This window comes from Mesoplodon bidens, assembly GCF_964165515.1.
Source record: "Mesoplodon bidens genome assembly, contig: HAP1_SCAFFOLD_105, whole genome shotgun sequence".
In the NCBI taxonomy this organism is placed as follows: Eukaryota; Metazoa; Chordata; class Mammalia; order Artiodactyla; family Ziphiidae; genus Mesoplodon; species Mesoplodon bidens.
In genome coordinates, this window is record NW_027671694.1 from 886,022 (window position 1) to 958,110 (window position 72,089).

General features: G+C 39.5%; 1 pseudogene across 1 annotated transcript; it reads right to left on the reverse strand.

Moving 5' to 3' along the window:
* Positions 1–2,466: 2,466 nt before the first annotated feature.
* On the reverse strand, positions 2,467–49,772 carry LOC308611163 (ubiquitin-like modifier-activating enzyme 1; annotated as a pseudogene). Its single transcript, XR_014017871.1, has 22 exons — positions 49,633–49,772; positions 43,243–43,269; positions 13,854–14,035; positions 13,677–13,735; positions 13,405–13,573; positions 13,178–13,310; positions 13,028–13,059; positions 12,430–12,533; positions 12,108–12,198; positions 11,860–11,992; positions 9,901–9,998; positions 9,668–9,814; positions 9,371–9,544; positions 9,147–9,251; positions 8,976–9,056; positions 8,489–8,644; positions 5,910–6,075; positions 5,593–5,787; positions 3,890–3,954; positions 3,477–3,669; positions 2,746–2,820; positions 2,467–2,601 (listed from the first exon to the last, which is right to left on the reverse strand). The product of XR_014017871.1 is annotated as a ubiquitin-like modifier-activating enzyme 1 (transcript).
* Positions 49,773–72,089: the final 22,317 nt, after the last annotated feature.

The following is a 72,089-nucleotide window of genomic DNA, read 5'->3' on the forward strand; positions in this document are numbered from 1 at the left end:
GATTTTTGCATCTATGGTTACCAGTGATATTGGCCTGTAGTTTTCTTTGTGACATCCTTGTCTGGTTTTGGTATCAGTGATGGTGGCCTTGTAGAATGAGTTTGGGAGTGTTCCTCCCTCTGCTACATTTTGGAAGACTTTGAGAAGAATAGGTTTTAGCTCTTCTCTAAATGTTTGATAAGAGTTCGCTTGTGAAGCCATCTGATCCTGGGTTTTTGTTTGTTGCAAGATTTTTAATCACAGTTTCAATTCAGTACTTGTGGTTGGTTTGTTCATAGTTTCTATTTCTTCCTGATTCAGTCTTGGCAGGTTGTGCATATCTAAGAATTTGTCCATTTTTTCCAGGTTGTCCATTTTACTAGCATAGAGTTGCTTGTAGTAATCTCTCATGATCTTTTGTATTTCTGCAGTGTCAGTTGTTACTTTTCATTTCAAATTCTATTCGAGTCTTCTCCTTTTTCTTCATGAATTTGGCTAATGGTTTATCAACTTTATCTTCTCAAAGAACCAGCTTTTAGTTTTATTGGTCTTTACTATTCATTCTTTCATTTCTTTTTCATTTATTTCTGATCTGATCCTTATGATTTCTTTGTTTCTGCGAACTTTGGGGTTTTTTCTTCTTCTTCTTCTCTTATTGCTTTTGGTGCAAGGTTAGGTTGTTCAATTGAGATGTTTCCTGTTTCTTAAGGTAGGATTGTATTGCTATACACTTCCCTCTTAGAACTGCTTTTGCTGCATCCCATAGGTTTTGGGTCATCGTGTCTCCATTGTCATTCGTTGCTAGGTATTTTTTTATTTCCTCTTTGATTTCTTCAGTGATCACTTCATTATTAAGTAGTGTATTGTTTAGCCTCCATGTGTTTGTATTTTTTACAGATCTTTTCCTGTAAGTGATATCTAGTCTCTTAGCTTTGTCGGGATACTTGATACAGTGCCAGTTTTCTTAAATTTACCAAGTCTTGATTTGTGACCCAAGATATGAACTATCCTGATGAACATTCCATGTGCATTGGAGAAAAATGTGTATTCTGTTCTTTTGGATGTAATGCCCTATAAATATCACTTAGGTCCATCTTTTTTAATGTATCATTTAAAGCTTGTGCTTCCTTATTTATTTTCATTCTGGATATCTGTCCATTGGTGAAAGTGGGGTGTTAAAGTTCCCTACTATGATTGTGTTATTGTAGATTTCCCCTTTTATGGCTGTTAGTATTTGCTTTATGTATTGAAGTGCTCCTATATCGGGTCCATAAATATTTATAATTGTTATATCTTCTTCTTCTATCAATCCCTTGATCATTATGTAGTGTTCTTCGTCTCGTTATTGTCTTTATTTTAAAGTCTATTTTGTCTGAGAATTGCTACTCCAGCTTTCTTTTGATTTCCATTTGCATGGAATATTTCTTCCCATCCACTCACTTTGTCTGTATGTGTCCCTAGGTCTGAAGTGGGTCTCTTGTAGAGAGCGTATCTATGCTCTTGCTTTTTTATCCATTCAGCAAGTCTGTATCTTTTGGTGGGAGCATTTAATCCATTTACCTTGAAGGTAATTATCAATATGTATGTTCCCCTTCCCATTTCTTAATTGTTTTGTTTTTGTTATTGTAGATGTTTTCCTTCTCTTGTGTTTCTTGCCTAGGAAAGTTCCTTTAGCATTTGTTGTAAAGCTGGTTTGGTGGTGCTGAACTCTCTCAGCTTTTGTCTGTAAAGTTTTTAATTTCCCCATCAAATCTTAATGAGATCCTTCCTGGTTAGAGTAATTTTGATTGTAGAGTTGTCTCCTTCATCACTTTAAATATGTCCTATACTCTCTTCTGGCTTGCAGAGTTTCTGCTGAAAGATTCGCTGTCAACTTTATGCGGATTCCCTTTTGTGTTATTTTTTTCCCCTTATTTTCTTTGTACCTAATTTTTCAGTTTAATATGTGTCTTGGCGTGTTTCTCCTTGTATTTATCTTGCATGGGACTCTCTATGCTTCCTGGGTTTCATTAACTCTCCCCTTTCCCATATTATGGAAGTTTATAACTATAATCTCTTCAAATGTTTTCTCAGTTCCTTTCTTTCCCTCTTTTTCTTCTGGGACCCATATAATTCGTATGTTTTTGTGTTTAATGTTGTCACAGAGGTCTCTGAGAGTGTCTGCAGTTCTTTTCATTCTTTTCTCTTTATTCTGCTCTGCAGTCTTATTTCCACTATTTTATTTCCAGGTCACTTATCCGTTCATCTGCCTCAGTTATTCTGCTATTGACCCCTTCTAGAGTATTTTTAAATCATTTATTGTGTTGTTCATCATTGGTTGTTTCTTCTTCAGTTGTTCTAGGTCCTTGTTAAATGTTTCTTGCATTTTCTCTATTCTATTTCTCAAATTTTGGATCATCTTTACTATCATTTTTCTGAATTCTTTTTCAGGTAGACTGTCTATTTTCTCTTCATTTGTTAGGTCTTGTGGGTTTTTACCTTACTCCTTCATCTGCTGGTGAACTCAGGGACCTGCACAGACTGAATGAGTATGGTCACAGCAGCTCGGTCCTGAGAGCCCCTCAGCCCATAGGTCTGGGCAAACAGGTTGGCAGCACCTATCATGTAGTCCAGATGCAGGGGCTAAGAGAAGGCAAGGTATGGAGGGGTAAGCATATCAGTACTCACCTAAGGAGCTACAGCCTCCTTCCCATCCACGTACCCACATTTGACCCGACTGTAGGAGATCATGACATGATCTCCCTCGGGAGGAGGGAGGAGACTTACATTGCTGACATCAAAGATGAGCGGGTGTGGACAGCATTTAGGCCCAGACCAGAAAGGGGCTCCTGAGCTTGTAAGCTAGGAAAACAGAAAGATGGGGGGGAGTGGGACATGAGAGGTGAGGTCTTTCTCATAATTGTGACTCCTCATTTTCAAGCCCGGAAGGCCCTACTTAGTATATCGCTGGGCACTCACTTTGTGCTAGACACAGAGCTATTTATGAAACTTTTATGGATTGCCAGGCATGTACTAACATACTTAATTTATTAACTTAATAATTATCAATTAGCCCTCATAGAACTCTTATGAAATTAGGTCACCATTATTCCTACTTCCTACATGAGGATACTGAGGAAGAGAGGAAACACGATTAGTCCCAATATCAAATATAGTTGAGACTTGAAGCCACCTAGGTCCTGTGCTCTTAACACCAAAAGTTCTCTTGTACAATCTCTATAGCCCTGACTGGAAATCTGGAATGACTCATGTCATATCTAAGGGAAATAGGTACCAACTATCTTGCTTGAGAGAACAGGGATGGGCAGATAGAGGAGACAGGTCAGCAGGACAGGTCTTTGATTTCAAAAATCACTCGCTTAATCGTTTAATGAGATCTCTGGGACTTAGTGGGCTTGCCACAACTGGATTAACTGCAATGAATCATGTCAAAAGCATGTAGCAAACAGCTTACAGTAAGCCTACTCTGACAAATGGACCCCACAAGAGTGTAATACCTGGTTCGGAGGAAAGGTGTGCAGCAGCTGTCTGATGTTCAAGTGCTGGGTGTGTCAGTGGTAGTAAGCCCAGGTCACACAGTCAGCCTAGGTTTATGGCCACTGAAGCACCAGGCTGCGCTGCACAGCCTCCAGCACCTCCAGGGGTTGGGTGCCTGCCAGGTGCAGTGTTTGCTCCACAAACGTTGAATCCCTATGAAGAATTAGATGGGACACAAACTCAGAATTACACAGTGATCCCAGAGTGAGCTTAACACCATGGAAAGCCAGTGATGACTCCCAAAGGTATAAGGCCCGAGGAATCATTAGTTTATTTGAAAAGTAGGCCAGGTCCTAGTGTTACACTGGTTACAGAATGCTTTGACTGACAGGCAGGAGACAGGGTGAGCGAGGATTTGGACAGAATTACACACATTAGGTACTGGTTGACGTTTTCTGCTGGCTGCTTGAAGAGACCTTCAAACTCATCCCGAGCCCACTGCAGACAGAGCAAATCAACACTACGTGGGTTATGGGAAACAAATAAGTTTATGTAGGCATTAGGAACACCATCAGTAAATACAGCAAATAGGAAGAGCATGGCTGTTATGGGACAACAGAGGAAGGAAGCCCTCCCAATGTGGCTCCTCAAACTTGTCAAGCCCTCACCACTTCAATTTAAAAACCAATTATCTTAGTCTGGGAAGAGTTTAACACACAAGTGTACATTCATGCAGAATTAATTAAGATGTACACCTTAACCTAGGTACGTTATGCCTCAATAAAAGACAAAGTTCACACCAAGAATAAAACATGAACGATCTCTATGCAGGTTCTGGGGACTGGGCAGAAAGTAAGATAGAGGCTTGGCCCCTGCGAATTTGGAGGTCGATAGTCACTGGTGAAGTGATCTGGAGCATCTTGATGCTCGAAATCCAGGTTCAAATGCCAGCTCTGCCACAGTCTTGTGACCATCAGGTATATCTTTACTTCTGTATCCTCATTTTAAAAACATACACTGTAACAGTAAAACTAAACCTCATGGAGTTAATATGAAATAAACATGTACACATTTAAAGCTTAGTTTGAAAGTCACAAGGACATATTAAGTGTAAATGCTTTACAGAAGTCCCGTGAGAGTTACTACTGTCATTCCAATTTTACAGATAAGGAATCTGAAGCATGAAGAGGTTAAGTCCAAGGGAACATAGAACATTTGTTTTAAAAGCATTTTTATTGGTCTTTCTGCATGCTGGGTAGAGAGAAACATAGTAATAGAACAATACCCTAGTAGAGGTTTTATATATATAGAAATGAACACGCACACAAAAACACATCTCTTTCTCTCTCCGTCTCTCTGTATCTACACACACAAACCCCTACACACACACACATACACACCCCAACATGGGATGTATGGACAGGGAGAAAGACACATACTGAACTGAGTCCACAAGTATAAACTCATCCATTTTGGAAGGAAAAGTGACAGACTGAACTGTTACTGCTCATTTTCTTCCTGTTCCCATACTTCCTAAACATAGCCTCAAAGACTGCATTAAGAATCATTTTGATAAAAGGATGGTTATTCGTGGTTTGAAAGAGGACTGTAATTAGGGCCAAGTCCTGAGGGCCAGTTAATGGGTTGCTTTTGTCAATCTACATGATAGGCATGCTGTTTTGTATGTATGTGTACTATTTAAACACAACTATGCTGATAAGCTATTAAACATATTTTGGGAAACAATTAGAAAATCAGTCCTAAATGTGGACTTAATATTAGAGATATTTAAATAACTAGCAGAGATGATACTAAGTTAATTTTGTTCAACAACAGAATAGTATCCTGTACATAAAGAAACATATCCTCACCTTTTAGATATACAATTCTTACATAAAGTATTTCACATGGTATAAGTAATACTTCCCTGTATGTTTCCAAAATAAAAATTTCAAGTTAAAAAAATCATTTTGAAAAGCTTACACTGCTAGGTTTAAAGTGAGTGAAGGAGAGTTAAACAGAGGGCAGATATTACATACACTGAGGTTTCATCATCTGAATAACAAGAGTTTGGCAACTGAGACACTGTCCAGGTACCTATCTGTTCCACCTCTTTCTCACTGCAAGGCTGATCACCTGCAAAGTGTGCTTGACGGCCTTCAGGAAGTTCTTCAGTGTGCACATGGGGATGGACTTCTCAGGAGGGTCCTGGCTGGAGATGTATGACTGTCAGGAAGGGGATAACCGCTTGCACATTACCCTTGGTACCCAGTGTGCCTGACTCCAGAAGTGGCTTACGTTACAACACACAGCAGTGATCCATATACGTGCCTGTGAGAAAGTTGCAGCAGGTGAGGGTGGGGAAAATAACATCAGGATGGGACACGGTGACACACACTCCCTAAAAGACACACATTACTCTCCCCTTGTCCTCAACCACCCCCAAAACTCACAGGCATCCACATTGTCCAAGGCATTGGCCATACCATCCAGGTTTTGGAATAAGTTATCATCATTCACATACTCTGTGTGAGGGCCCACACAGTTCTGATGGCTCATCACCTGGATGTGTGGAGTTATCTGGCTCACAGCTGCAGCAGCTGTATCAGACTTCAATTTCTGGGTAGGGATGGAGAAACAACTGTCATTCATATAATCACCCAACAAAACTTTACAGAGCTGTTCTGAAAATTGATTTATGTAATGATGCACAAGACCTAGGCTCTGAGGTCAGGAGGCTCTGTGGTCTATGACAAATGCCACACAGCTTGGGCTGGGACAAACGAGGAATGTGGTGAATAAAAAAGGAAAACAGTGATACAATAGGAGACAATGGGTTGAGTATTTGTACTTTTGTCTACCGAACATCCATTGTTTTTAGTTACTAGCATCCAGAGTTGGAGTGCATTCACCCAAAGAAAACCAAGGTCCTCTAAACTTACAAAAACAAAAAGGATCCTCTGAAAGTACAAGTCATATCATATTCCTCTCCTCAAAGCGCTCTATTGATTCCCACTTTCACTAAGGGTAAAATGAGCTGGTCCCTATTACTTTTACAACCTTCTCTCTTACCATGGTCTGTCTCTGTCTCTATTCCTTAAACACACCAGGCATATTCCAACATCAGGGTTTTGCTCACACTGTTAAGTTCACCTGGCATACTCTTCCCTGAGATTTCTTCCTGTTCTCGTATATCATCTTTAATTCTGTGGATATACCACCTTTCCAATGATTATTTCCTTTACCACACTGCAAACCACCCTCTCATGGCACTTCCAGTTCTATATCTTGTTTTTCATTCTTGCCCCTACACAGTATTTTTCACCTTGTTATGTTCTAACCACATACTGTACTATTGTATTTATTATTTGCTGTACCAGTTGTCCAAACTAATGATGTTAAAACGAAGTTCTGGTTTTTTTTATGTGATGCACAGCTATCTAGATTTACTACATTAGACATTTAAACTCAGAAAATTTAAAAATATTATTACTCCATTTAAAATTGGAGGGGCTTCCCTGGTGGCGCAGTGGTTGAGAATCTGCCTGCTAATGCCGGGACATGGGTTCGAGCCCTGGTCTGGGAAGATCCCACATGCCGCAGAGCAACTAGGCCAGAGCCACAACTACTGAGCCTGTGCGTCTGGAGCCTGTGCTCCGCAACAAGAGAGGCCGCGGTAGTGAGAGGCCTACACACCGCGATGAAGCATGGTCCCCGCTTACCACAACTAGAGAAAGCCCTCAAACAGAAAGGAAGACCCAACATAGCCAAAAATAAATAAATTAATTAATTAATAAAAATGGAATAATTCCATTATATAGTACAAACATTATGAAAAAAGCCCCAGGACAAATCTTTAATGACAGGAGTCAATCTGTATTTACAGTTTTGCAAATTTAAGTTATCTTAGAAGATAGCTGAATTTTCATTATCTACTGCCTTTAATATATTACATGTTTTCCTTGAAAGATGTAAGGGATATCCAGCCTTACAGAAAAATACTTCAATAACATTTTCAGATGACTCTTGATATTTAAAAAAATAATACATAAAAACTTGACAAGTGATAGTACTTTAAAATTTAGTTGCAAGGTGAAATACTGATCCACATCAATATCCACTGTCTTTCTCTGTACTTTGAATGGTTCTTTAGTTAATGAACAATTCTGTATCATCATGAATTGGTCTGGTCATTTGGAAAATACTGTGTCTTTGGGTTATGGACAGCCTCCTAGAGCAGTGGAAAATTACCCTTTCACCTGATAAAATGAGGATAAAAAGGACATAATGTCTTAGTATTATTAAAACAGTTGTGATCTTTTGGACTTGAGGAAAGAGTGCTGGCACCGTCCACTGCATTCGAGAATCTCTCATTTACTATGTCTTCCAACTAGACAAAAGCAGAAACCTTTCATTTGCTATCTTATATATTCTAACTACTTAAGTAGTGCCTAGTATTTGCATGATAAAATGAAAGGAAAGATAAAACACTTGGCAGGCAAAAATAGCACTGTTCTTTACAGAGACTCCCCAGATAGATCCCTCTATAACCCAGTTTCCATAGTCCCACATTAGTCGTAACCAGAAACCAAAGGAAAAAAACATGGTTGGGGACAGGTGTAAACTCACAAATGAAAGATGTAATAAGTTTTCAATAAATATCTGCTGGAAGAAAGACTGAATGGTAGAGAAAAAGAAATAAGGGAAGAACTAAGGAAAGAGAGAAACAAAAATGTCCTAAGGCAGGCTTCCCTGGTGGCGCAGTGGTTGAGAGTCCACCTGCCAATTCAGGGGACGTGGGTTCGTGTCCCAGTCTGGGAACATCCCACATGCCGTGGAGAGGCTAGGCCCGTGAGCCATGGCTGCTGAGCCTGAGCGTCCAGAGCCTGTGCTCCGCAATGGGAGAGGCCATAAAAGTGAGAGGCCCGCGTACCAAAAAAAAAAAAAAGTCCTAACGCAATAAGATAGATAACAAGAAAAAGACAGAAGTGAGAAAAAAAGCTCAACCACTTACCATGTCCATTCCACTAACGTTGATATCTTAAGGCCGAAACAGAAACTGTCGACTCAGATTGGATTTTTCTACAGTGTCCATGTCTGTAATGGTGATTGCCCCGCCCTCCCCACAGACTAGCCCAATCATGGCAAAGCTCTTGAGCAGCTCACAGCCAACGGCCCCTGCATCCACCTGGAAGGTGGCCAAGAAGAGAGACAGAAGATGGTTAGGGTCACTGGGGTAACAAAGGCACTCATCAGTCCTCACTCCCCCTGGAGATGGCAAGAGAGGGTAAGAGGATCTACTACTGCATATTTAAGTGCCAGGGCCATAAAAATCCATGGTCCTCTAAGAAAAGAGGCACAAGACTGGTGAATAAAGCACCTCGTATGAAGAAAATGGAAGAGGGATGAGATGAGGGTACAAGCAAACACCATCCCTTGTAAGCCAAGAGGAGACTCCAGAAGAGGTGGCCAGAGGCTAGGGGACCTAAAGGTAGCTTTTGACCACAAGGTTCTCTCACCAAGAAGTATCTCTGCTTGCCCAGCTTCTCTTGCAGACCGGAGCCAAATACAGCCACCTGTCCATCGTAACTGTTCTGGCACTGAGTCATGTGAAGGCAAGAGAGGGTTAGGGAAAAGGCACCTTAAAAAGATCCACACTAATGCCTACTCCATGGGCCCCAATCACATACTGAAAGGCACACGTCCTCTGTAAAGGCCTCTTGGTCCTCAGGGAGACACTCAACGGCATCAAAGTAAAGCCACTGCATAACAGGCATAAACTTTCCAGAGCAGGTCTCAGGATGGTGTAAGAAAGAGGAAGTGATCACTGGCTAATCAGAGCTGGACAGCAAGCAGCAGGGCCAGGAAGGAACCTGACCCACTCCCAGCACTGTCCGTCTCCACTTGCACTGACCTTCATAAACTCCTGGGCAGCCACAAACCAATAAAGGAATTGATGGGTGCCAGAACCCCAGCAGCCATAAGCCAGCTTCCAGATGAGGGCTTCATCCAGACTGTTTTGCTGCACTGCTGGCAGAGCTTGAGCATTCACAGCCTGTGCTAGGGTCACCAGTTCTATTGCCTCCTCCTGGAAGGAGAAAAAGAACAATCACACCACTGTGGGGAGAGGGAGAGGTAGAAAAACTAAATAGATGAAGACGCATAGAGCAGCTTTGGTTCAAGGACCTGGCTGGCTTGCCCACCCATCTACCTCATTGTGGGGCCAAGGGGGCTGGCCATGCTGGGCACAGAACTGGTGCAGGGCCTGGAAGCAAATGTGTAGCTCAGGAGGGCAAGAATACTTGGCAAAATCTGTTATCACAAAGTCCGGCTCTGCCAGTGAAGTGGGCAAGGATTTCTGTGCAGAGCAAGATATCAGAACAAAAAAAGTAAAAACGTAGAGATGCCTGGAACCCTACAGCACACCCTCCAGCTCATACTCACAAAGCTTATCTTCTTAGTTACTTTGACCTGACTGACAATGCCTCCACAGATGTAGTCAGAGAAATTGGAGGTATCACAGATACTAAAGGTGTAGGGACCTGGGGAATGAAAAGAATGAAGGGTTATCTGTCAGTTCATTCCATCCCAAGATCAACAGCACTATCAAAACAGGAATGGGACAACCTCCCACCTCCTTCCTACCCCAACCCCCTCCCCCATACAGTGGGAGTTTGGAGTTAACAGATGTAAGCTATTATATATAGAATGGATAAACTACAAGGTCCTACTGTAGAGCAATGGAACTCTATTCAGTATCCTGAGATAAACTATCATGGAATAGAATATGAAAAATAATGTATATATAGATAACTGAGTCACTTTGCTGTAAAGCAAAAAGTAACACAACATTAAACATTAAATCAACTATCCTTCAATTAAGAAATAAAAATAAGGTATCGTACATCATGAAAAACAAACGAACAGAAACACAATGCTGATTTCTTCAGACAACACAAGTAACCTATGTCTAAAGGCCACTCTAGAGAAAAAGAAGTAAGCCCTGAAAAGATCCAATGGCAACTACATAATTTCTCTAGAATAAACTCAAAAATATTAAAGGGACACAAAACGCAACTCCAAACAGCTAACATTCACAATTACCTCCCATCCATCAAAACTTACCAGAACACGGATCTGTGGCTGTAGTTTTCATCAATTTGTGAATTTTTTGGCTATTACTTCTTCAAAAACTCTTTTGGCCCACCCTTTGTTGAGAATTTCTTTGACATCTGAAATATATTTATAATAGCTGTTTTAATGTTCTTGACCAGTGATTTTACATAACAGATGTGATTAACAAATTAACGCACAAGAAAAAATTAGGTGATTTCACAAAGTAGAAGACACTATCTGAAATACAACAAAGAGTGGGGGGGAAGACAAACAAGTGAAGTGCCTTAATATACACGTAAATGGGGTTCTGGAAAGAGATAATGGGGTGGCAGTGAGCTGTGAAAGTAATATTTTCAATAAAAATACGGCCAGAAATTTTCCCCATGTGATAAAACTATAAACCCATAGTTAATATAAATTTAATAAACTGCAAAAGAGACAGGGAGAAAACTATACTAATGTATATCATAATCCCATTGATTAAGATCAGTGATAGAAAAAATAAGCACATTAAATACAGAAAAACAAGAATAAGAATAGCAGACTTCCTGTGGAAAATAAGGCAGGAAAGACAATAGAGCAATATCTTTAAAGCAATGAATTCTAAAATGCTACACTCTGTAAAGACATCTTTCAAAAACACAGGCAAAATAAAGTTTCAATCATTAAAAAGCTAAAAGAATCACCACCAGCAGACACCATTCCACAACATATGTTAAAGGCTTTCTTCAGCAGCAGAAAACTTGCATCAGATGCAAATCTGGAGCCACAGAAAAGTATACTGGAAATGGTGATTATGTGGGTAAACATAAACTTTCTTAAATCTTTTCAACAATATAACTGTGGAGTCAAAAATAATGTATTGAGAAGTTTATGACATACATAAAATATACGACAACCAGAAAGTGGAAATATTTTGTTGTAAGTTTTTCTTTAATATGGGTGGTGATGAAGTATTACTTAGAGATTGTTATACTATACATTGTAAAACAGTTTAAAAAAAGAAAGAAACGGAGTCAATGGGCCAAAAAATAATAATGGAATCAAATACTAGTGGTATAAACCTTTTCTGCCTGTAGCTCAGTTCACATGTCTTTATTAAGGCTACCTGGACCCATCTCTTCTAAGTCCCAAGTCAGATTTAAACGAGGCACCTCCTCTTGGACTTTGGTACAAGTCAAGACTACAGATACGTGTCAACTCTTGGGCTGTGGGTCACCCCACACCACCCGGACAATTATCTCTTTGATCTGGGCAACCATTTCTTGCCCTCCAGTCTTGGCATACCCAGGACTTTGATCTCTAGGGGATAGATGCCATTGAGTTGATTCATGCCCTGAACTTGTGTGAAGGAGAGGAAGTCACCACTCTCAAACCCATGTTGGGCCTCATCCAGGCAGGTTACAACACCAGGGTTGTCCTAGTTGGAAGAGAAGTAAAGAAAGCCTCAGAGGTAGGATCAGGGTACCAGGAGCATGAAGGAGGACTATGGCTACCCACATGCCTGTCAGAATCCCTGAGGCCAATCTCCTTACGTTGGTATCCATAGAAATCATAGCACTGAGAGGCTGTTCCCCATTGGAATCCGTCAGGACCATCTCCTCTCCAAAGTCACAGAACAACTGCCTGTAAAAGGAGACAAGAGGACTGGTGCCTGAGACCCTTAGAAATAGTGAACACTTCCTACGAAAGCTTAGCCATCACTGCTGGCACTCAGTGCTTGTGCCAACTGGGGAGAGGTGAACATGGAGAATGGAAAACCTGGTGGGCTGAGAGTAGCATTATGACACTGGGTGCCAGGGGGTCTTAGCCTGGGCTTGGGAGGAGTTGGGGATAAAGGAAGAAGCAGGCACTCACCCAAACAGACCCCGAGTGTCTGCCGTGGCCAGCTTGATGCCATGGCTGTGACAAAACTCACCCACCCACAGCTGGTCCTCCAAAGGACAGTTGGTAAGGACCACCTGTAACAAGAAGGAAGCTCATGCAAAGGTACTGGCATTGGGGTGAAGGGAAATAAGAAAATAAAGGAGAAAGGCAGGCCAGGGGTTGGCAGAATGGCAGGACTAAAGCTTACTGGTTCAGACCTTTTCTGCAAATATTTACAAAGTATGTGTGTCATACTCAGTGAGGGTAAAACTCAATGAAGAGAAATATGAAACCCCAGAATATGACAAGAAAAGTAATGCAGTATTAGGAGGACAGAATTTGAAGACGAACTAATTCACTTAATTCATTTGAAAAACACCCATTTCTGCCTGCCTACAACCCTTCATGTCCTGGGAGTCAAACAATGAGTCAGTCTGTTCCCAGTTAAAGTTTGGGTTTATCCCCAAATCCTACACTCATTTGCTTCAATTCTCAAATAAAACAAAACAGAACAAAGCAAAGCCTGCTCAGCGGTGATTTGTACGGAATATTTGAATTCCCTTCCTTATTCACTAGGATAAGTTCCTACTGCTGCATCAGGAGTTCCAGTGCCCAAGTTCTCTGGGAAACGCAAGGGCACGCACCCACAGGACTGGTCCATTAAATAAATACTGAGCAAACCAACCAGGAAAAGGATCTGAGAGTGCAAGTCACGAGGCAGGGTGATGCTGCAAAGTACCTGGAAACCATAAGGAAGTCATAACAAGGGCCCCAGTGTAGGTGGTGACGGGCACATAGCTGTTGAGTTCAGCAAGGCGGGGCTGTGATGCCTCAGCCCGGTTCTTACCGATGTTCTCCTCCCTTAGGTAGAACTACAACAAGGTACAAGAAGGAAAGAAGTGAAGTGAATGCAGACATCAGGTGGTTTGGTGCTTGGGCAAGGGGAAGGGATCCAGGAAGAGGTACCTGGGATAAGCGGTCAGCCCACTGGGCAGTGCCCTGGTCATGGAGGGTGACAGCTTTGACCCCACCAAGGATGATATTCTTCACAATCTCCACCCCTAGGCCCCGAAGGCCCGACACCAGCACACTGGATGTCTGGAGATGCTTCATAGCCTCATGGTCCAGGACATACCTGCTAGATTTGAAGGAGACTCTGGGTCACGGCTGGGCCCACTCAGCTCTATCCTCTCTGTGACCCCCTCCTGCTTCACATTCCCAGGCTCAGCCATACTCACCGCTGCTGGGAGTAAAGATCCTCATCTATGTCTGGTGCACTGCCTGTTTTTGGCATTCCCTAGGAATGGAGGGGAAAAGAGTTTCAGCAAGACAGCAAAAAAACGCTTAAATAAGAGGTACTTTCCCACCAACCACAATACCATCCCACCTCCAAGATTTAGGGAAAAGACACTCAGGTTGGTTGGTTCTGATGGCACTTTGAACAGTACAGAACATGCAGAAGGGCAATCAGCACATGGTTTTGGATCAGGCCCAGACATACAACGTTTCTTCGATAGTGGCATAGTGCACATCTTTAGAAAAAGGGTCAGAGGTGAGCCAGATACGGGGAGGCTTTTCTCTTTTGTTGGTGGTAACTCTGGTGGAGAGAAGGACTTAAGTACTAGCATCCTCATTTCAAGAACGGAAACATGAAGACATGCTAGGTACTAGAGCTACTCTGAGAGGGAGAAAAGAGGAGACTGAGCTCAGACAGTTGATTTTCCCCAGGAATGGAGGATAAAAGTTTCAGGAAGATAACAGACTGAAAGAGTGAGTGAGCAGACACTAGCTAGATTGTGAAGTCCGGCTGGGCTTCTGTGACCACTGATGCAGAGCACCATGCAGGCTGAACAGATGCTGAGAAGGGGATCTAGTAGGAAGGAAGCATGCTGGGGGAGGGCTTGTATAATAATGATATAGGGGCGTATGAGGCTGAAAGCAGAAGATGAGGGCTTGTGAATGAAGGTATTGGCCACTTGAAAGGCCCTAGGGGAGACTATAAGGCACGATGTGGAGTACAGGATCTTAAAAGAAGGGAGGACAACCTGTTTGCTTTTGAATGCACAGGTAGAGCCCTGGGCAAGACTGGGAAGGTGAGTCTCTGATAGGGATGGTTAGAACCAAAATCTGAAAGGGTCTATCAAATACTGGTGCAGGGAAGGGGGACTGGGAAAGGATGTCTGCCAGATTATGTATCTGAAGAATTCCTACCTGGTATCTGGTCCCCCGGGAGCTTCTGAGAGAAGATACTTGGGATTATCTGGAAAGAATTCTGAGACGATGAAAAGGGGGTACTTTCTAAGAGCAGATATTGGGTTAATAGTAAAGCATTTTAGTAAAGGACAATGTCGGATTCGGAGGTGTTTTTGATGGAAAATGCTAAAAGGGAGTTTGGGAAGGTCAACGACTAGAAATGCTAGGTGTAGGGACACTTCTTGAAGATGCCATAGAACGGAAGGTCTTTAACGGCAGGTAATAAAGGTCTTTAAAGGGAAATGCTAAAAAATATTAAGTAGAAATGCTGCGTACAGAGTGATCTCTGACAGATGAGATTACCAGGGTGAGACGTGAGCAAGAGGTCTCTGAGAACGAGTCAGGGTCTGTGGTATTCCATAGTGTTGTACTTTTTTAGCTCTGAATGGTGATTAGGAGGAGGAAAAAGGGGAGGGAAGGGTGAGTAAAGATGTTAGAGAAAGGTCTCTTTTAGGGAAATGAGAGCGAAACAGACCTTGTCAGGGCTCCGGTTCCTCTTGGAAGCTGTGAGGATGGTAATTTGGGTTTACGGTCTTCTATGTAATACACTGGCTGGGAATATTGAATCTGGTGCTGTAACGTGCTAGATCTGTGAGGGAATAAGGTTCTTGGCTAGATATGTTGCACCCGAGACTCTAAAGGTAGGAACTGGGCCTCTGGAGCCCTGAGGTCAGATTCCAGAACACAGGCAAGAAAGAGTAACATCGGCCCCGCCCCAGCATCCACCCCTATGCCGCCTCTTCAGCCCAGTTAACCACCTCCAGGACCCTCCCAAAAACCCTGCCCGGGGAGAGGTGCCGAGAAAGGCCGTTTGGTACAAATGCCCGTTCCCACAATCACTCTGCCGTCAACTCCATGTGAAGCCAAAGCCAAGCCCGGCCGCCGCCCTCTTTTTACTCCTCCTTCCCCGCCGACTGGCTGGAGGAGAGTTGCAGCCGCCTCAGCCTTACCCAATTCCACTGACCACGCCTCCTTTACCTCAACCGCTGAGCCAGAAGCCCAAACAAAACGTTTGGTCCTACTCGCCATCGCACCCGTAGTGAATCACTGGTGACGTCAGCAGCCCCTGTGTGACTCATTACGTGTGCTGACGGCAGAAGGAAGACAGCCCCACCTAGTGGCTGCATTCAGTAAAATGGGTATAAAATGAAACACGCATAGTTACATCACTGAAGCACTCTGAGGGAAGACAGCAAGCTAGAGAAGTCAAGGCTTTTGGTCTCGAATTATACAAGACACTAGGTGTTAACGGACTTCCTGAGTGGAAGTCCGTCCCGAAAGAGACTTGCAACAGGGGCATATGAAAGCAAACGGGTGCTAAAATTTCCCGGAACTGCTTATGATTCCTTTTATCAGCACATAGTTTAAGCATGTAAAATTTCTACTATGAGACCTGAGTGCTCTGATCTCCATTACTCACTCTTGAACTTAAAAAGTGAGTAGGGACCAATGCCTCACTCTCCTATTCTATACAACTGTGATAACAGCAGCCACCTGATATGGTCAATATGACATGAAATTGGAAACATTATGTACAGGGAAATAAGATAAAATGAATAATCACTATGGTGTAAAAAGTTTACAGCAATGCTCTCTATGCACTGAACACTAAAGTTAAGTTTAAATATTATAATAATATTGATGAGCATGCACAATGCACATACATGGTAAACCTGGCATAAGTCCAATTGGACAACTTCGAATTTACTATCAGTCTTTGCCAAGCATTGTAGTAACCTAACCGCCTAAAAAGAAAGAGCGAGCCCAGCTATTAAGACTTGGCATCAAGGAATAAAGTGGATCCAGGGCAGGTAAACAACCACCCAGTCATCAGGGACCCAACATTTGATTACCTAAAGCTTTCAATTGAAAAATCAATGATCAAAGCGGGAAAAGTGATGAAAATTTATACCTTAAGGCATCACAAGAAAATTTAAACCTAAACTTCTCTTTCTCTGGTCTCTTCCCTCCCCTTTAAGTATGCAATATTGATAAACATTATAAATTAACCAGACCTCCTCAAAGATAGGACCACCTGCTCAACCATAAAGATCTTTTTTTTTTTCTTTTCTTTTCTGAAGGCAGCAAGTAACTTCTTCAAAGAATAATGTTCTTTCCCAACACTGTAGGGCAACACTGTGACTTACTGATTGCTTTGTACCTGCTTACTTGGACTATATATCCATGGTGAACTTTATGTAAAATATCATTATGTCATTTTGATGTATGATCCTTTGTCTCAAGGTCTGCATCAAGTTCTAATAGTAAGAACAGATTTCAGAGCTTTTTGAGAACCAGTCTCCCAGGTTATAATCCTCAGTTTGGCACAAATATAATTCTTTTTTCTTCTTAACTTGATTGTTAGTTCAATTTTCATGGATAGCAAGACATTTTATTCTTTTTGATGCAGTTGTAAATTGGATTGTTTTCTGAATTTATCCTTCTGGTAATTCGCTGTCACTGTATAGAAATACAACAGATTTATATTAATTTTGTATTCTGTAAATTCACCCAATTTACTGATGAGTTCTCGTGTTTTTTTGTAGTGTCTTTAGGATTTTCACGTATGTTATAGTCATCTAAGAACAGAGAGAGTTATGCTCTCCCTTTTCTACTTGGATTCCTTTTATTTCTTTTTCTTCTCTGATTGCTATGGCTAGGACTTCCAAAACTGTGAGTAAAAGTGGTAAGATTTTGTATCAGTGCCTTGCTCCTGATCTCAGAGGAAATGGTTTCAACATTTCACCACTGAGTATCTTGTTAACTGTGTGCTTGTCATATATGGCCTATGTTATGTTATGTTCCTTCTGTACGAACATTGTCAAGAGTTTCTTTTTTTTTTTTTTTATCCTGAATGGATATTGAATTTTGTGAAAAGCTTTTCTGCATCTATGGAGATGATCATGTGGTTTTTATTTTTTAATTTGTTACTATGGTGTATTACATTGGTTGATTGGCAGACATTGAACCATCCTTGCATCCCTTGGATTAATCCCATTTTGTCATGGTGTATAATACTTTTAATATATTGTGGATTCAGCTTCCTATATTTTGTTGAGAATTTTTGCTTCAGTGTTCATCAGTAATTCTCCTTTTTGGGGATATTTCTGTCTGGCTTCAGTATTAGGGTGATTTTGGCCTCATAGAATGAATTTGGAAGTGTATCTTGCTCTGCAACTTTTTGGAATACTTCCAGAATGATAGGCATTAAGTCTTCTCTAAATGTTTGGTAGAATTCACCTTGAAGCCATCTTGTCCTTTTGTTGGGAGTTTTTACACTGATTAAATTTCATTTTATCACTTATCAATTTATTACTCAGATAAATGAGAAATCATGCATCAGAGTGTTTTTTTAAGTGAAGTTCTCTTATTATGAGTGAAGTTTCATGACCTTTTCCTATATCATGAATAATGTTTAGGGTCATGCATTTATAATGTGCATGTGATGTGCTCTGTTATTATGCTTTCAAATGGTAATTGAGTTATCCCAGTATCATTATTAAAATGTCCATTTTTTTATACTGAGATATTTAAAATTTTCACATGTATTTGGGTGGAATTTGTGATTTTAATTCTGGGCCACTGCAAAGGGTTTATATTATTTCATTTTATTTTTGTCTATTCATGTGTAAGAGCCAAGTGTTCAATTATACAAGCTTTGGATTGGGCTTGAGACATAGTAGGACTAATTTCTTTCATCTCCCCACACTTTTTGGGGGCGAAGCTTTCCTTTTCCATTTATTTTGTTGTTACTCTTACATGTTTACTTTCTGGTCTCCTCAGAATGCTCTTCAGTGAGGTTTATTTTTTCCTTAGTTGTGTTAGAATATACATAAGATAAAGTTGTCTTTTTCAATATTTTTTTCTCTTCTCTCTTCTTTTGTTTTTCATGTGATACATAACATTATTATTTAGCCATTTTTAAGTGGCAGTAAGAACACTGACAATGTTGTGCAACCATCACCACTGTCCATCTCCAAAAATCTTTCACATCCTAAACAGAAACCCTGTCCCATTAAATGAGCAAACCAGGTTACCACCTACTTCCAGCCCATGGTAACTAACCTCTATTATACTTTCTGTAAGTATGGTTGTTGTAATCAAGTTATTGAAAGATTTCTGCAGTAAGATATTGCAGAAGTTGTAGTTATTCCTGGCAATTTACTGCAGAGATTTCAGTAAGGCTGCTGTTTGTTAACCCAGAATTCCAAGAACAGAGATGTGGTTGAGACAAACCAAACAAAAATTAAAAACTCCACCTTTTATTTAAGATTTGTATGACTTCAGCCCGAAAAATACAGATTCAAGAAGCACTTTGATTGTATTCTGCCACGCTAAAAAATGGAGGAGAGTTATACAGAGGCAAGAAGTTAAATTATTTGTCAAGTACTGTAACTAGAGAAAGCAAGAAGTTAGGGTGTTTGTTAAGCAAATATTTGTTGTGGGTGTGAAATATTTGCATAATTACCAGGGGGAACCTTGTTACTATAAACTTGCAACTGGCATATGCTATTCCAAATATGGCTGGTGGTGTTCTTGGGGTTATACAGTTCATAGAATGTTCAACTTCTTAGTGGTAAAGGGACATAACTGAGGAGAGATGCTAAATGGCTGTCCGACTCCGTTTGTTATGTTGAAACTGTAATTACCCCATTATGATTTCAATCTTTCATTACTGTGTTGACCAGTTTCCGCAAAGGTTGTGATTTAACTTCCTTGTCCAATTTCTGCAAAGATTGAAATTTTGCTTCTTACGTAGTTACTGCAGAAGTTGATTAGTTTGCCTCTCTCTTCACTACAGAGGTTGTGTTTGTTTCTTGGGCTGATTGTTTCAAAACTGTGTCTTAGACTTCCTGGGCCAGTTGCTGCAAAGGTTGTGTTTATCTCTAGCTGCTGCTGAAGAGGTTATGGTTTGGCTCCTGTCTACCTGATGAAGAATTTGTGGTTAACTTTCCTAAAGATCACTGCAGAGTTTTGTGGGTCAATTTCTGCAGAGGCTGTGGTTAAACCTTCAAAGTTGGTGGTCAAAGTGATTGTGGTTAAGCCTTCTGGGCTAGTTGCTTCAGAGGTAGTGGCTGGCTTCCTGTGTCAGTTGCTGCAGAGCTGTGTTATTTTTCCTGCGAGGACTGCCATACATTTGGTTTCCTTTCTTAGGTACATTTCTATAGAGATTTGGTTAAACTTCTCGGCTTGACTATGTTCATGCTCAATGGATACAAGCTACAGAAGTTGCAGTTAGAGTTCCTATGTGGTTTTTACACCTAGGTTTTAGTATTCAGGTGTGGTTTGGCAAAGAGTTCAGGAAATAACTGCCACTGAGGAGATAATGTATTACAATTCCGAAGTACTGAAACCATATCATGTTATGGGGAGGGGCCATGCTGGTAAGCAGCAGTGTCAGTCAAGAGACAGAAGGAGGGGCTTCCCTGGTGGCGCAGTGGTTGAGTCCGCCTGCCGATGCAGGGGATGCGGGTTCGTGCCCCGGTCTGGGAGGATTCTGCATGCCGCAGAGCGGCTGGGCCCATGAGCCATGGCCGCTGAGCCTGCGCGTCCGGAGCCTGTGCTCCACAACGGGAGAGGCCACAACAGAGAGACGCCCACATACCGCAAAAAAAAAAAAAAAAAAAAAGGAGCAAGTAAAAATGCATGGAAGAGCCTTTATTGTGCCTTCCTTATGAAGAGTAAGACAAGGCAGTGTAATCAGCCTTAGCATTGACTGGGGTATAGTGATTTCCTAGAGTTGTCTGGTACTTAGCCCTGGGGTAATTAGGACAGGTGGATAGTGGCCTGAGTTTTAGAACCAGATAAAGTGGGTGGTTGCCATATGGGCTTCAATTTGGTTGGTTTGCATTTGGAAGATGTGCCCTGGGCATGCTTTCTGCTATCTCTAGGCAGTAGCTAAATTTGAGAAGGGCAATCCCTTCCAGTGTCAGAAAGACCCCAAGATGTCAAAGCATGAAAAGAAGTGCTTACTATAATTGACCCTGTGTTAGTCCACTGGCATATTAAGAACTTTTGGAGTGTTGATATCAATGTTCAATGGTAAGGTCCTGGACTGGAGATGATATTGAATATTGTCTGAGGAGAGGTCATCTGCAATGATGAGTTCCTGAGGAAAGGTGATGTTGTCTGGGAAGATGGAGTGCATTATCATTGTTAAGTGGATGCCCACTTGAGTTGATATGTCTCATATTTCTTCCTCTGTAGTATTATAGTAAGTCTGAGTTTGTTGGATCCCCGCATACGTCTGTAGGCAGACCCTCTAGATTTGCTCAGTGGGTATGGGCCATTTCCTTATTAGTTTGGTGATGAGCAAGCCAGTGAGGTAGTTGGGTCGTACAGCTTGTATTACCGAATTTCAACGGCCTGTGGGTCTAAGCTTTAGAGCCCCAGTATTGATTAAGTCCATGGAGTCCCTCTCCCGTATCCTGTGTCATGCTCTGTAAGTCTTCCTCTACATTTCATCTTCTTTGTATATATCCTTCAATTTCTTCGTCTGTATATCTCTCCCCTCCTGATGTATCCCCCGCATTTCCCTTCCGAAATAACTACTCTCTCATGCTCCTCTTTGTATATTTTCTTTATTTATCTCCCTACGTGTCTCCCTTTCAGGTGTTTTGAACTTTCCCATTCTCTGAACGTTCTCATAATCTTCACATTTATCCTCCTTGGTCTCCCTCTTCAGATTTTTTTCACGTCTCTCCCATTTCATATTACTCTCTTCTTGGCTGTCTGTACACTTTCCCCCTATGTTCCTTTCTGTATCTCTTATCCCTCTGTCTCTTGTTTTCCCTCGTATCTTCCTTCATGTCTCCCCATCTCTCTCTATGTCTTTCTCTTGAAGTATGTTCTCATTGACTCCCCTTTTTTGTTTTTAATTGTGGTAAGAAACACAAAGGATTTACCATCTTTAAATATAGTAGACTTCCAGTTTGGAAGGCTTAATATTTAAAGGAATGGATTTTAAGGGTTAATATTTCATTGGATGGATAGATCACATTTTTCTGTCCACTCATTCAGCAGTGAACAACTTCTGTGCTTTCACCTCTTATCTGTCATGATTAATGCTGCTGTCTATATCCTTTCTTAGTGGCTTTACCTGCTGCCCTCAGTGTCTCTACAGATCTCCATGTCCCACACACCTGTCTACCTTTTTCTTTTCTGACATGTTTTCTGCCCTATCTTTCCCCCTTCTTTTCTCTTTCCCATGATGTCTCTCCTTTTCAAATCCTTTATCTGCCTGAACATCTCTGCCCCACCCTGGATTCCTGCTGGCACCTCAGACCGTGAACAGGGATTTAACATGTATCTAAGGACTAACGTGTACTTCCTCCCTTTCCGCAGTGGATAATCACCTGCAGGAGCTCAAGCCATGCTGACCTCCCTGGGTTCAAGATCTACCCCATCAACTTTGAGAAGGTGCTGTGATGGGGACCTCAACCGTGTATGAGAAATGGCTGAGCCACACTAAGCTTTTTTGGGGATTACAGGCCTGACTGTAATTATGTTGTTGTTGTTGTTGTTGTTGTTTTTTCGGTACGTGGCTTTCTCTCTGTTGTGGGCTCTCCCATTACTGAGCACAGGCGCCGGATGTGAAGGCTCAGCAAACATGGCTCCTGTGCCCAGCCGCTCCCTGGCATGTGGGATCTTCCCCGACTGGTGCACGGACCCGTTTCTCCTGCATCGGATGACCCAAGTATCTTTTGTGGTCTGGGCTAGTATTTGGCTGGTCTGGCAGGTAATTGAGGTGAATATACCTCAGTTCCCAGGATCCAGGAAAACTTTTTCTCCTTAACTCTGTCTCTCCTGTTCTTCCTCTGTCTCCACTCACAACAGGATGATGACAGCAACTTTCATATGCATTTCATTGTGGCTGTATCGAGTCTCCGGGCAGAGAGCTATAACATTCCCCCTGCTGACCGGCATAAGATTACAATAGTCTATACCTAACCTTGCATCCTTTTCCAAGTTTAACTCTGCCACATTTGAAGTCTTCTGTAGACCTTGAACGTCTCTAACAACTACGTCTTCTCATCACCTTCTGTATTACAGATCAAGCTGATTGCAGGGAAGATCATTCCAGCCATAGCAGCTATAGTTGGCCTTGCAGGTCTGGAGCTGTACAAGGTAGTTCAGGGACACCAACAGCTTGAGTCCTATAAGAACAGCTTCATCAACTTGGCCCTTCCTTTTTTTTCCGTTTCTCTGAGCCCCTTGCCCCACACCATCACCAGGTAAGGGCTTGCTTTTATAGAATCCTTTGTTGTTGCCCATCAGTGATTGATGCTATGTGTGTGTGTGCATGCGTAGAAGTTGTGTGTATCTTATTTCGGTAGAACAGGCTCTAGTTTTCATCATACCTGGTGAGAGGCTTTTTTTAATTTTGTGTATCCTTTGTTCATTGTTTGAACCTGTGCAAAGTAGGAATGGAACTGGCATGTTTGTGAAATGAAGAGGAGCGTATGATTAGGGCTTGCTCCCATTTTACTCTTTGTGCTTTACTCTGTGCTTTGTCCCATAATACTACAACCAGCAGTGGTCACTGTGGGATTGCTTTGAGGTACAGTGGCTGCAGCCTAATGGTGAAGAGATGCCCCTCAAGCAGTTCCTTGACTATTTTAAGGTAAGACCCTTTCACTCACTGCACCTGTGGTGGTGGTTGCCCAGGTTACTGGTACTGTCCATCCCAGTGACCCTGTTGCCCCTCCTCGTTTCCACCCTCTTCAGACAGAGTACAAGTTAGAGATCATCATGCTGTTCCAGGGTGTATCTATGTTCTACTCCTTTATCAAGACAGCAAGTAAGATCAAAGATCAACTCAGGCTTGAGTTGGGTCAGTGTGCAAACAGAAACAGGTCCTGCCTGGGGTGGGAAACATCAGCTAGCTATGCAACTCATCTTCACTGTTCTGTTAACTTTGTCTCTGTAAGTCTTTCCTCTCTGTTTACTTCACAGACTCTCACAGACTCTCTTTCTCCTCACCCCAGGATGTCAGCAATAGTGAAACGAGTATCAAAGCAAAAGCTGGGACACCACATTCAAGCATTGCTGCAACTAGAGCGGCAATGATTTGGATGTCCCCTATGTATGATACACCATTCGCTATTCCCTCTACACCCATCTACCTCATTCTCAGTCAAATCAATCTATTTCCATTTCTCTTATAGTTGTCGCAAATGCTGAGCCTTAAGTTCTTCTGAGGACTTTTTGTTGTTGCTGCTGCTTTCTACTGTTTGGAGTTGGAATTCTTAATAAAGAGTTATTAATCCAAGTGTGTCATATCCTTCTTTTGTCAAAGGCCCGTACCCTGTTGTCTGTGGGAAAGACCAGCCTTTCTTTAGCTCTGTAGGTTCAGGTGATAGTATGAAAGGCTCAGCCCCTCCCACCAGCATGGAATTTGCCTCACATCCAAGCTTATGAGAAAAGATTAAATCCACCTGTTCTGGTAAATAATTGCTTTGCTATTTTCCTTTGTCCTCATCTGTTTAAAAAGAAATAGAGGGGGAGTTGAGGAAGATGGCAGAAGATTAAGACACGGAGATCACCTTCCTCCCCACAGATACGTCAGAAATACATCTACACGTGGAACAACTCCTACAGAACACCTACTAAACGCTGACAGAAGGCCTCAGGCCTCCCAAAAGGCAAGAAATTCCCCACGTACCTGTGTAGGGCAAAAGAAAAAGAGGAAAAAAGAGACAAAAGAATAGGGATGGGACCTGCACCTGTGGGACGGAGCTGTGAAGGAGGAAAGGCTTCCATACACTAGGAGCCCCTTTGTGGGCGGAGACTGCTGGTGGTGGAGGAGGGGAGCTTCACAACCAAGGAGTAGAGCAACAGGGGTGCAGAGGGCAAGGTGGAGAGATTCCCACACAGATGATCGGTTCCAACCGGCACTCACCAGCACGTGAGGCTGGTCTGATCAGGTGCCAAGGCGGGCAGGGGCAGGGGGCTGAGGCTCGGGCTTCGGTCAGAGCGCAGGGAGAGGGCTGGAGTTGGCGGCGTGAACACAGCCTGAAGGGGGTTAGTGCACCACGGCTCTTGGGGAGCGAGTCCGGGAAAAAGTCTGGAGCTGCCAGAGAAGCAAGAGACTTTTTCTTCCCTCTTTGATTCCTGGTGTGCGAGGAGAGGAGATTAAGAGTGCTGCTTAAAGGAGCTCCAGAGAAGGGCGCGAGCCGTGGCTATCAGTGCAACCCCAGAGACGGGCATGAGACACTAAGGCTGCTGCTGCCACCACCTAGAATCCTGTGTGCAAGCACAGGTCACTCCCCACACCTCCCCTCCCGGGAGCCTGTGTAGTCTACCACTGCCAGGGTCCCGTGATCCAGGGACAACTTCCCCAGGAGAACTCATTGCGCACCTCAGGCTGCTGCAACATCACGCCGGCCTTGGACGCCGCAGGCCAGCCCAGCATCTGTACATCTCCCTCCCCCCGCCTGAGGGAGCCAGAGCCCCCGAATCAGTGGCTCCTTTAACCCTGTCCTGTCTGAGTGAAGAACAGACACTCTCAGGCAACCTAAACGCAGAGGCAGGGCCAAATCCAAAGCTGAAACACAGGAGCTGTGAGAACAAAGACGGGAAAGGGGGGCTTCCATGGTGGCGCAGTGGTTGAGAATCTGCCTGCTAATGCAGGGGACACGGGTTCAAGCCCTGGTCTGGGAAGATTCCACATGCGGAACAGAGAAACTAGGCCCATGAGCCACGACTACCGAGCCTGCACGTCTGGAGCCTGTGCTCCACAACAACAGAGGCTGCGATACTGAGAGGCCCGTGCACCGTGATGAAGTGTGGCCCCCACTTGCCTCAACTAGATAAAGTGCTCGCACAAAAACAAAGACCCAACAGAGCCATAAATAAATAAATGAAAGTTCCTTTGATTAAAAAAATGAAAAAAAAAATTTCACCCCAGGGTCAAAAATGAAAACAAAACAAAACAAAACAAAAAAAGAGAAAGGGAAATCTCTCCCAGCAGTCTCAGGATCAGCGTACTACATTGCCGCAATCAACCTGATGTACCCTGCATCAGTGGAATACCGGAATAGACAACGAATCATCCCAAATTAAGGAGGTGGACTTTGAGAGCAAGATATATTTTTTTTTTCCTTTTTCCTTTTTTTGTGAGTATGAATGCTTCTGTATGAGAGTTTGTCTGTATACCTTTGCTTTCACCATTTGTCCTATGGTTCTGTCCGTCCTTTTTTTTTTTTTTTAACTTAAAAATATTTTTTTTCTTAATAATTATTTTTATTTTATATTTTAAAAACTTTATTTTATTTTCTTACTTTATTTTATTCTTTTTTTCTTTCTTCCTTTCTCTCTCTCTCTCCCTCCCTCCCTCCCTCTCTCCCCTCCTTCCCTCTCTCTCTCTCTCCCCCTCTCTCTCTCTCTTTCTTTCTTTCTTACTTTTCCTCCCTTTTATTCTGAGCCAGGTGTATGAAAGACTCTTGGTGCTCCAGTCAGGAGTCAGTGCTGTGCCTCTGAGGTGGGGAGCCAACTTCAGGACACTGGTCTACAAGAGACCTCCCAGTTCCACGTAATATCAAATGGCGAGTATCTCCCAGAGATCTCCATCTCAATGCCAAGACCCAGTTTCATTCAACAACCAGCAAGGTACAGTGCTGTACACCCTATGCCAAACAACTAGCCAGACAGGAAAACAACCCCACCCATTAGCAGAGAGGCTGCCTAAAATCATAATAAGGCCACAGACACCCCAAAACACACCACCAGATGTGGACCTGTCTACCAGAAGACAAGATCCAGCCTCATCCACCGGAACACAGGCACTAGTCCCCTCCACCAGTAAGCCTACACAACATTTAGAGAAGAGCTAACACCTATTCTTCTTAAAGTCTTCCAAAATATAGCAGAGGGAGGAACACTCCCAAACTCATTCTACGAAGCCACCATCAACCTGATACCAAAACCAGAGAAGGATGTCACAAAGAAAGAAAGCTACAAGCCAGTATCACTGATCAACATAGATGCAAAAATCCTCAACAAAATACTAGCAAACAGAATCCAACAGCACACTGAAAGGATCATACACCATGATCAAGTGGGGTTTATTCCAGGAATGCAAGGATTCTTCAATATATGCAAATCAATCCACGTGATACACCATATTAACAAATTGAAGGAGAAAAAAACATGATCATATCATTAGATGCAGAGAAAGCTTTTGACAATATTCAGCACCCATTTATGATAAAAACCCTGCAGAAAGTAGGCATAGAGGGAAATTCCCTCAACAAAATAAAGGCCATATAATATGACAAACCCACAGCCAACATCGTCCTCAATAGGGAAAAACTGAAACCACCTCCACTAAGATCAGGAACAAGACAAGGCTGCCCACTCTCACCACTCTTATTCAACATAGTTTTGGAAGTTTTAGCCACAGCAATCAGAGAAGAAAAAGAAACAGGAATCCAAATCAGAAAAGAAGAAGTAAAGCTGTCACTGTTTGCAGATGACATGATACTATACATAGAGAATCCTAAAGATGCTACCAGAAAACTACCAGAGCTAATCAATGAATTTGGTAATGTAGCAGGAAACAAAATTAATGCACAGAAATCTCTGGCACAACTATATACTAATGATGAAAAATCTGAAAGGGAAATCAAGAAAACACTCCCATTTAGCATTACAACAAAAAGAATGAAATACCTAGGAATAAACCTACCTAAGGAAATAAAGACCTGTATGCAGAAAATTATAAGGCACTAATGAAAGAAATTAAAGATGAATAAAATAGATGGAGAGATATACCATGTTCCTGGATTGGAAGAATCAACCTTGTGAAAATGACTGTACTACCCAAAGCAATCTACAGATACAATGCAATCCCTATCAAACTACCACTGGCATTTTTCACAAAACTAGAACAAAAAATGTCACAATTTGTATGGAAACACAAAAGACTCCGAACAGCCAAAGCAATCTTGAGAACGAAAAACAGAGCTGGACAAATCAGGCTGCCTGACTGCAGACTATACTACAAAGCTACAGTCATCAAGACAGTATGGTACTGGCACAAAAACAGAAATATAGATAAATGGAACAAGATATTAATCCCAGAGATAAACCCATGCACATATGGTCACCTTATCTTTGATAAAGGAGGCAGGAATGTACAGTGGAGAAAGGACAGCCTCTTCAATAAGTGGTGCTGGGAAATCTGGACAGGTACATATAAAAGTATGAGATTAGAACACTCCCTAACACCATACACAAAAATAGGCTCAAAAAGGATTAAAGACCTAAATGTAAGGCCAGAAACTATCAAACTCTTACAGGAAAACATAAGCAGACACTCTATGACATAAATCACAGCAAGATCCTTTTTGAGCCACCTCCTAGAGAAATGGAAATAAAAACAAATATAAACAAATGGGACCTAATGAAACTTCAAAGCTTTTTCACAGCAAAGGTAACCATAAACAAGACAAAAAGACAACCCTAAGAATGGGAGAAAGTATTTGCAAACGAATCAACGGACAAAGGATTAGTCTCCAAAATATTTAAACAGCTCATGCAGCTCAATATTAAAACAACAAACAACCCTATCCAAAAATGGGCAGAAGACCTAAATAGACATTTCTCCAAAGAAGACATTCAGATGGCCAAGAAGCACATGAAAAGCTGCTCAACATCACTAATTATTAGAGAAACGCAAATCAAAAGTACAATGAGGTATCACCTCACACCAGTTAGAATGGGCATCATCAGAAAATCTACAAACAACAAATGCTGGAGAGGGTGTGGAGAAAAGGGAACCCTCTTGCACTGTTGGTGGGAATGTAAACTGATACAGCCACTATGGAGAACAGTATGGAGGTTCCTTAAAAAACTAAAAATAGAATTACCATATGATCCAGCAATCCCACTACTGGGCATATACCCAGGGAAAACCATAATTCAAAAAGACATATGCACTCCAGTGTTCACTGCAGCACTATTTACAATAGCCAGGTCATGGAAGCAACCTAAATGCCCATCGACAGACGAATGGATAAAGAAGATGTGGTACATATATACAGTAGAATATTACTCAGCCATAAAATGGAACGAAATTGGGTCACTTGTTGAGACGTTGATGGATCTAGAGCCTGTCATACAGAGTGAAGTAAGTCAGAAAGAGAACAACAAATATCGTATATTAACGCACGTATGTGGAACCTAGAAAAATGGTACAGATGAACCGGTTTGAAGGGCAGAAATTGAGACACAGATGTAGAGAACAAACGAATGGACACCAAGCGGGTAAAGTGGCCGGGTGGTGGTGGTGGTGGTGGTGGTGGTGGTGGTGGGATGAATTGGGCGATTGGGATTGACATGGATACACTGATGTGCATAAAATGGATAACTAATAAGGAAAAATATAAATAAAAAGAAAAAGAAAATTATACCATTGGAATTTCTCTGTTTTCAAAATCATGTATGGGGGGGATCATTCTTAAATAAGGAATCGGACCAAAACAAGAATAACAACAGGAATTCATCAGTGAGCGGAGAGTGTTAGGGATCTCATCCCCTACACTCACCAGCTGACCACACCATGGCATCCCAAAACATGTAGCCTCTCTGACCTCAGAAACCTTCTGGGGCTTCCTCATTAAACTCTGTTTAGTGTCCTCACCATTCAACCATCCATCTGTCACATGTGGACACTCTTGTGTTGGCCGCTCTTGGATTCAGTGCAGGCTTCTACTTTCCATCTCCCATGCCAGCTGGCCGAGTAGGTCCCTTCTGCATGTGCTTTTTCACAAGAGATTGATTCACACCACCGTGAACCGACCTCCAAACCTCAGCACTAAAATCAGTTACCCAACAGCCCTTGGAAAGTTTGTTTTGGAAGTAGGAAATTTTCAACTATTCATTATCAGTACAAATGAAAGAAGAGAAATGTGATTAGTGCTGAGAGATAACACTATTTACCTGTGAATAGATGAAGACAGAAAACTTTAGGAGAGTCCACACAGAATCAGTGTTGTCAGGGTTAAAACATAAGTCCCGAAAGGCTTTCACCAGGTCCTTAAGAATAACATTACAAAAAGTGACATGAACAACCATTCGAGAAGAAACACACAGCCTCTGTAGAAATAAAAGTAAATTCGCTCTTTTTCCTTAAAGGAGCATTCAAGTGCATTTTGTTCATTTTTACAATAATGAAAGAGAGTGCCCTTCAGTCAATTTTCTGTAATTTTCAGGACCTGGTACAAATTATTATATTTTCTCCCTTTAAGTGACAAGGGCAAAAAGTGGAGGGCTCCCCCGCCACCCAGAGCCAAGCGCCTGGGTCAGCAGGGGGAGCGGAAGGATCCCCTGTGCTCCGAACACAGGGGCGCCCCGCTAGGCCCCGAGTTCACGGGGCGCTGGCCTGGTGCACACAGAACCTTGTGCCCAGAGGTGCCGACGCCGCACGAGCCGTCACAGCCCGTTGCCAACGGTCGCCTCAGCGACGTTAAGCTTCGCATCTACAGACTTCGGGGCTGCGCAGAAGCAAAAGCCCGTCCAAGGTCCGACCACGCCGACCTTCGAGCATGGGCAGCTACCTGAGCAGATACCTGGGCACGGCCAAGGCCAGGCACCCAGCCTGCGCCCGGAAGCGCCGGTCCACATGGTTCCCATGGTTCCGATGGTTCCCATGGACCAGGCCCGCCCGCGGCACCTGCCTCCCGCTGGGCCGGGACGGGTGACAATTCCTGACCCACCGCCGCTGCCGGGACTGCTGGCTCCGGGTCCGCAGGTCGCTCCCCGCCGTCCTGTGCTGCTGCAGGCGCTACCCGGTCCGCGGGTCCTCGGCGCCCCAGGCCTGGAGGCGCCTTCCCAGCGGGCCGCCCATCTGCACCTTCTCGGGGCGGGGGTTTTCCGGCCATGGCAACGGTTTAAGGATCAGGTCCCTGGAGAACGCCCGCCACATGCAGAGCCTGGTGGACATCCGTCCCACCCCCACTGATAGCGTAGGCAGCTTGTACACGTCCCCGGACCCCTGTGCCAAGGAGACCATGCTGAGGGCCGTCAGCCGAAGGGAGAGAGGAAGAAGGCGGCACGACAGGCCTCTCAGGTCTGAGGGCCCCGAGCCCAGGAGAAGAAGTCATAGACCGAAGCCCAAGCCATCAGCCTTCCAGCCGGTGTGGAGGCATGGAATGGTCACTGTCTTTGTGCCCAGGCCAGAGCCTCTGAGAAGCAGCTTCTGCTCCCAGTGCTACAACCTCTGAGAAGAGGACATTGAGCCACGGCCTGACCAGCAGCCCTGCCTGAGCCTTCCCTCTCTGCCGCCCACGCTTTGGTGAGGCCACCACCCCAGCCCCCCAAGCCCCCCTCACCAAGCTGCACAGGGCACAGTCCCAGAGCCTCCCTGGAGAGGCTCTGGGACTGGAGAGATGGGAGCGGATCAGCACTCCCGGGCCTGGGCCTCCTGCAGACTGACATCCCCCTTGAGTCCTGAGAGCCAACACCACCTCCTCCTGATACTCAAACCCACATTTATTTTTACCCAGCTGACCCCTGCCCTACCCCTGCCTGAGTCAGTGGCATGGACCCTCCACTCCAGCCAGGAGCTGCCAAGCCCCAGAGCCACCTCTCCTACTGGCAGAGCCCGCCCCGAGGAAGCACCGCTGACGTCCAGGCCTGCACTCCCTCCTGCCCACCCACCTTTCCTGCCTTTGCCCCTGAGAAGACCCTTCTTGGAGGTCCCCTCTCAGGAAGGCATGCTTCTCCCCTATTGCCCACTTCGTACAGTTTAAAGGTGGTTCTTATTTTAAATAATACTAAAATAGCTTCATTATCCTAGAGATTGTCATGGTCTTTCTTTGAAAGATTCAAACATTAGGATTTCATCCACATGATGGTTTCTCCACCCTGGCTCTGCTGGGGCCAGACAGGTCTTTGTCTGTGGGGTGCAGACCTCTGCATTGTAGGGTTTTAGCAAAATCCCTGGTCTCTATCCTCTAGGTGCCAGTAGATAATCCATACTGTAAACATACAACGTGTCTCCAGGCGCTGCCAGATGTTTGGGGGGAAGGGGGCAGGGCAGGCGGTGCACAATGACACTGGTGGAGAGCCACTGAGGGACAGTGACCTCTACTGGCAGAAACAGTCAAGCCCAGTCTCCCAAAATGTGCCTTTTTCAAAGACACAGAGAGGAACAAAATGAAGTGGTGTGTGCTTGGCAAAAACATATCCCCCACTTTGCAGAATGCTGTGGGGTGCGAATGACTCATGTTTTGGGTCTTATTAACAATCAGACAATGAGGTTTTTTTAAAATGAGCTACTCATTTATCATCTTCAGGTTGGCAAAAATTGAAAAGTTAAAAAATATCAAATGCTGGAAATGATGCAGAGAATTGGAATCTCAGGCAGTGCTGTGGGTGTCGACAGGTCCAGCCCTTCTGAAGTGGCACTTGGAAGTGTTTTCTAGAACACAGTGCGGCCACCAGAAACACTCTTCTCATACACACACACACACACACACACACACACACACATTGGTGAGGATGTCCTTCGTAGCTCCCTTTGTCAGAGCAGAGAACTGGAAGAACCTAAATGTCCACCAACAGGGGAAGGGATAAAGTAAATATGGTATTGCTATCAAGGGACTACTGCTCCACAGATTAAAGGAAAGAAAGAGCCCAGGGTTTCTGCACTGTTCAGTCTGGGCCAGATGATTCTATGATGTGGATGCCCTGTGCGTTTTGCAGGATGTTTAGAAGCAAAGCTGGCCTCTGTAGACTCGATATCATCAGGACCTTCTCCAGTAATCAAACATGTCTCCAGCCACTGTCAGACACTCCTTGAAGGACAAAAATCACCCCCAGTTGGGAACTACGGAACTAGAGTTACACATTATTTTTAAAAAGGTAAATCTCAAAAATACACTGTCAAATGAAAAAGATGGGAAGTGGCATATTATGGGTAGCACAAGCCATTTATATAAATAATAAAAAAATATGAAGTAATATTGCTGGCATAATAGAGGGGCTGGAAACCAAGTAAATGGTCATTTGGACACTTTGCCTGTATTGTTCCTTCCACCTAAAGCCTCTTCAAATACTGTTCAAACATGAATTTCAAGGTTTCCCCTTAGGAGAGTCAGAGAATGAGCTGTAAACATAGCAAAGTCCCTTCTCCCTCCCATGGAGCACGCTTTCTAAGGGGGCGGAGACAGAAGGTAAACATTTAAATAAATGTACACACTGACAGGTGGGGAGAAGTGCTATGAAGAAACCAAGGCAGGAGGAGGGATGCACACAGCTGCATCGACACACTGTGGCCCAAGCGCTTCCTCTGTCCCCATCACCATGGAACCCACTATCCCTTACTACGAATTCAAGGCCTTCATTCCGTGTTTCCACTGGGGGGCAACACGTCACGCTTTAACATGGCACCTCAGCAAATAAAAGGAAAATATGTTATCTACTTAGAAATAAAGATGTCCAAAACATTAAAATTGTTGGCTGAAAATATTAAACTCAACATTTTCAAAGGAGACAGTTACTGTTACATACGAAACATCCTGGGCTGAAACTCTATACATCAAGCTTTGATTTTGAAGTTTACTACCTGCCATTTGCTAGACAGGAGACAAGGCATTGCACTCTGCATGAGTTACGAGAAAGGGCTTGGGACCTTCGTGTGTCAGTGAGGGTACGGTTCACTGCTTAGGGGCTTCCTCAATAGAAGAGGAGTAAGTATCCCTCCTACATGATGGTTTGGCCAGGAAAAGTAAGTCAAAGATTTTAAGCCCACAAAACAGTAAGCTTCTGCTCTACAAATATCAACTATAGAGACAGAACTACAGAGATGTGTTTCCATTTGGTTCCGATCTAGGCAGTTGAACTGCTAATGAGTAAACCCACTTGCCAAAGTAGCGAGCTTGTGGGGAAAGGGCCAGAGCAAAGCACACCCCTGCTTCTGGAGCCAGCTGCAAGGCAGAGGCTGCACAGGACGATGGAGACACCCTCGTGGGTTGGGGCTTCCTCCTTGTCTGGATGATCCTTTGGGAAATTAATGGATGTCCTGGCTGCCGCAAGAGTAAGACACTGAGGTCCAACAAAAGAAAAAGTGCAGGCGGTGGGGAGCTCCTTCTACTGTGGCCATTCCCACCCCCTTCACCGTGGGAGTATCTGCCCAGGTGACTCAGGTGCAACACGAGGGAGAAATGGTGGGTGGGACACCATCTGCTTGGGTCCACTGCAGCCCAGTAGACGGGCCCCTGGTTTAAGAGCCAGGACGTTAAGCATGCTTCATTCACTCACAGATGTTTACCAAGAGCTAACAATGATTAGCCACTATGGTTAGGGAGGGTTAGGAAAAGAGTTGTACTGCAGGGGCATTTAGATTGCAAGACCCTGCCCATAAGTGTCAGGTCTAGGAGTTTAGTGCTATTAAGACGCTTGAAGATGAAGGTCACAGCGTGAGCTCACCAGAAGATTAAAACCAAAGTGGAGCCCAAAGTCCCGAGATGCCCGAATGAATCTGCCCACAAGACTCCATGCTCCATTGGAGAACAGACCCAGGACAGATGGGAGGGCACAAAATTTACAAGCAGCTCATGCAGCTCAATAACATAAAAAAAAAAAAAAAACCCGATCCAAAAATGGGCAGAAGACCTAAACAGACATTTCTCCACAGAAGATATACAGATTGCCAACAAACACATGAAAGAATGCTCAACATCATTAATCATTAGAGAAATGCAAATCAAAACTACAATGAGATATCATCTCACACCAGTCAGAATGGTCATCATCAAGAAATCTAGAAACAATAAATGCTGGAGAGGGTGTGGAGAAAAGGGAACACTCTTGCACTGCTGGCGGGAATGTGAATTGGTACAGCCACTATGGAGAACACAGTATGGAGGTTCCTTAAAAAACTAAAAATAGAAATACCATATGACCCAGCAATCCCACTACTGGGCACATACCCTGAGAAAGCCATAATTCAAAAAGAGTCATGTACCAAAATGTTCATTGTAGCTCTATGTAAAATAGCCAGGACATGGAAGCAACCTAAGTGTCCATCATCGGATGAATGGATAAAGAAGATGTGACACATATATATAATGGAATATTACTCAGCCATAGAAAGAAACGAAATTGAGTTATTTGTAGTGGACCTAAAGTCTGTCATACAGAGTGAAGTAAGCCAGAAAGAGAAAAACATATACCATATGCTAACACATATATATGGAATCTAAAACAAAAAAAACAAAAACAAAAACAAAAATGGTCATGAAGAACCTAGGAGCAAGACGGGAATAAAGACGCAGACCTAATAGAGAATGGACTTGAGGACTTGAGGCGGAAGGGTAAGCTGGGATGAAGTGAGAGACTGGCATAGACATATATACAGTACCAAACGTAAAATAGATAGCTAGTGGGAAGCAGCTGCATGGCACAGGGAGATCAGTTCAGTGGTTTGTGACCACCTAGAGGGATGGTATAGGGATGGTGGGAGGGAGGGAGATGCAACAGGGAAGAGATATGGGAATACATGTATATGTATAACTGATTCACTCTGTTATAAAGCAGAAACTAACACACCATTGTTAAGCAATTATACTCCAATAAAGATGTTAAATAAATAAATAAATAAATAATTTTTTTAATTTAAAAAAAAGGCTTCCCTGGTGGCACAGTGGTTGTGGGTCTGCCTGCCGATGCAGAGGACACAGGTTCGTGCCCCGGTCCGGGAAGATCCCACATGCCGTAGAGCAGCTGGGCCCGTGAGCCACGGCCTATGAGCCTGCACTTCCGGAGCCTGTGCTCTGCAACGGGAGAGGCCACAACAGTGAGAGGCCCGCGTACCAGAAAAAATAAATAAATAAATAAATAAAACAAAATAAATAAAATAAAATAAAGAAAACGTGGTCTATAAATATCCTTCAAGAGATATCCTGAGGCCAAATGAAAACATACTAATAATACAGGAAGTGGGCTGCGTGGGGTGACACATCTGCCTATACATGAATACAGATAAATACTTCTAAATGCTGGTGAGACAGCCCTTCCTTTTAAGGTTTCTCAAGACTTTTTATCAAGGAAATTTTAAACACACTCAAATTTTTTCAATAATGAGAAAAACATAATCAATACCTATGAAAATTAAATCTAACTCAGCCAGTTATAAATTTATGACAAGTCCTATTTCCTCTACAACAGCTCACTCTTCTTCCTTTCCAGTTTTTTAGAATCAAATTAATCTGTAAATAATACAATATTTACTAGCTTTTAAGTATATTAAATTCTGTGGATGAAAACAACTCTCAGAGCAGCACTAATTGTGCTATTTAGAATGATGAAAATGTCATACATCTATAGTACCAAACTCAGTCAGCACTCACCACATGTGGTTACTGAACACTTGACATGTGGAAGTAGGAATGAGTAATGAATCTTAAATTTAAAAAAAATTTAATTAATTTTAATCTGGTACATTCAAAGAGACAATAGTTGTACTGGACAACATGGCCATAGAACAAAACAGTGATTAACATGAAGCTAGACACTGTGAATCCCTGAATGATAAAAGGCAAAAAGACATGAGCATAAGTGTTATATTGACTAGAATGAATTTTTGAAGTCATTGAAGTAAATGTATGACTATCTCCAGTGTAATATGGGAACCACTATATAGAGCATATGGGAATCACTATAATGTAATTAAACACCTCCTATAATGTAGAATAATTATTCATTTCCAACTGTATGCTATGCCATTTCTGGCAAAAACTTGTAGCAACTTGTCATACAGACAGAAATTTAAGATAATAAGAAAATTTTAAAAATAATTAAGCATAACCTTAGTTGCTAACTCTTATTAATCCTTTAAAATAACTGCTACAGTGATTACTACTGCAATTAGGACAATTGAAGTTGTCCAACAAAAGTGTAAGGCAGTAAAGGTGCACACCTCTAGAAGGACATATTAGTCATATAGTTTTAAAATTTCCTGTATCTTATGTCTTGACACCCATTCTCAGAGCAAGGAATTCTGCTAAGAGCAAGCCTTCCATATGCATAACAACAAATCCCACCCCAACCACCTCCTTTATCTCTCATACACTAAGCCAGTATTTCCTGTGCCTTCAATCATTTTAGGGACTAGATAACCAGGAACCATTCATGTAACTCAAAGCCTGCCTGAATTATTGAAACTATCAGTCCTAAACTGTGTCCTCTGTGCAGCAGACCTTTCCCATTTAAACCCCAATAAAGTATTTGACCCAGATTTTCCCTTCACTCCTGTTTCCAGACCTACGTGGTTCTTTCTCCTGTGGTCCTCCATGACGTGTTCCCTCCTCTCAGGACACTGACCTCACTGTTGTCGCTCACTTACCTCCATAAATTAAAATCCTGCAGACACAAGTGAGACAGAGGCTTCCTCTATTTTAAATACATTGTTCCACTCAATGATCAGACTAAATAAATGTCAGAGAGGAAATTAGACAATTTCAATTCCTTAATTTTCTGACATAGTAACAATGTGCTAAATCATTTGTTTTGTTTAATTGTTTTGATTGTTGGTTAAATAATTTCAGCTTTTAGAAGGAAGCTGAACAAAACCAAAGGAGCAAAAGTATTTCAACATAAGGAAAGCATATGCTGCACCTCCTTAAAACTCTTCAATGATTCTACACAGATTCATAACTAAGCCTCCTGGTAAGTGAAGACATCTGAACCTTGCTTACCTAGCTAGCCTAACTCTGGTTGCCTCCCTCCAACTGCTCCACACTCCCTCTGCTTCAGAGCTTCTGAAAAGCGGTATCAAATGAAATTCCATTCCAGCAGTTTCCCATTATTTCTGTTGCCTTTGGCATTACTGTACATCACCCTACCCTTTTTGAAGCCTCTTAACAACTTGAGCTAATTAAATACTTCTTCAGAACTCATCATGGAAATCACCTCTCCTAGGAACTCTTCTTCAACATTCCCCAACCCTCCAATGTTGTTATACACAATTTAAAAAATATGTGATCATTAAAACTCAGTGTTTCCCTATATAAAAGATGTGCCTAAGTCTAGTCTATCATCTACCCCAGTATTTTTTTAAGTTAACATACTTCCACATAGTTCTCTTACTAGTAATATTTTATATTACCATGGTGAATTAGTTACAAATGATAAAAAGAATATTGACACATTATTAAATTCCATGGTTTACATTAGGTTTCACTTTGTGTTGTATCATTCTAAGGGTTTTGGTAACGTATATATGATGCATCTACCATCACAGCATCATGGAATGACTGTGTGCCCTAAATATCTTCTATGCTCCAAATATTCCTCCCTGTCTTCGTCTCCCTAAAACCTTGGAACTGCTAATCTTTTTACTGTCTCAAACTTTTTCATTTAAGGAGTAGTGTATAAACAAAATCATTCACCATGATTTTGCAGCCACAAATTTTGGGGCCTTTTCACACCACCTTCTTTCACTTGGCAATATGTGCTTAAGGCTCCTTCATATTTTTCATGTCTTAATAGCCTATTTATTTTTATAGTTGATTAATATTTTCTTCTAATTGATGTATCATTGTTTGTTTAACCATTCATCTACTAAAGGACATCTTGTACATACTGTTAGAATTTATACCTATTTCATTTTGTATGATAATGTAAATGATGCTGTGTTTTTAATTTCAAATTTTTCAATTCACTGCTGGTATACAGGAAAGCAACCTCCTTCTGTATGAGCTTGTACGCTGCAACCTACCTATAATTGCTTATTAGTTACATGAGTATATTTGTTGATTTTCTATTTTCAAAATGTATAATTACATCCTATATGAAAAAAGATAGTTTTCCTTCCCAAAATGAATCACTTTTATTCCCATTTCTTGCTAATTACGTTAGCTAGGGAACTCTAGTTAAACAGAATTAGAGCATTGTGAAATGCTTTTCCTACACCTGTTGATATTCCCTTTGGTATAAATGCATTATGGTGATTTTTGGAATACTGAACCAGGCCTTACATACCTGGAAAAAATTCCAGTGTCATGCTCTGTAAGTCTTTTTATGCATTGATTAATTAACTGCTAATATTCTGTTGAGAATTACTACATCCACATACATAAGAAATACTGGTCTACAGTTTTCTTGCATCCTCCTTTCTGATTTTGTTACTAGAGTGATGCTGGCCTCACAGAATGAGTTAGGAAGCATTTGCTCTTCTATTTTCTGGAAGAGAATAAGAATTAATATAATTCCTACCTTTAATGTTTGGTAGAATTCATCACCAGAGAACCCAGCTGGGTCTAGTGATTTCTGTTTTGAAAGGTTATTAATTATTGAATAGACATAAACCGATTCAGATTATGTATTCCTCCTTGTATGAGATTTAGTAGTCTGATCCATTTCAGCTAGATTATCAAATCTGTGATTTTAGAGTTGTTTACAATACTCCTTTATTATCCTTTAAATGTATGTGAAATCAGCGGTGATGGCTGTCTCATTTATCACTGATAGTAGTAATCGGTGTCTTTTTTCCTTGGTTCACCAGGCTAGAGTTTTCAATTTTACTGACCTTTTTAAAAGAACCAGTTTTTGGTCCTCACAGATTTTCCCTACTGATTCACTGTTTCAATTTATTTTCCACTTCAGATTTTATTAATCTTTGCTTCTTGTTACTATAAAGTTAATTTTCTCTTCTTTTTCTAGTTTTCAAAAGTGGAAGCTTGTTTTATTGACTGCACATCTTTCTTTGTTTCTTCTAATATAAACATTCAATGTTGTACATTTTCATGTATATACTGCTTTCACTGCATCCACTAATTTTGATAAGTTGCATTTTCATTTTCATTAATTTGCAATATTTTATTTCTCATGAGAGTTCTTTGACTTCTAGATATGTGTTGTTTAAGCGCCATCACTGGAATTTTTCCACCTATCTTTCTGTTATTGATTTCTCATTTAACTTCACTGTGGTCTGAGGACATGCTCTGTATGATTTCTATTTAAAAATAAATTTGTTCAGGTGTATTTCTGCCCAGAATGTGGTCTACGTTGATCAATGTTCCATGTCTGCTTGAGAAGAATGGGTATTCTGCTGTTGGATAATATATTCTATAAAATCAATTACATAGAGTTGACAAATAGGGCTGTTGAGTTCAACCTCATTCTGCTAAGATCTCTCAATTACTGATAAAAGGAAGTTGAAGTATCCAACTATTATAACGGATTAATCTATTTATATAAGATTAATCTACTCTTATTCAGTTCTATCAGTTTTTGATCTTTTGTATCTTGATGTTTTTTAAAGGTGCATACATATTAAGAACTGTTATACAGTCTTGGAGAACTGACCTCTTTATCTTGATGTAAGGTCCCTCTTTGTTCCAGGTAATTTTTATTGTTCTAAAGTCTACTTTCTCTGAAAGTAAGATAGCTATTCTCACAATTGCTGACTAGTGTTAGCATGGTATATATTTCTCCAGCTCTTCATCTTTAATTTATCTGCATCTCTATATTTACAGATAATATATAATTAGGTTTTGTTTCTGTATCCACACTGAAAGTCTTCCTTTAATTGGTGTATTCAGAACATTTACATTTAAAATGATTACTGATATAATTGGATTAGTATGTACCAAATATGTAGCTGTGTCCTATTTACTGACATTGTTCTTCTCTTTCTTTTTGTCTTCCACTCCTTTTCTGCTTTCTCTGCTTTTATTAAGAATTTTGTATGATTTTTTTCTTCCTCTCTTAGAATATCATTACATCCTTTAAACAAAATTTTTAGAGCCTTGCATTAAATATTACAGCTAATCTAAATCCACTTTCATGTAACACCATACTTTACTACTACAAAGGTAATACACATATGTTTTAGAAGAGACATTATTTTCAATATTATTTTAAAGAAGTTTTAATCTGTTAGAATTAAGGGTAAGAAAAATTAAAAGTTTTATTTTACCTTCTGTAACTCCAATTCTTCCTTCTTTCTTTAGACCCAAATTTCTAAGTAACATCATGTTCCTTCTCTCCAAACTTGTTCTAACAATTCTTGCAAAGCAGATCTAGCAACAAATTCTCTAATTTTTGACTTGTCTGAGAAACTCTACATTTGTCCTCTTTTATGAACAATAATTTTGCTGAACACAGAATTCTAGATTTGAGTTTTGTTAACACTTTCTTTCACTCCACTCTTTTTGCTCACATGGTTTCTGAAGGGTAGGCCAAAGTAATTATTTTCATTATGCCTCTTAGGGTAAAGTATTTCTTTTCCTTTGGATTTTTTAAAGATTTTCCTGCTGCCCTTCATTTTCTGCAGTAAATATGATTATGTCTAGATGTAGTTTTTAGGTATTTGTCCTGCTTGGTATTTTCTGGGCTTCATGAATCTGTGGTTTGGTGTCTACCATTAATTCTGTAAAACTCTGAGTCACTAGTAATTCAAATATTTACTCTCTTTCTGTCTTCTCCTTTTGGTACCGCTGCTATATGTTACACTACAGCACATTTCTTAGATATTTGGTTTTTCATTCTTTTTTCTCTTTGCTTTTTTAGTTTGGGAAGTTCCCATTGGCATATCTTCAAACTCAACGATTCTTTCCTTGGCCATATCCAGTCTACTGATGAGCCCATAAAAGGCATTCTTCATTTGCCTTAAAATGTTTTTTGACTTCTAACATTGCCTTTTGATTTCTAATAAAGAGTTCCATCTCTCTGCTTACCTTACTAGTATGTTCTTCCAAGTCCATTTTTCCCTCTTATTCTTTAGCATATTAATTTCATATTCCAGTCTGATAATTCCAAGATCTCTGCCATATCTGGGTCTCGTTTTGATGCTTGCTTTGTCCCTTTTTTTTTTCTTCCCTTTGACCATGCCTTGGTATTTTTTATTTATAGCTGGACACAATGTACTGGATAAAAGCATCTGAGATATACCGGTCTTTAATTTGAACATTTATATTATCTGGCTTTGAGGCAGGTTGTTTTTACCATGTGCCATAGCTGTAGGCATCAGAGACTAAATAAAACTTCCTCTGTTGTCCTTTCTCCCTCCTCTGCATTTTTGGGTATTCCTAGAGACTCCTTCTTAGTGTCTGAGGCTTGTAGTTCTTTCAGATGTCATTCTCTGTTATTTTACAGGAGCCAGATTAATGTGTGGAAGGGTAGGATTCTATAGTCCTTTGATTAGGTCTTTTAGTGAGCCTGTGTTCCTTGGCTGTGAACTTCACAAGTTACTTCTCAGTTTTGTTTTGTTTCATTAGATGTGACAGGGAGGATAAAGGGGGCTAAAGTTGGGTATTGCCCTTCCACCAGGAGATGTGGCTTTGGTAAAACCCAAGTCAGTTAGGCTCTGGCCTTTATGATGGCTCTTGTTAAAAAGAACAATGTTCGGAGCTTATTTTATAATGACCACTTTTCCCTCATTCTGCCAGAGGCACCAACAGATTCTCCATTCTTCATACAGAAATGTAGTGGGTCTCCTAAAGGTAAAAATTGTTGTAGGACCCTCCAAACTAGGTTCCCTGGAGTTTTCTAACTCTCAAGATCATCCACATTCAGTCTCCAACAATTATTCAATCACAGTTCAAGTGCTTCTACTAGTATACCAGCATCAGGCTTATGCTCCTGGGATTCTGCTCCCAGTTGGCTATTACTCTCTGTATTTGCCTCTCTCTCCACTCTTAAGGGTCATGCCTAGCCCTGTTATCTTAATTCTCTGATGGATGTAAGAAGAGTTACTGATTTTCAGCTATTCAAGTTTTTTTGTGGTTGTGTGGATGGGAATAACACTTTCAGGCTCTTTACTTGCCAGAAGTCTATCTCAGCATTTTAATACCTATCCGACTGTCTAGCTGTCTTCTCAAAAAAAAAAAAAAGTTTTAGTATATAATACTGAACTTTTGAAATCTTTAAATAAAGGTACAAGTCTCATATACAATGTAACAAACCACATTAAAATTATGAGCTGCATAAACAGACTAAATTAATTACAAATTCCTTAAGATTTGCAATTTATAATTTTATCAGGAGAGTTTGATCCTTGTTTTTCTTTTGCATAATAATGTGGGATTCTTTTTTCCACATTTTATGCCTCATTGTAATCAAAAACTGGGTACGCTAGACCCACACAATAGAAAACAGTACCATTTTTACATTTCCCATTTATAACTGGGGGCTCTCAGATATTCATATCTGGGAATATGGTGTAATCTGCTAAAATAATAAGATGAGCATATCTCTGAATAATCTGTAGAGTTCTAGCTGAATATATATGGTGATAAAAACTATTACACAAACTATCTTCTTTTCCACTGATATGTAACAAAAGCTATCTTCATTCAATTTACAGATATAACAAAAACACATAAGATTTGAGTGGTTGATGAACAGCTTATTGACATATCAAAGGAATAAATAATGTTTACTACCAAAATGAATGTAAAAAGTTCCTGGATTACAGAGTTTAGAATTACTGTCTTTATAATAATCAAATTATACTATAGCAACTGGACTAAATTCCACTAAAAAAAAAAAAAGAAGAAACGTAAGTGGAAAAAAGCACATTACATAGATCATAAATCTTACCTTAGCTGCTCAGTTCATTATCATCATCTGCAATGAAAAATAATCAGAAAGGTAACCTTTGATTTCTTTTGATAATTTTATGGCAAAAAAACCTACAAAACATTAAAACGTGAAAGAAATATTTCTCTGACTTCTATTGTTAGTGTTCTTAATTTAAATATAGATTCTTAATTTAAAAAGAAAACCACACCTAAAATTTTTTCAAGACATTTCCCAGCCCACCTCCACAATTTTGATTTAGCCCTAGAATCAAATATTTGACTTTTACTAAAGTGTTTTTACTACTCTTCTTTTTTAAATTTCACACTAATACAGCTACAAAATTATATTAAGGTTAAATATATAACATTTCATTAATTCAAAATGTACATGAAATTCTGAAGTGGTTTAGAGTAAGCTATATTTCTGAGAATAAGATAAGGATAAAATAAATTTAAAAAGAAGGGCTTTGCAAGAGAGGAGCATAAACACATAAAGGAAAACTGAATAAGTTAAATGCAAAACAAACGTTCCTAGTGCACTTCTGGAACACCAAGGCAAAAGTGCTTTAATCACAATGCCTAGACTTATTATAGGAGTGCACAAAGTTTCTGTGTAATGAATAAATGAGTAAGTCTTTACTGGCAATTTTATGGATGGGTTCTTTATATGGCCATTTATTCTTTCAAACTTCAGTAAAAGAAGCAGAATAAAGAGGATTATATAGGTGTAACACTTTAGGAAGCCAAAGAATCCTAGTTCTGTTGAGCAAATTCAATTCAACAACTATGTGAAACTATGCTCTCTCTCAGTCCACACCAATTGTTTCAAACATTTTTGTTTTTGTTTTTTTTAAAGTCCAGGGAATATCCTGCAAAGACCATTTTGTCTGAGATTTACATATGTCAGCCTTTAACTTAAAAATTCTATCATTAAAAAAATAAAACTGTTGTGATGACAGTATTAACACTGGAAGTTAAGGATATGACTGCACTAATCATAAAGATAATAATATATAGCAGCAGCTAACGCTGATTGAGCCCATTTTCCATTTACTACGCTACATTGCATTTGCTCCCAAAACTATGCCTGAAAGAGGCAGTACTAATTTTCCTATGTTATAGATAAGGAAACTAATTTGGAGAGCTTGAAATAACTTACTCAAAGTCAGCTAGTAGAAGGTGGGAATAAGATATGAATGCTGCAGATGGATACCGAAGCTATGGCAGTTGACAGTTTTAGATTATGTCAATCTCAACTGCCAATGCATTTCTTTCTAATGCTTTTATGATTTTTATGGTTACCTGATGTTGCAGGTAATGAAATACGCATTATAAACAGTGAGAAACTTGCACATGATTAGTGTACTTCAAGATCTGTACAAAAAACACGTTCACTTGACATAAGTAGTACTTTCCAATCTACTGACAGCATAGTATAAAGCACATCTGAGTCTACCTAAGTTCTATTAGAGCTTCCACAGTTTGAACGTTTTAAATGCAACTGGAATCACACATTTACAGAACCCTGTGGCGCCTCCCAGAAGCGCGTGGAGCAGGCAGGAAAGCAGTTCTGCAGGAGTCCTCAGTGTGTGCCTCCCCAGGCCAGGCACTCAGAATGCAGGCCACACCCAGGCCCTGGCAGGTGGGGCTCGTAGTTGGGGGAACTGACAATCCGGGCACAAACCCTCTTGCGTTACAACTGATGCAAGTCTTACAGATGAGAGGTACGTGCTATAGAGTACAACACCCAACCAAAACCCAAAGAACAGCTTAAACACTGCAGGGATTCTGCCCCTGTGGCTCCCTAGGTCAGACCAGGCCCCAGGTGTGAGCATCTCACGGAGCTGCGTGATTCCAGCCATCAAGGGAATTGCATTTTCATCCAATGCCTGCAATCCTGTAATACAGACAGCTACTTCACCTGCCACTCAGTTAAAGGAAAAAGCGGTAACTTCCAGGGCCAGAGGACAATCGGCAGTTTTCACCTGTGTTAGTGAGAGACTATGAACCAGTTTCCAGTGTGGGCTGTTCTAAAGCAGTGTCTCCATGACGGTTTCTGGCACACGCAATTTACAATAGCCAAGACATGGAAGCAACCTGAGTGTCCATCGACAGATGAATGGATAAAGAAGATTGGACACTGTTTGTATATTTATGCTGTTTTAACATTAAGTGCAAAACAGGCAATGGGGATTTCCCAACAAGATATAGTTAAGGAGAACAGCTATGTCTGGCACAGAATTACAGAAAATTAGAGGTTTCCACGTGCAAGGAAGTTGTCACCAGGTCAAAATAAGAACACATGTTAAAAGTGCTGCAGATAGGGCTTCCTTGGTGGCGCAGTGGTTGACAGTCCGCCTGCCGATGCAGGAGACACAGGTTCGTGCCCCAGTCCGGGAAGATCCCACATGCTGCGGAGCGTCTGGGTCCGTAAGCCATGGCTGCTGAGCCTGCACATCCGGAGCCTGTGCTCCACAACGGGAGAGGCCACAAGAGTGAGAGGCCCGCGTACCACAAAAAAGAAAGCTAGCTTTCCAGAAAGTTCACTTCATCCCATTTCTCCATCAGTGATGTTCCAGTTTGTCCCCACCAAGGTACTGATGCTGACCTTGCTTACAAAAGGCATTCCAAGACCCAACTTACTCTGCCATGACTACCCATTACCACTCTGTGCCTAATCAAGCATCCATCCTCTGAACCCCTCTATCCTCCTGAATGTCAGTGAAGTCAACAGAGACCAGTGGCCAATCCAGGGCTTCTCCTTGGTCTTCTTCTAAATGGCCTAAGGCACATGCAGCCTTAAAGTGTGTACACTCTACAAACATGCCCTCATAGTTAACCACGGTCCCACCTTGAGAATATTTCCATCCAGTGAACTTTCTCAGGTATTGCTTGTTGTCTGGCATTATACAACATAAAATCTCAGGAATACTATGGTAAAATAAAATTTTTTGTCCCAAGTTCAGGTCAGACAACTCCTAAAAACCCTTGCAATTTTTGAGTAAAAGGAGTGTCTCTGTAATTCATAAGGAATGCTTTTGACCACTCCTGAACTTCTGCTAATGAAGTGACTGTTGGCAGGCACCTAGACAGCTTCAGGATGAGGACTGGATGCCCCATGGGTTAAAATACCTACGTGTAACCATGCCTCACAGATTTAACAGAAACTGGTGATTAACACAAATTCTTGAGTTTATCTTACAGAACAGCACCTAAGGGAACAGCATGTTAAAAACCGCTCTTCTTGTAACACAACAAAGCTGGCTGAAACTGGAAAGAACCAACATCGGCAACTGGAGCATGCACAGAATAGGCTTGCTTGCCCTTTTTACATCAGAGGGCCAAAATCTCCACCCCAGACCATGCTAATAGCATCATTTGCTGAACATGCATCTCATGAAGAAACATGTAACTCAAATGGGTCTATACAGAACATTTTTCCCTACCTCCAATCACCTTTCCACACACCTAAGACCACCCTGCTTATTCCATAAATATCCCAACCCTCTTGCCTTTGAGGAGGCAGATTTGAGAGTTGTTCTCCCACCTCCTTGTTCAGCTGCCTTGAGAATAAACCTTTTCTCTGCTGTAAACTTCAGTGTCTCAGCATTTGGCCTGCTGTGTGACAAGCAAAACTGGTTTTGTAACACCAGAAAAAACAACATGATTAGAGGGCTGGAACTTTCAGCGTTATGGTCTTTTTCCACCTCATCCCAAAAAACAGGGACTGGAGATCGAATTCCATCATGTGTATGTATGAAACTTTGATAAAAATTCTGAAACAGGGAGGCTGTGGGAGCGTCTGGGTTGTTCAGCACAATGATGTGCTGAGAGAGTGGTATGCCCATGTAACTGTTCTTGAGCTGTATCTTTATAAAATTGTAAGTATAGAACCTTCCTGAGTCATTCCAACAAATCAGTGAACCTGGGTGGGGGAGGACTTAGGAACCTGTGATTTGTAACAAAGTTGGACAGAAGTGTGGGTAACCTGGAACTTTTGAACAGTGCCTGAAGTGAGTGTACTCTTATAGGACTAAACCCTTAAACCTGCTAACTCTGGATAGCTGGGTTGCCCCAGCAAATTCCTCATCTGTGAAATGAAGACAGTATCATAGGAATGGTATGAGAATTAAGTGAAATAATGTATGTACAGAATTTACATATATATAACATCCAGTGCCAGAATGGCAACCGCATAAACAGTAAGAAATGAGAGGAAGTTAAAAAAAATTAATTTCTAGAACTAAAAGAACTTGTCTTCTGACAACCAGAGTGCTGGAAAGAAAATGACATTAAATGATCACAAAGGTATTTTCCTAGTCTCCAAGAACTAGACCACAATACTCTAGTTTACACCAGTCTATGCCAACTTCCCATATAATAAACCAAAGTATACCCAAATCACAAAACTCTTCTGAAATAAATAAGTCAGTGAACCAGGAAATTCTAGTACAGTCAAGTGATGTTTACAAAAAAAATACTGGAAGCACCAGATTCCCATACCAATGTCTTCAATTTGGGGACCTAAACAAGACACAGAGAGTTCTAGATTAAGTAGTGCTGATGACTTCAAAAAAGCTTCTAACAGGGAAACAAAGAATAGGATTCTTTAAAGTCCCTGACTGAACAGTTCTAGGTTTCCTCTACCTCTACAGTTTTGCTTCACTCAACAAATTTGAGATTTCAGGCAATAGAAATTATCCATTACAATGGGTGCTAGAAACAGAAATAAAAAATTTTTTTAAAAAGAAAAAAAAAATCAAATTCTGTCCACTGATTTTATCAGAACACTTAAGTCCTATTAGAAGATTATCGTCAAGTGCTATTTGAAAATGGCAGAAGAAAAGTTATTGTCCTCAATACAATTATGGTCATTTCAAAAAACAAAACTAAGCTAATACTTCCACTAATTCTTGCCTTTGTACTTACAAAGTTGGAAGAAGGAAAAAAAAAAAACCACAATTCTGAAAACCTCAGCCAAAGTCTTTAGCAGATAATGCCCCAAATCTCACACACCCCCAGGATTGGATTTACATTCCAGACTCCTTACCTAAGTGTTCATACGCAACACACACAAACTTGAAAGAGCGACACAAAGTACATAGGAGCATGTTAGTAAATGCTCAGCTAGGTAGAATGTCAAAGGACACCAATATCCAGTATTAAGTATGTGTGCATTTTTTCATACATTAATAATTAAAAGGTAGAATTTGGTTAGGGTATGTGTACGTATATAAATTTCCTGGATGTCTGCATGTCTCTCCCCTCAGGTGCAGGTGTGTGTGTGTCTTTCCCTGAGGTATGTGTATCTCCTGGAATCTAGGGAATCTCTCCTCAGATGCATGTAAGTGGGTACATATGTGTGTATGTGTGAGAGTAAGTATCTTTTAAGTGTCTTTCTTTCCTGGTCTGTGTGTGCATGAGTGTGTGTCTCCTGGATATATGTCTCTCTTCCAAGGTGTGAATGTGACTAGTTTGTCTTGGGTATCTGTGTGTGTCTCTCCCCAGGTATGTGTGTGCATGAATATGTTTCTCCTGGGTGTCTGTATTTCTCTCACCAGTCACTTATTATGTGTGTCTGTCTTTCTATATAGTGTGTATGAATCTTTGTGTCTGTGCGTATAAGTGTGTTTTACTTGGGTGTCTTTGTGTCTCTCTTCCCAGTCTCTGTGTGTCCAGGTGTTTGTGCAACTCTCTTTTTTGGGTATCTATGTGTGCGTGTGTCTCTCTCTTTGGTGTCTACATGTCTCCTCCCACCTGTGTGAATATATCTGTCTTTCCCTGTGTATTAGTGTCTCTGGATGTTTGGGTATCTCTCCTCCCAGGTGTGTGTGTGTGTGTCTCAGTTTGTGAGTCTGAGTGGCTGTAGTGCATCTCTCCCCAGATACACGTGTTGGTCTTTTTATGTGTGTCTTTGGGTGTACTTGTTGTTGTGCTTGTCTGCATACCTTTCCCCAGGTGTGTGTGTCTTTCCTTGAGGTGTGTCTGTCTCAGTCTCCATTAAGTCTGTGTGTGACTGTTGTATCCTTGGATGTTTGTCTCCCCAGGTATGTGGGTGTGTGTGTGTCTATGTGTGTACTTCCACAAGTCTGTACGCATGTCTTTCTCCCAAGATGGTGTGGCTCTGTGTATTTTTGTGTCTCTCTCAACAGGTCTATAAATGCATGTGTGTCTCTTAGGAGTCTGTGTCTCTGTCCAACTTGATTGCATGTTTCTCCCTCTCGTAGGTGTGCATGTGTGTGGCTATAGAGATTGGAGTTTCTCCTTCCCAAATATTTAGGTCCGCCCCAGGCCCAAACCGCACACGCGGCCCGCGGGCTCCGCTCAGACGCTGACGCCCGCGCAGCCCGCCTAGGCCGCCCGCCTAGGCCCCCCGCCCGGCCCCGAAGGGAGTCGGCGCCTCGCTCACCTCGCGGCCACACGGAGGAAGCCCAGGAGCTCCAGGCCGGCCCGTCCGGGTGCAGTGAGGAAAGAGAGAGGTTCGAGGACACGGCAGGCAGCAGACTTCCGCTGCCCTGCCAGAGTCCAAATACATCCACTCCCTTCCAGCACCGAGGGAACAACATGGTGACGGGGTGGGGCCCGGGAAAAGAGGGTGGGGCCTCGCCGGCGGGAGCCCTGGGAAGGCGGGGCGGGGCCGGGGCGGGGCCTGGTCGGGGGCCCCGGGGGAGGCGGGGCCTCGAGGTCTCCTTCGTCCAGCCCTTACCAACTCCGTGCCTGTCAGTTCTAGCTAAATCCCGGGTTCTCTTCTGGTCGGCTATTCCTCTGGTCCTACGGCTGCGTTTCCGCAAGAGAGAGCACGAAATAATAGTTATCTTTAAAGGTTGACGTAAAGTGGAATTAAACAGATCGCATAAGCACAATCACAGGATGCTGTGATTACGTTGAGAAATGAATATACAGATAGACAAACGAGTAGATGAAAAATGAAAACAACCTACTGTGAAATAACAGTAATGTTTGAAATTAAGCTTCTATAATTTCCCTTTAATCTTATTAAAATACTGCCTTTGTTATCCCTAAATAGAAAGTGGTAATGGGATAAAACGGTATTGGGGGAACTCTTCTCAATTCGTCACTTTATACATGGAGTTGAGCACACGGTTTCATGACACAGGTCTTTAGAGATCAGAGGGAATTTTACTTGCCACCTCATATATTTTGTGAAGTATAGTTTCTTTATTTTCCAATAGAAAGATCTCACTTTACAATGTACTGAGGTCTCAAATATTTAAATAAGCCGTTGTTTTTAGCGCGCTCGTTTTCACTTAACGAATTTAATGAACTAGTCTTTTTATTCACCAGTTAAATGGTTTATATTTGAGACGGTTTCTCACAAGCGCAAAAGAACAATTTAGAATACTGGTGGAAATGGTACAATACTTTTGAAAATAAATAATGACTAGGTTTTAGTTTGACTTTAACTGAATTTCACTTTTATAAAAAGTTATCTAATTTTTAATTCCTGTTAACAGTAAAGTTATCTTTACCCTTAGAAATATAGTATTTACAAAACAGAAATCCATTGAAAGTAGAGTGGAGTAGGCTGTATCATGATCTTATTTTAAAAAACCAATAAAGTTCCATAATATAAAGTATATGAATATTAAAATTAACTTTCAAAACAAATAATATCAAGTATAATGGCCAAAACTGGCAAGCAATCTACAGGCTGACTAATGAAATACCACTTGGAAATTGTATATCATAAACATGGTTAAGAGAAAGTGATTTATTTATCTAAACAAACACTAATACCAACTACTTAAGAACAATTATATGGGATTTTATGTTGACTTGAAGCAAGCTTTGAGAAATCCAAGTATTAAAACAAAACAAAACAGTATTCTACAAAGGTCTGCTTCAAACGCAAGGGAAGTATTTGACTGTACTTGGTTTTAGCTTTCTAAGAGCACCTGAAGAAATAATAGGGAAACTTCTTTCCTAAAATAACTCCATTACTTAGACACTAGCCAAATGTACTTAATAAATTGAATATAGTCTGGTCTCTGTATCACTTACTGTCTCATTTAATCCATTTGACAGTGTAAGACTAGAGTGGGTTAAAAGAGTTTTCCTCTAAGGGCAAGTTTGGGAGATATTCGTTGTTGGGTATGTGTGGCTGGCAGCAAGACACAAGTTGAATACATGGTCTCTACCTCCTTTGTTGAATGAATTGTTTTATATACCAAACATTTAAGAACCACTGAACTAGTCTGATTCTTCCTCTAATTAGGATTTTCATTTTTATATTCTTTTGTAAACACATAAGGCATCAGTCACAGAGGTTGCTATACATTGATGATTTCTTCCTTTAAATAATACATTTATTGATATGAGCACTAGGAGTTAGTACCCCACTTCAAGCCATAGTCTAAAAGGAATCACCTCTGGTATCCATGATGAAAACTACAAGTAAATGTGTTATAGACCCACTAGAAGTGAGTTTCAGGTACAATAAATAATGATTATGGTGGGGTGGTGATGAATTGGGAGATTGGGATTGACATATATACACTACTGATACTATGTATAAAATAGATAACTAATGAGAACCTTCTGTATAGCACAGGGAACTCTACTCAATGCTCTGCGGTGACCTAAATGAGAAGGAAGTCCAAAAATCAGGGGATATATATATGCATATAACTGATTCACTTTGCTGTACAGCAGAAACAGACACAACATTGTAAAGCAACTATACTCCAATAAAAATTAATAATAAATAAATAAATTCATATTTCAATTAAAAATAATGACTATAATTAAGTTACTTATATTTTTTACATACAAGAAAACACACATAACTCAGTGACAGGTGACTTGACAATTAAATGACAGATACATAATCAGAAATGTGGTATTATCCCCAAGGCACTGACCAAAATAAGAGATTTGCTCTCAATATTGCATTTGTGTTCTTGTATAACTGTACTAGAAAGGGAGAAAGGCGTAAAATAAACACTCACACAAAAGTCAAAGCCTATTATAAGTGCCATTCAAGAAAAATTAGTGAGGGCTTCCCTGGTGGCTCAGTGGTTGAGAGTCCACCTGCTGATGCAGGGGACGCGGGTTCGTGCCCCGGTCCGGAAAGATCTCAAGTGCTGCAAAGCGGCTGGGCCCGTGGGCCATGGCGGCTGAACCTGCACGTCTGGAGCCTGTGCTCTGCAGGGGGAGAGGTCACAGCAGTGAGAGGCTCGCGTACCGCAAAAAAAAAAAAAAAAAAAAGAAAAAAAGAAAAATCAGTGAGAGTAGATAACATGTAATGTGAAGAAAAGCAGTGCATTACCAAATGCTAAGTGGAGAACTATCCTAATTTGATAGAGGACAAATAACACAGTATCTACTTTTTCAACCTAAATTAAAATATTTATGTGTTTACAATTTTAACAACATATAATTTTTAATATTTCAAATTAATATCACACTCTTCCAGTTTGCCTAGAAACTAAGATCAGCATATTTCTTAAACTAATATAGAACATCTGATCCTAGTCCTTAAGTCAGGTAAAATTTCAATACATGAGGAAATACCAGAAATCTGATTTGTTCACTGCTTAACTTATACAAGAATTATTATTGAAGAAAAAAGAGAGAGAGATTAGGACTGTCATTCTTCGTCTATATGCCATTGGTGAGCAAATTTCTATTATTCAGTTTGAAGTAATCAAATTAAAATTTTGACCTGCCAACCATAATAGAACATATATTCTTTCTCAGGTGAAATGAATTCTCCACACAGCATTCAAAACACTGATAGCTTCTTTCCTTCAACCTACCCACTGTCAGAAGAGAGGGGGCATGGGAATCAGGATCCAACACAACCAGCACTTCTTTAGTTAGTGTGTAACCATTATCCTGGCCGAAACCCTTCCAATGCCTGCAGCATAGACACGTATCACTCTCTCTCCCCTTGGGTGATTTTAAAAATGCAGGAAGTTAAAATGAATTCAGGTCAATGCTTACTTATTCAACAAATACACATTGACTGCATGCACACACTGTGGTAGGTGTTGTAAATACTGCAGTAAATAAGATTCAGGAGGAATTCAAAGTTTGTCTACAACAATATTCCTCTTTTCTGAAGACTACTTTTGTTCATGTATGCCAACTATGTTTATATCACATGGCTTATCTACCTAGGAGTAGAAACCTGATCCTGTCTGTGTCAATAAAATTCTCTTCTGTGAGTTTGGAATTGGGACAAAGAGGGCCTAGCTAATGTACAAAAATAAAGGGATGTCAACTTGGGAATTATGGATAGCCACAGTAGTATGTGCCTGACAACACAGAGATAGCAGACCTACAGGGAATATGAATAATAAAGCCGCCATTTGGAAAGTGGCTTTCTGACCACTCTGCAGGCCCCTCTTCCAGGATCTGAAGGGGGTTACCTAAATTCTTGCCCTAAAGTTCATAGGAGATCCTGATCCTTTGTAACAAATTCTATTTTTCATTTAATTTAGTTTTGAAATAACTTTCTCTTTGTTACAATGAATAATGTAAATTGACTGAAACACAGAATCCTGGGACTTCTGGTTTCTGTTCTACCATGTAATAAGCTTTGAAGTCATCACTCATGTCTATACAACAAGAAACAAAGCTGAATAAATTGAAAACCAACAATTTTTCTTAGATCGATCAGAGAACTGATAGGGGTTTTGCATCTATGTTCATCAGTGATATTGGCCTGTAGTTTTCTTTCTTTGTGACATCTTCATCTGGTTTTGGTATCAGGGTGATAGCGGCCTTGTAGAATGAGTTTGGGAGTGTTCCTCCCTCTGTTTCCATTATTTCTGAGCTCATCTTAGGACCTACATGTCCTGCCCCACTTGTCCCCAGTGGGAAATGTGCCCTGGAACTTGTCATCAGGAGCACAAATTCCTCACAGGTAATTCCCTGCCTTATCAGCTAGTGACAAGATATGAGTTGTGGTATTTTCTGATAGTTCATTATGGTGCATGTTCAGCCTCCTTTCTAGATGCTTAAGATCATTCTCTGCTGGCAGGAGCCAGCTTTGCCTGTTAATATGGTAGGCTAAAAGTGGCAGAGGCCCACCAAATCCACACGTACTCAACTCATGATTGATGGAGACACAAATACTCTACTCCCCTTCCTTTCAGGGGTGATAACTCTAAGACACATGCCCAAAACTGTCTCCTAGAATTCCCCAGCAGGACTAAGTCACAGTGGTAACTTAAAAAAATTTTTTTTGTTGAAATGTAATTGATTTACAATGTTGTCATAGTTTCAGGTGCACAGCAAAGTGATTCAGTTATGCATGTATATACGTACACACAATATATATACAATATATATACACACACGTATGTACATGTATATTCTTTGATAACATTCTGTGCATTTTAGGTTATTCAAAGATATTGAGCATAACTTCCTGTGCTATACAGTAGGTCCTTGTTGATTATCTGTTTTACGTATAGTAGTGTGTATCTCTTAATCCCAAACTGCTAGTTTATCCCTCTTCCTCTTTTGCCTTTGGTAACCATGAGTTTGCATTCCATGTCTGTGAATCTACTTCTGTTTTGTAAATAAGTTCATTTGTATCATCTTTTTATATTCCATCTATAAGTGATATCATATGATATTTGTCTTTCTCTCACTTATTTCACTTAGTATGATAATCTCTAGGTCCACTCATGTTGCTGCAAATGGGTGGCATTTCATTCCTTTTTATGGTTGAGGAGTATTCCATTGTATATATGTACCACATCTCCTTTATCCATTCATCTATCTATGGACACTTACATCACTTCCATGTCCTGGCTAGTATAATGCTACTATGAATGCTTGGGTGCATGTATATTTTCGAATTATGGTTTTCTCCAGATATGTGCCGAGGAGTGGGATTGCTGGATCCTATGGTAACTCTACTTTTAGTTTTTTAAGGAAACTTCATGCTGTTCTCCATAGTGGCTGCACCAACTTACATTTCCACCAACAGTGTAGGAGCGTTCCCTTTACTCCACATCCTCTCCAGCATTTATTATTTGTAGACTTTTGATGACTATTCTGACCTGTGTGAAGGGATACCTCATTATAGTTTTTATTTGTATTTGTCTAATAATTAACAACATGCAGCACCTTTTCATGTGCCTCTTGGCCATCTGTATGCCTTCTTTGGAGAAATGTCTATTTAGGTCTTCTGCCCATTTTTGGATTGGGTTTTTTGTTTTTTTGATATTGAGCTGCATGAGCTGCTTGTATATTTTGGAGGTTAATCCCTGTTTGTCACATCTTTTACAAATATTTTCTCCCATTCTGTGGGTTGTATTTTTGTTATGTTTATGGTTTCCTTTGCTGTGCAAAAGCTTTTAAGTTTAATTAGGTATCAGTTATTTATTTTTGTTTTTATTTCCACTACTCTAGGGGATGGATTAAAAAAATATTACTGTAATTTATGTCAAAGAGTGTTCTGCCTATGGTTTCCTCTAGGGGTTTTATAGTGTTCAGTTTTACATATAGGTCTTTAATCCACTTTGAGTTTATTGTTGTCTATGGTGTTAGGGAGTGTTGTAATTTCATTCTTTTACATGTAGCTGTCCAGTTTTCCCAGCACCACTTATTGAAGAGAGTGTCTTTTTTCCATTGTTATTATTGCCTCCCTTGTTGTAGATTAATTGACCATATGTATGTGGGTTTACCTCTGGGCTTTCTGTCCTGTTCCACTGAACTATGTGTCTGTTTTTGTAACAGTACCATGCTGTTTTGATTAGTGTAGCTTTTTCATACAGTCTGAAGTTAGGGAGCATGATTCCTTCACTTCCGTTTTGTTTTTCAAGATTGCTTTGGCTATTCAGGGTTTTTTGTGTGTGTTTACATACAAATTTAAAACTTTTTTGTTCTAGTTCTGTTAAAAAATGCCATTGGTAATTTGATAGGAATTGCACTGAATCTGTAGATTGCCTTAGGTTGGTATACTCATTTTACAATACTTATTCTCCTAATCCAAGAACACGGCATATCTTTCCATCTGTTTGTGTTAACTTCAGTTTCTTTCATTGGCATCTTATAGTTTTCACAGTACTGAATGGTAGTTTTATACCTAGGTATTTTATTCTTCTTGATGCAATGGCAAATGAGATAGTTTCCTTAATTTCTCTTTCTGACTTTTCATTATCAGTGTAGAGAAATGCAACAGATTTCTGTGTATTAATTTTGTACCCTGCAACTTTACCAAATTCATTGATGAGCTCTTGTAGTTTTTTGATAGTGTCTTTAGGATTTTCTATGTATAGTACCATGTCATCCTTGCATCCATGGGTTAAATCCCACTTGATCATAGAGTATGGTCCTTTTAATGTATTGTTGGATTTGGTTTGCTAGTATTTTGTTGTGGATTTTTGTGTCTATGTTCATCAGTGATATTTACCTGTAATTTTCTTTTTGTGTGTGTGTAGTATCTTCATCTGGTTTTGCTGTCAGGGTAATGGTGGCCTCATAGTATGAGCTTGGGATTGTTCCTTCCTCCGTGATTTTTTGGAATAGTTTCAGAAGGATAGGTGTTAACTCTTCTCTTAATGTTTGATAGAATTCTGTGGTGAAGCCATCTGTCCTGGACTCTTGTTTATTGGAAGTTTTTTGGTCACAGAATAAATTTCAGTACTTGTAATTTGTCTGCTTAGAAATTGTACTTTTCTAAGAATTTTTCCACTTCTTCTAGGTTGTCCATTATATTGGTATATATTTTCTTGTAGTAGTCTCTTATGGTTCTTTGTATTTCTGTGGTGCCAGCTGTAACTTCTCCTTTCTTATTTCTAATTTTATTGATTTGGGCCCTTTCCCTTTTTTTTCTTGTTAAGTCTGGCTAAATTTCATTTATCTTTTCAAAGAACCAGCTCTTAGAGTCTTTGACCTTTTCTATTTTGTTTTAGCTTCTAGTTCATTTATTTCTTCTTTGATCTTTATGATTTCTTTCCTTCTACTAACTTTGGGCTTTGTTTGTTCTTCTTTCTCTAGTTGCTTCTGATGTAACATTAGCTTGTTTATTAGAGATTTATCTTGTTTCCTAAGGTAAGCTTGTATCACTATAAACTTCCCTTGTACAACTTCTTTTGCTGCAACCCATAAGTTTAGATCATCACATTTTCATTTTCATTTGTCTCTAGGTATTTTTTGATTTCCCTTTGATTTCTTCAGTGATCCATTTGTTGTTTAGTAGCAAATGGGTAAGCCTCCACATGTTTGTGTGTTTTGCACTTTTTTTCTTGTAGTGGATTTCTAATCTTTTTTGTTCAGTGTGGCATGTGGTATCTCAGTTCCCTGACCCAGGATCAAAGCCACGAGCCCTGTAGTGAAAGTGCAGAGTCTCAACCACTAGACAGCCAGGGAAGTCCCTGATTTCTAATCTTATAATACTATGGTCAGAAAAGATGCTTAATACAATTTCAATTTTCTTAAATTTATCAAAGCTTGATTTGTGACCCAAGATATGATCTATCCTGGAGAATCTATCCGTGAACACTTGAGAAGAGAGTGTATTCTGTTGTTTTTGGATGGAATGTCCTATAAATATCAATTAAGTACATCTTGTTTAATGTGTCATTTAAAGCTTGTGTTTCCTTATTTATTTTCATTTTGGATGATCTGTCCACTGGTGAAAGTGGGAGGTTAAAGTCCCCTACTATGATTGTGTTACTGTCAATTTCCCCTTTTATGGCTGTTAGTATTTGCCTTATGTATTGAGGTGCTCCTATGTTGGATGCATAAATATTTACAATTGTTATATCTTCTTCTTGGATTGATCCCTTGATCATTATGTAGTGTCCTTCTTTGTCGCTTGTATTAGTCTTTATTTTAAAGTCTATTTTTTTTCTGATATGAGAATTGCTACTCCAGCTTTCTTTTGATTTCCATTTGCATTGAATACATTTTCCATTCTCTCACTTTCAGTCTGTATGTGTCTCTAGATCTGAAGTGGGTTTCTTGTAGACAGAATATATATGAGCCTTGTTTTTGAATCCATTCAGCCAGTCTATGTCTTTTGGTTGGGGCATTTAATCCATTTACATTTAAGGTAATTATTGATATTTATGCTCTTATTGCCATTTTGTTAATTCTTTTGGGTTTGTTTTGTAGGGTTTTATTTTCCTTCCTTTCCTCTTTTGTGCTCTTCTCTTGTGATCTGATGACTTTCTTTAGGGTTGTGTTTTGATTCCTTTTTCTTATTTGTGTGTATATCTATTACAGTGTTTTAGTTTGCAGTTACCATGAGGTTTTTGATATAGCAATATATATATGTATATGATAGTTTTAAGTTTCTGAACTCCTAATTTCAAATGCATTTCAAATATCATGCATTTGTAGCAAGGATAAGAATTTAGAATATATCTGGAAATATAGGGTGGAAAGATGGCATTATAATTACTACAAATCTTTCAGATACAGTCATTATTTCTCATCAGAAACAGAATATGGAGCAGTTTTTGTTGATGTTAAACATTCTTCTACAGATTATGAAAATACAATATCCTACAGGCTCCACTAAGATGAATTACTCACTAAAACATTTTAGATAATTGCTTCAGCATTCAGTCAAGAATTAACAACAAAGTCTAGGTCTGATGGAAATGTTTGGCTCTGCTCAAGGTTTACTGTGATGTTTGATATTTTTTCTCGTTTATTCACCAAAGCTTTACCCAGAATCTACTGTGTGTTATGATATGGCATTACGGAATAGAATAGGGAATTAAGTAAAATGCCTCATCAACAAGAGGCTACTCAAATGAGAAAAGACAGAGAACAAAAAAAATAGGCAAATGTTAAGGAATATAACTTACGTTTTTGATTGTTGAAAGATGTTTTTATAAAGTCAAACGTCTGACATATACATAAGCCCCTTTCTTAATCTGGGTTCATAATTAAAAAAGACAAATATTGGAAACTGGTGAAATCACTAGCTCATGTATGGCTTTTACTGATCATTCACTTATACCACCTTTGTTTTCCAAAATATGTCTTTTTTTTTTTTTTTTTGCGGTACGTGGGCCTCTCACTGTGTGACATCCCCTGCATTGGCAGGCGGACTCTCAACCACTGTGCCACCAGGGAAGCCCCAATATATTTCTTTTAAAGCAACATTTTACAACGTTATTTTTTTTAACAGCATACATTAATTTAGTCTCTATAGGATAAATTGAGGAGGGGACCATTAGAAATTATACCATGTGTCTTTCAAATGTGATACTGGAACACACAATAAGCAGCTGTCTAAAGTCTAATATTACTAAGTCTTTAATGAATGGATTCTTCAACATCAGGAAATGCAGAAAAATAACAAAAGTATAAATGTCAGCAATGAGACAGCATGAGATACCCCACTCTCAAAGGAAGAAAAATGCATTTATAGTAGTTGTGCTGTATTCTTTAGCTTTATTTCCAGTCTGAGAGTACTAAATTAGTGATGTCCTGTTCCTTATTTTTCTTAATGAATTGAGCCAGCCCTGACCTAAACTTGGTGATGGCTGTCTCCAGGATGTCAGTAATATCACTAAAATGCATTTCAGAACTCATCACCCTAAATATTGTAACATCTGTTTTCCTGAGAGTCCCAAACATGTATTTTTGAGCTCAACTGTAACTGCACTTTTCCTGAGACTCAGAAACCAAGTGATTTATTTAAACTTTCTACTAATTCTTTGATAAGGTAAAGCATTTGAAGGCATATTTTTTTTAACCAAAGGGTCAATGTGAGTAGTGTTAGGGAATGAGATATTTTCCAAGTTAAGATTCTGATTTAATTGTTGTATCAATTAAATATATGTATGTATGTATGTATCAGAGACATCATCTTTAAAACAGGTGGGTCAAAGCCTGCTGCCCAGGGAAGCAGAGAATATTTGTAAAGCGTGGCTGTATCAGAATGGCAACCAGGATTTTGGACTGCCAGTCCCGTGTTCTCTCCATGACATCGTGCTATGATCCATTCTCAAAACTAAAATGGTTTGGGCATTCAGAAGTCAAATCAAAGTTAATCTCCCAGTTATATCATTAATAAACATACAGGTGGTGTTAACTTTGGAAGGCCTAATTTCTGCACAATGACAAACATAAAAGTCATCGTTTATTGTAAGATATCAGCTAACACTTCCCAACATGGTGAATGGGAAGCTCTAACCACACAATTAGAAAGTAAAGATTAGCAGGATGAATGAAGAAAACATGATTGTACTATGCTGTCCATAGGAAACACATTTGAGGACCAAAGAAACAAATAGTTTGAAAGTGAAATGACAAAGTAGACATCAATTGTAAGAAAATAGTTACCAAAAGAGAATAGACTTGACTCTATTAATATCAGACAAATAGAATGTTTTAAGACAAAATGTTACAAGAGTCAAAGAGAACATTATATATTGCTAAAAAGTTTAATTCATTAAGAAGACTTAACAATTATAAACATATGTGGCCTGAACATATGCTTGTTTACTATATTTTGTTTACAAAATATGCTCTAAGGCTGGTGGGATCTCTTTTCCCAAACCTGGGTTTGAACCCCGGCTGTGGCAGTGAAATCCTGGAATCCTAGCTACTAGGCCACAGAGTAACACCCAAAACCCCATTTTTAATAATGGACCAAACAATCACACAGAAGATCAATAAACAAATAGATAACATGGACAACAGTATAAACCAAGCAGACCTAACAGATTATTTGCCTATTATCTCTCTCTCTCTCTCTATCTACCTACCTAAATATATGTACATATTTGTAGTTATTTTATTTATATAGTATATAGGAAATACTCTTTTACATATACATGTGTATATACATGTACATATGTATATTTCACACATCAACAGCAGAATATGTATTGTTCTCAAGTGCACATGGAATCATCTTTAGGATAGACACTATGTTAGGCTGAAAAAAGTCAGTAAATTTTAAAAGATTGAAATCATGGAGAGAGTCATTTTTGAGCTAACAGAATTAATCTAGAAATCAATAACAGAATGAACACGGGAGTGCTTCCCTGGTGGTGCAGTGGTTAAGAATCCACCAGCCAATGCAGGGAACACGAGTTTGAGCCCTGGTTCAGGCAGATCCCACATGCCCCGGAGCAACTAACCCCATGCGCCACAGCTATTGAAACTGCGCTCTAGAGCCTGTGAGCCACAACTACTTAGCTTGCGAGCCACAATTACTGAGCCCGTGTGCCACAACTACTGAAGCTCACGCACCTAGAGCCTGTGCTCTGCAACAAGAGAAGCCACCACAATGAGAAACCCGTGCACAGCAATGAAGAGTAGCCCCCACTAGCTGCAATTAGAGAAAGCCCACGTGCATCAATGAAGACCCAATGCAGCCAAAAATAAATAAATAAAATAAATAAATTTTAAAGAAAAAAGGAACACTGGAAAATACACAAATATGTAGAAATTAAACATTAGCTCTTTAAAAAGAAATGGCTCACAGAAGAGATTATAAGGGAAAGTGAAAATATGTAAAGGCAAATGAAAAATGAAAATACAGCCTAACAAAGCTTATGGGATGCAGTGAAGACAGACCTAGAAGGAAACTATTGCAGTAACCAGTTGCATCAGTAAAGAAGAAGAATTTCAATAAATAACCTACCTTTAAATCTTACAGAACTAAAAAAAAGAAGAATGTGTAACCCAAAGCTCACAGAGGAAGGAAGTAATGAAGATTAGACAGTGGAGATAAACAAAGGAAAGAATAGAAATACAATAGAGAGATCAATGAAACAAAAAGTTGGTTCTTTTTTTTTTTTTTTTTGCGGTATGTGGGCCTCTCACTGTTGTGACCTCTCCCATTGTGGGAGAGGCTCCAGACGTGCAGACTCAGCAGCCATGGCTCACAGGCCTAGCCACTCCATGGCATGTGGTATTTTCCCGGACCGGGGCATGAACCCATGTCCCCTGCATCGGCAGGTGGACTCTCAACCACTGTACCACCAGGGAAGCCCAAAAGGTTGGTACTTTGAAAAGTACCAACAACTGACAAAACCTTAACTGAAAATCTTTAACTGAAAAAACAACAAAAAAGTAGAGATATAGGAAATAACTAGAATTAGATTTGAATATTGGGACAATATTACTTAATAATACTAATAAAAGTGATGATAAGATTATAGCCTAGATTATTTTATGCCAACAAATTTGATAACATAGATAAAACCAAAAAACCTAGAAACACAGAAATTACAAAAACTTACTCTAAAGGAAACAGAAATTTGAATAGACTTATGTTTATTAAAGAGATTTATCAATAATTAAAATCTTTCCAAAAAGTAAAGTCCACTAATTAATTTCTTCATTGGTGAATTCTACCAAAGTTTTAGAGAATTAACATTAATCTTTTTCAATTTATTTTTTAAAATGGAAGAGGAGTATTTTCCCAGTTCAACCTATGAAGATAATGCAAAGAACAGACACATTTATAGATCAGGAATATTGAAATAAATGTTCAAATAAAGGGAAAAAATGCCTTTTCTAACAGAGGAGTAGGAAGTAATGAATCTCTGTGCACAAAATTTACATATCTATAAACAAAAATGATTTTTCATTACTATCACATCTGCAACTTAGAATTGTAAAATAGCTCATAAAATGTAATAATGGAACCAGAAAATTTGGAAATAAATGATCTGAATGTGTTGCTTTTCTTTGGAGCACAAATATTTTCTTACATCATCATAGAATAAAATTAGTTTTATGACAGATTTCCTGTTAACATTCATGGGAGAGTGATGGCAATCTTATGTTACTAAGTAGTGAAGACTTAGAGGGTTTATTGTACAAAACAGGAGGCTTAGTTGGACATCTCTCTCTCTCTCTTTCTCTCTCTCTCTCTCTCTCTCTTTAATTGGGGTATAGTTGTTTTACAATGTTGTGTTAGTTTATACTGTACAGCGAAGTGAAATAGAGTTCCTTGTGCTATACACAAGTTGTCATTAGTTATGTATATTATACATAACAGTGCATATATCAATCCCAATCTCCAAATTCATCCCGCCCCTTCTTCTGCCCCTTGGTGTCCATAAGTTTGTTCTTTACATCTGTGTCTCTATTTCTGCCTTGCAAGCCATTTCATCTGTGCCATTTTTCTAGATTCCACATATATGTATTAATATATGATATTTGATTTTTTTCTTTCTGTATGACAGTTTCTAGGTCCATCCATGTCTCTACAAATGACCAGATTTTGTTCCTTTTTATGGCTGAGTAATATTACATTGTATATACGTACCACACCTTCTTTATCCATTCATCTGTAGGTGGACATTTAGGTTGATTCCTTGACCTGTCTATTGTAAATAGTGTTGCAATGAACATTGGGGTGCATGTGTCTTTTTGAATTATGGTTTTCTCAGGGTATATGCCCAGTAGTGGGATTGCTGAATCATATGGTAATTCTATTTTTAGTTTTTTTAAGGAGTCTCCATACTGTTCTCCATAGTGGCTGTATCAATTAACATTCCCACAAACAACATAGGAGGGTTCCCTTTTCTCCACATACTCTCCAACATTTATTGTTTGTAGATTTTCTTATGATGTCCATTCTTACGGGTGTGAGGTGATATCTCATTGTAGTTTTGATTTTCATTTCTCTAATAATTAGTGATGTTGAGTATCTTTTCATGTGGCTCTTGGCCATCTGTATATCTTCTTTGGAGAAATAAATGTCTATTTAAGTCTTCCACACATATTTTGATTGGGTTGTTTGTGTTTTTGATATAGAGTTGCATGAGCTGTTTGTAAATTTTGAAGATTAACCCTTTGTCCATTGATTCATTTGCAAATATTTTCTCCTATTCTGACGGTTGTCTTTTCTTCTTGTTTATGCTTTCCTTTGTTGTGCAAAAACGTTTAAGTTTCATTAGGTCCCATTTATTTATTTTTGTTTTTATTTCCACTACTCTAGGAGGTGGATCAATAAAAGGTCTTGCTGTGATTTATGTGAAAGAGTGTTCTGCCTATATTTTCCTCTAAGAGTTTTATAGTGTCTTTTATAGTGTCTTTAGGTCTTTAATCTACTTTGAGTTTATTTTTGTGTATGGTGTTAGGAAGTGTTCTAATTTCATTCTTTTACATGTAGCTGTCCAGTTTTCCCAGCACCACTTATTGAAGAGGCTGTCTCTTCTCCATTGTATATCCTGGCCTCCTTTGTCATAGATTATTTGACCATAGATACATGGGTTTATCTCTGGGCTATCTATTCTGTTCCATTGATCTATATTTCTGTTTTTGAGCTAGTACCATACTGTATTGATTACTATAGCTTTGTGGTATAGTCTGAAGTCAGGGAGTCTAATTCCTCCAGCTCTGTTGTTTTGTTATGTTTTTTTCCTCAAGATTGCTTTTGTTATTTGGGGTCTTTTGTGTTTCCATACAGATTTTAAGATTTTTTTTTTTTAATTTAATTTATTTATTTATTTTTGCGGTACGTGGGCCTCTCACCGTTGTGGCCTCTCCCATTGCGGAGCACAGGCTCCGGACGCGCAGGCCCAGCGGCCATGGCTCACGGGCCTAGCCTCTCCGCATGTGGGATCTTCCCAGACCGGGGCACGAACCCGCGTCCCCTGCATCGGCAGGCGGACTCTCAACCACTGCGCCACCAGGGAAGCCCAGATTTTAAGATTTTTTGTTCCAGTCTGTGAAAAATGCCCTTGGTAATTTGAAAGGGATTGCATTGAATCTGTAGATTGCTTTGGGTAATATAGTCATTTTCACAATATTGATCCTTCTAATCCAAGAACATTGTATATCTCTCCATCTGTTTGCGTCATCTTTTATTTCTTTCATCAGTGTCTTATAGTTTCCTGAGTACAGGTCTTTTGCCTCCTTAGGCAGGTTTATTCTTAGGTATTTTATTCTTTTTTATTTTATTTTTTCCGATAAATGGGATTGTTTCCTTAATTTCTCTTTTCTGATTTTTGTGGTTAGTGTATAGGAATGCAAGAGATTTCTGTGCATTAATTTTGTATCCTGTAATTTTACCAAATACATTGATTAGCTCTATAGTTTTCTTGTGGAAGCTTTAGGACTTTCTAGGTATAGTATCATGTCATCTGCAAACAGTGACAGTTTTACTTATTTTCCAATCTGTATTCCTTTTATTTCTTTTTCTTCTCTGATTACCATGGCTAGGACTTCCAAAACTATGTTGAATAATAGTGGTAATAGTGGGCAGCCTTGTCGTGTTCCTGATCTTAGGGGAAATGCTTTCAATTTTTCACTACTGAGAATGATGTTTGCTGTGGGTTTGTTGTATCTGACCTTTATTATGTTGAGGCAGGTTCCCTCTATGTCCACTTTATGGATAATTTTTATAATAAATGTGTGTTGAATTTTGTCAAAAGTTTTTTTTTTCATCTATTGAGATGATCATATAGTTTTTACTCTTCAGTTTGTTAATATGGTATATCACATTGATTGATTTGCATATATTGAAGAATTCTTGCATCCCTGAGATAAATCTCACTGATCATGGTGTATGATCCTTTTAATGTGTTGCTGGATTCTGTTTGCTAATATTTTGTTAAGGATTTTTACATCTATATTCATCAGTCAGATTGGTCTGTAATTATTTTTGTAATATCTTTGTCTGGTTTTGGTGAGTTCATAGAATGAGTTTGGGAGTGTTCCTTCCTCTGAAATTCTTTGGAAGATTTTGAGAAGGATGTGTGTTAGCTAGAATTCACCTGTGAAGCCATTTGGTGCTGGACTTTTGTTTGTTGGAAGACCTCTAATCACAGTTTCAATTTCATTACTTGTGATTTGTCTGTTCATATTTTCTATTTCTTCCTGGTTCAGTCTTTGAAGGTTATACCTTTCTAAGAATTTGTCCATTTCTTCCAGGTTTTCCATTTTATTGGCATATAGTTGATTGTAGTATTCTTTTATGATGCTTTGTATTTTTGTGGTGCCCGTTCTAACTTCTCCTTTTTCATTTCTCATTTTATTGCTTTGAGTCCTCTCTCTTTTTTTCTTGATGAGCTTGGCTAAAGGTTTATAAATTTTGTTTATCTTCTCAATGAACCAGCTTTTAGTTTTATTGATCTCTGCTACTGTTTTCTTTGTTTCTATTTCATTTATTTCTGCCCTGATCTTTATAATTTATTTCCTTCTATCAGTTTTTGTTTTTTTGTTCTTTTTTCTCTAGCTTCTGTAGGTGTAAAGTTAGATTGTTTATTTGAGACTTTTTCTGTTTCTTGATGTAGGACCATACTGCTATAAAATTCCTTCTTAGAACTGCTTTTGCTGTATCGCCTAAGTTTTGGGTCATCATGTTTTCATTGTCATTGGTTTCTATGTATTTTTTATTTCTTCTTTGATCTCTTCAGTGATCTCTTTGTTATTTAGCAGCACACTGTTTAGCCTCCATACATTTCTGTTTTTTAGTTTAGCTTTTATTTTTCCTGTAATTGATTTTCAATCTCATAGAGTTGTGGTCAGGAAATATGTTTAATATGATTTTAATTTTCTTAAGTTTTACATGGCTTGATTTGTGACCCAAGATGTGATCTATCCTGGAGATTGCTCCATGTGCACTTGAGAAGAAAATGTATTTTGCTGTTTTCAGATGGAATGTCCTATAATTATCAATTAAATCTATCTTGCCTATTGTGTCATTTAAAGCTTGTATTTCCTTATTAATTTTCTGTCTGGATGATCTGTCCACTGGTGTAAGTGAGGTGTTAAAGTCCCCCCCAATTACTGTGTTCCTGTCAATTTCCCCTTTTATGACTATTAGCATTTGCCTTGTATATTGAGTGCATATATATTTACAATAATTATATCTTTTTCTTTTATTGATCTCTTGATCATTATGTAGACATAATGATCCTTCCTTCTCTCTTGTAAAACTCTTTATTTTAAAGTATTTTTTGTCTGATATGAATATTTCTACTCCACATTTCTTTTCACTTCTGGTTGCATGGAATATCTTTTTCCATCCCCTCACTTTCAGTCTGTATGTGTCCCTAGGTCTGAAGTGGGTCTCTTGTAGACAGCATATATATGGGTCTTGTTTTTGCATCCATTCAGCAAGTCTGTGTCTTTTGGTTTGAGCATTTAATCCATTCACATTTAAGGTAATTATCAATATGTATGTTCCTATTGCTATTTTCTTAATTGTTTTGGGTTTGTTTTGGTAGGTCTGTTTGTTCTCTGTGTTTCCAGCTTAGAGAATTTTCACCATACCTGTCCCATCTTACATATTATCCAACATCACAGTGCTGCAAGAGGGTTCTTCTTTATAGTCATCTGCTTTCTATGCTAGTGGGTGGTCAGCACACATTTTCCAGTGATTTAGATTATTCTAGAGAAGTTCCGTTTATCATTCTGGGCTCAGGTAATCTGCTTTTTGTGCCAAATAAATAAATAAAATAAAACAGGATCACAAGTGTTGAAAACTATATTTTCTCCCTGGAAATTCTCTCAAAGCATCTGAGGCAAATATCCATGCTTTATATCTCTTCACCACTGGCTGTGTCTAGCTCCTGCTCAGTATGTAGACTGTTACAAATCTACACAAATTAACATTCAAATAAACCATTTTTAAAATCTTCTGAGAGGGAGATACCTCCTGACTCTGACCACCAGGGTTAGAAAAACAAAAAGAGTGACAGAAAAGAGCCTGTGGTGTAGGGATTCTGTAAAGTATCACGTAGTAAATATTTCAGGTTCTGCAAAAGTATATGTTCTCTGTTGTAACCATGAATAAGCTTGGGTATGTGTTTATAAAACTTTAAAAATGGGTCCTGAAATTGGAATTTTATGTAACAGCCTAGTGTCATAAAATATTGTTCATTTGACTATTTTTCAAAGATTAAAATTGTGAAATCTTCCCTAGTTCTCAGGCTGAACAAAAATACACTATATGCCAAATTTGGCCTTAGTTTGCTGAGACCTGTTATAGAGATAAAAGCAGTTACCCCCATCCAATTGTATTTATAAACTCTTTATTCCACCCATTGCAAATGTCATATCTTACCAGGTCAGCCTTGATTTGGGATCTGAAAACTCCATTTTATGTTCAACCATGTAGAGTTTCTCCTTCTTGAAGAAATAGTTGGGAGAGACTTCATTTCTCCCTGGTTCTTAAATCATGAAACCAAATTGATCACTGTTTGGTTAAATTTAAAGTTGAATTTCAAACCAAAAGAAGATATTTCAAAAATTTTAATGAAACTGACATAAATGTACACATTTTACCCAATTTGAACAAGAACACACACACACAAAAATCTGGAAAATGAGAAAACTTACATAAATTTCATTTAGTTTGAGTTTTTGGAGAAAGAAGAATATACAAGAAACACAAAAACTGTTAAGTATAATTGTCGAAAATGCACAATGACAGAAAATTGAAGTCATTCCAAAGTGAAAGTTTCAAACATTTGACTGGGTGTTTAACATTTTCTGTGTCAGGACTTTGTCAAAGATCATGGGCAATGTTTTACATCCTTTAAAGTTCCTTTCCCAACGAACATCCACAGAAGTGTAATTTTTGTAAACAGTTTGTCTTTAATACATATAGAAAAGGAAATTGATATTTAAAGTAACTCTTAAATGCTACAATGAATTGTATGGGACTTAACATCAGAGTTACCAGTTTAGTCAACATTAGCCTCTGAGTATTGTAAACGTTTACATTAGAAATCAAAGAGTCGAGAGCGGCTCATAGGAGCCATCAGGTTTTAAATTGCCAGAAAGAGCAGGTATTTGGAGAGAAAGATAAGGGCAAGGCTATATTTCCAGATTTTAGTAAGTTTAAATATTATTTACAAAATTTGGAATTGACTGAGACAGTACTACTATATTCAAAGTATGATATTTGACATCAGCCCATATGTTACATGTTGTAAAAATGCTGTTTTGAGTTTAGACGTATAGAGCTGAGGAATATTTTCAGCATTTTATTTATTCTGGCAAATAAATGTAGGATCATTTTATTCTGAAGTTTAACAGGCAAAAACATTTCTGGGAAAACTATAAGAAGCTACACTGTATATTCATAGAATTGGAGTCTTAGCTGTAATCCATAGGTGCTAGGAGTCTAGGATATTGCTGTAAAAATTGAGCATTAGGGTTTTGGCAGCAGGAATTGGAGGGAAAAGTTCAAAGGAGAAAAGATAAGATTCAGTAACAGAATGAATATACAGAAGCAAAAGTCAAAGATGATTCTAAGATTTTCATTGGGAAGTCTCCAATTATAGAAAACAGAAAAAAAAAATCACCTTTTTGGGAAAATAAAGAGTCCAGTCTTAAATATGTATAGCTATAAATTAGAGAAACAATTTCAAAATGCAATGCTGTGTATATCTGGACACATGAAACTAGGACTCATAAGAACTTGGGATTGATTCACAATAAAAGATATTTATCTACAATCAAATAATATTATGTGTGGTAAATTTTTTAAGTTTATGATAAGAAACCCTGGATTATTTTTGAAAATTAAAAAAGATTTGGAGTTATTAATCAGTAATAATATACCTTCTGAGATTGCATATGCTTCATTGTGTTAAGATATAATAATACTGAAAATGTTAAATAGAATGGGAATGCATGGAAATCTGTTGATTTATTGGCACCAAATCCTGTTGAAGAAAAATGGCATTTATTTCCAAGGGTAAGGGGCAGCCCTGGCCTTTGATATAGACATGGTCCCACTAAGGACCAAGGCAGTGAATCCTGGCAGACAGTGTCCTATATCAAGCTGTCCCTGGAATTGTATTAGAAACCTCCCTTCATCTATCTCAATATATTTTTCTTTGCTGTTCTCATTGCTTGGACTACTATTTTCAATGATCTTTACATGCCTGGGGACTTCTCATCCCTCAGGTCTCAGTTGAAATATCTCATTATAGAGATCTATTCCTGACCAGCATACTTGAGGTTGTATTAAGAATTCTTAATCTGAAGTGTACACTCAGATTACCTGGAAATTGAGTTATAAAGCAGATTCTGACTCTGCAGTTCTGGGATTTGAACTGAGATTCTTCAATTCTAACAAGCACCGCTGAGGTGCTGAGAGGTCAGTACACCTGGAGACGGAATGGAAGCTCCATACACACATACCTATTATTTACACTATGCATCTCTTCCATCTGGCTGTTCCAAGTTATATCCTTTATAATAAATTGGAAAACATAAGTGAAGTGTTTCCTTGAGTTCTGTGAGACAATATAGCAAGTTTTTAAACCTGAGGAGCAGGTTGTGAAAATCCTCCAACTATATAGACACATAGGAAAAGTGTGGTTGACCTGGGGACCCAATATTTGTGACTGGCATCTGAAGTGAGAATTTTGAAGTGAGCCCTTAAACTGTAGAGTCTGATACTAACTCCAGGTAGTGAGTACCAGAATTGAACTGAATTATAGGACACCAAGTTAGTGGCCTACTGGACACTAGACACTGGACACATCAAAGAATAGGTTGTTGTTGTTGGAAAATACTCAAGAAAAACATTAATAGAATTAAAGAAGAAATCATGATCATTTCAATTGATGTAATAAACCCCTTTTTTCCAAGTCCAATACTAGTTCATGATAATGACGTTCAGAAAACTCTGAACAAAAGGGACTTCCTCAACATGATACAGGGCATTTATCAAAAACTACTAACTAGTGTCATAGTGACCCTAAAGTACAGAAAGATTTCCCCAAGGTCAGAAACAAGACGGGAATGTCTGCTTTTATTACAAGTACATAACTTTATACTTGAATTTATAGCTAGAAAAATTAGATGTGAAAAAACAAATAAAAGTCATTCTAATTGGAAAGGAAGAAGTAAAACTAACTGTGTTCACAGGTGACATAATCCTATATGCATCATATGCAAAGAAATCCACAGAAAGTTGCTAGTGCTAATAAATTCAGCAAAGTGCATGGTACATAATACACAAATATCAGCAGTGTTTACATATACCACCAGTGAAAAATCAGAATATATTAAGAGGGCAATTTCATTTACAATTGAATCTAAAAGAATAAAATACCCACAAATAAATGTAAGGAAGAAGGCGAAAGTCTTGTACTCTAACAACTACAAAATACTGCTAAAAGAAATTAAAGATCTAAATAAATGGAAAGACATCTCATATGTTCATTAATAGGAAGTGAATACTGTTCAGATATCAATAGTGCCCAAGATGATCTATAGATTAGATGGAAATTTTACCACTATTCTTGGAAAAACATAAAACACACTTCAAAAACTGATATGGAATTGTCAGGGGTCCTGAACAACCAAAACAACTTGAAAAATAAAAATTTGGAGGATGTACACTTCATGATTTCAAAACTTACTATGAAAATTTGATAAAGCAGAGGTTATAGGTATACAAATAAAATTATACAAAAATGTAATAGAATTGAACACCCAGAAATACACTGATATGTCTAACATCCAATTAGTTTTTAACAAAGTTACTTAATCAATTCAATGTGGGAAGAATAATGTCTTCAACAAATGGTGCTGGGACAATTAGATTTCCTCATACAAAAGAATGATGTTGAACACCTACATCACACCATATATAAAAATCAATTCAAATTGGATAAATAATCTAAATAGAAGAGCTAAATTTATAAAATTATCAGAAGAAAATATAGGGATAAGTCTTCATGACCTTGGTTTCCTTGGCAATGGATTTTTACATATGATACCAAAGGTGAAATAATAAAAGAAAAAAGTGACAAATTGGACTTCATAAGAATATAAAACTTTTCTGCATTAAAGGATACTTTCAAAAAAATAAAAAGACAGCCTACTGGATGGCAGAAAATACTTGCAAATCTGACAAAAGATAAATGTCCAGAATACATTAAAACTCTTAAACTTCAACAACAGAAGGACAAACAACCTGATTTTAAA